The 72089-nt window shown below is 42.0% G+C and overlaps 1 pseudogene; it reads left to right on the plus strand.

Annotated features, from left to right (window-relative positions):
* Window positions 1–8739: 8739 nt before the first annotated feature.
* On the plus strand, window positions 8740–9629 carry LOC131280257 (translocon-associated protein subunit alpha-like; annotated as a pseudogene).
* The last annotated feature ends 62460 nt before the right edge of the window (window positions 9630–72089 follow it).

Genomic DNA, 72089 nt, shown 5'->3' on the forward strand with positions numbered 1-72089 from the left:
CAGACCGGGCTCCTATTCCCTTGGCCCCAAGGAGCCTATGGTCGGAGTTCAAATTGGGGGCCGCACCATACAGATGATGGTTGACACTGGGGCTCAACATTCTGTAATGACCAAGCCAGTTGGGCCTCTATCAAAAAGGCAAGCCACTATTGTAGGGGCAACTGGCAAAAGTGCCCAACGGCCTTTCCTTCAAGCCAGGACCTGCAACATTGGGGGAAGGGAGGTCACTCACGAATTCCTCTATCTTCCGGAGTGCCCAGTCCCCCTCCTGGGTCGAGACCTGCTGTCTAAGCTACAGGCTCAAATTACCTTTAGTGCCACAGGGCGATCCACACTGACCTTGGGGCCACAAGACCCTCCGAAGGTAGGCTAACCCTTCCTCTGCAGGAGGAATGGAGACTATTTTGCCTCAGTGAAACTCGAAAATCCATGGCCATACAGCTCCCCTTTGAAGATGTGCCTGAAGTATGGGCAGAGGGGAACCCGATGGGGATGGCACATGACATTCCTCCAATTATTATTGAAATAAAGCCTACAGCCAGTCCAGTAAGCATAAGGCAGTATCCAGTTCCACGCGAAGTGCAAGAAAGGGTCCAGCTACATATTCAGAAATTGCTGAGTGAGGGCATATTGAAGCCGTGCCAGTCTCCATGGAACACCCCTCTCTTCCCAGTTAAAAAGCCTGATGGAGATTACTGCCCAGTCCAGGACGTACGAGCAGTTAATTTGGCAGTAGTAGCCCTTCATTCTGCAGTTTCTAATCCTTATACTCTGCTCAGCTTAATACCCTCATCAGCAATCTACTTTTCATGCCTAGATCTTAAGGATGCTTTCTTCTGCATTAGGGTAGCACCAAGGAGTCATCCGATTTTTGCCTTTACATGGGAAAATCCAAATTCAAGTGAAAAGCAGCAGCTGACATGGACGCGATTGCCTCAGGGATTTAAAAATGCACCCACTATTTTTGGACAAGCCCTGGCCAGCGATCTCAAATCCTTTAAGGCAGAAAGCCATTAACTGTTTTCTTCTCCAGTATGTAGATGACCTCATTCTCGGAAGTTCCACCTATCAGGACTGTGCTGGTGGAACCTATGCTCTTTTAAAACATCTACAGCAGAAGGGCTATCGGGTGTCTAAGAAAAAGGCCCAAGTCTGCCTACCTCAGGTCAAATATCTAGGTTACAAAATAACACAGGGGCGCCGTGAATTAGGACTTGAAAGAAAGGAAGCGATCTGTAGTCTGCCTGAGCCCAATTCTCACCGGAAGCTGCGAGAGTTCCTTGGGGCAGCTGGATTCTGCCGCAATTGGATCCCCAATTTTGGGGTCCTCACGTGCCCTTTATATGAAGCCACAAAGGGGGGAGATAGGGATCCCCTGCTCTGGGAAAGCCCACAGAAAAATGCTTTCACTGCTCTCAAACAAGCTCTAATGGAAGCACCGAGTCTCGGACTTCCGGACCTCAGTAAGCCGTTCTACCTCTATGTTCACAACCGCCAAAGCATAGCAGTAGGAGTACTCACTCAATACCTCAGTTCCTGGCAAAGACCTGTAGCGTATTTATCTAAACAACTGGACACTGTAGACCAGGGATGGCCTTCATGCTTGCAAGCTGTAGCGGCTCCAGCCATGCTTACAGTAGAAGCTATAAAATTGACTCTTGGGCAGCCTGTTATTGTCCGGGTTCCACATGCAGTAGTCACAATCTTAGAAGCCAAAGGAACACATTGGCTTACTAACAGCCGCCTGGTTAAATATCAGACCCTATTATGTGAAAACCCATCCATCCAGCTGGAACTTGTAAAAACCCTAAATCCAGCCACCCTGCTACCTGTAGAGCCAGGGGTTCCAGCCCATAACTGCCTGGAAACATTGCAAGAAGTATATTCCAGCCGGCCAGACCTTCAGGACCAGCCATTGGCAAATCCTGACATGGAGTTTTTTACAGAGGGGAGTAGCTTTATGCAGGGCAGCAACCGACGAGCAGGATATGCTGTAGTAACATCTGAGACCACAGTAGAGGCACAGCGCCTCCCAAATAACACATCAGCACAAAAAGCTGAACTCATTGCCTTTACCCGAGCCTTGCAACTTGCAGCAGGAGCCAAGGTTAACATCTACACAGACTCCAAATATGCCTTTCTTACCCTGCATGCACGTGGAGCCTTATACAAACAAAAGGGACTCATTAACTCGGGAGGCAAGAGCATTAAATACGGCACACAGATACTGGAGCTACTAGATGCAGTTTGGGAGCCTGCCAAAGTAGCTGTAATGCACTGTAAGGGACACCAGACAAGCCACAGCCCCATTGCCCAGGGAAATTGGAGGGCAGACGCTGAAGCAAAAAGAGTGGCACGGGAGGGATCCCTATCTGAAAACCTGGCCGCTGCTCTCATTCCTCAACCCCTTAATTATCAGAACATCCAGCATACACTGCCTGTCCTTGCCCCGCAGCCTCTGAGTCACCGAGAGCCACAATATACTCAAGCTGAGAGAGAGTGGATACTCTCTGAGGGCGGGACACAAGGGGAAAATGGATGGTGGACATTGCCTGATCACAGAATAGTTGTGCCACAAATATTAGCAGCAGCTGTAGTTCAAGACTACCATGAGAACACACACTTGGGAAAAACTCATCTTAAGGAAGTGTTAGATTCTTTTACATCCCAAGACTAGTCACTATCACCCATGCTGTATGCCAACGATGTGTGACATGTACAAAGAATAACCCTCGCCAGGGGCCCACAGGAGCCCCAGGGGTCCAGAGAATTGGTAGTATGCCCCTCGAAGATCTAGTAGTTGATGTCACTGAAATGCCACGATCTGGAGGCTATAAATATCTCCTAGTCCTTGTTTGCACGTTTTCTGGCTGGGTGGAAGCCTTCCCCACTCGAACAGAAAAAGCTGAAGAAGTAGCCAAGGTTCTCCTCAGGGAAATTATCCCTCGCTATGGGCTACCGCTCTCAATTGGCTCTGACAATGGACCAGCCTTTGTCTCTGAAATCACTCAAAAGATTGCAAAGGCACTGCGCATCCAATGGAAACTGCACACCGCTTACCATCCTCAGAGCTCAGGAAAGGTAGAGCGAATGAATCGTACAATAAAGACTTATATTGCCAAGATTTGCCAAGAAACTGGGCTAACATGTGTGCAGGTACTTCCAAGTGCTCCTCCTCCAAATTCGAGCCAGCCCAAGCCGAAAACTAAGCCTAAACCCTTATGAAATCCTCTTTGGGAGGCCTCCTCCCTTAATCAGAAATATAGAGGGGGATCTTAGAGAAAGAGGGAACTTATCAATAGCTCAGCAGATGATAAGCTTAGGAAAAACCCTACATAACCTGCATCACTGGGTCCAAGAAAGGGCCCCCATTAGCTTAAGCAGCTCTGTACACCCGTACAAGCCAGGAGATGCAGTCTGGGTCAAGGACTGGAAGTCAGCTCCACTAACTCCTCGATGGCGAGGGCCCTATCTTGTCATTTTACCCACCCCCACTGCAGTTAAGGTGGCTGAAGTCATCCCGTGGATACACCATAGCCGAGTCAAGCGAGCTGCCTCGGAGTCCTGGACCTGTATTCCAGACACCCACAGCCCAACCAAACTCATCTTGCGAAAAAGGGGAACGCCGAGCCCTGCTCTAGTCACACCCCGGAAGCTGACTGGTCTACGCATGGCCGAAGATTGAGGAGGGAACACTGAGCTCTGCTCCAATCACACCCTGGAAGCTGATTGGTCTACGCACAGCTGAAGATTAGGAATCCAGATTAGTCCACTGCAATGCCCCTTCGGCTGCTTTTCCTATTTCTAACCTTAACCCTCCCCTGGTCCCAGGTCGGCACCACAGAATGTGAGCCATGTATACAAAAGGTGCGTACAGGGGCCCATGTCAACACCACATTAATATATCATAGTCATTACACCTGCAAGGGCCAGGTAACCACCTGTCAGTTTCAGGGAACCTCCTATAGTGTCTGTAATGCATCTGGCCAAATAACCTGCTATGATCCTAGACCCCCAACAGTCTCCTGTAAATGGGAAATAAGAGTGCTTAATCAAAATGGGGAGCTGCTTTCCTCCACCCCAGTCATGAGCCAGAACAAACAAGTGTCCCTCCTATTTGACGCATGTCAGGTTATAGACTCTGGGACACCATGGAACACAGATTGTGGAGGGCTCGGCTGGGAGCGGACGTATACTCATAGCAATAAGTACATGTGCGCTCCAGAGATGAGAAGTGCAGCCCAAGGGGGGAGCTTTTGGTGCAAATACATAGGTGCATACTACTGCCCCTACTGGTCTTGTGTCACCTGGGCCACCTGGAAAACAAACATAGCTAAACAGACAGCTATCCTCACCAAAGGTATGGCCCCGGCTAACTGTCCACGTGGTCAGTGTAACCCTTTAAATCTCACCATCCTTAAACCTGAATCCTGGCAGACTCAGGGAGTCCAAATGGGCCTCTGCATTGATGGTAAAGGAATAGACCCAGGAGCCTACATCTGGGTTGGGTATCGAGAATACCCACTCACAAGTAAAGCCCATTCTGTGTTCCACTCCTTTTATGAAGAAATGGAAAAGCCCTTTTCCATCCCACAAGCAGCAACAAACCTCTTTATAAGCCTGGCTGAAGTGGTAGGGGCAGCCTTAAATGTCTCCTCATGTTATGTATGTGGCGGTACTAATATGGGAGACCAATGGCCATGGGAGACCAGGGAATACAATTACAGCCAACCATATAATGTAACTGGCCTCCCGGCTGTCCCCCGAGATAGTATGTGGCCCTTACAAACTTCTGTCATAGGAAAATATTGTGCTTCAAGGGCCTGCCTAAGCTCCTCTATAGCTGTTGGAAATCTAACATGTACAGGGGGAAAATTCCAAAATCATACCACAAATGCAACAGAACCTTGGGGAACATGGAACGAATCAGACCTCGTTTTCATAAATCGTACCTTCCCCAATTTAATCACAGTGTGGAACTCCACTGCAAAGGGCCCCTTTACTGCCCCAAATGGTTTGTACTGGATTTGTGGGAAAGTTGCATTCCGAGAACTGCCATGAAACTGGTGTGGAACTTGTATGCTTGGTACAATAAAACCCTCCTTCTTCCTCATTCCCCTAACAGAAGGGAAAGAGCTAAGCCAGCCAGTGTATATGAAAACATAAGGGAAAAAAGGGCTGTCACTACCTGGGGAAGTGAAGAATGGCCCCCTGAGCGTATAATCCAATACTGTGGGCCAGCAACTTGGGCAGAGGATGGCATGTGGGGTTACCGAACCCCTATCTATATGCTAAACCGAATCATCCGCCTACAAGCGGTGGTAGAAATAATAACTAATGAAACTGCCCATGCACTGAACTTACTAGCCCAAGAGCAAACTAAATTCAGGAATGCTATCTATCAAAACCGTCTTGCCCTAGACTATCTCTTGGCAGCTGAAGGGGGAGTTTGTGGAAAATTCAATCTCTCTAACTGCTGCCTTGAATTAGATAACACTGGAAAGGTTATTGATGAAATTACAAGCAATATAGTAAAAATTGCTCATGTCCCAGTGCAAACCTGGAATGGCTGGAATATAAATAACCCCTTTGGAAGCTGGCAGTCAATAGTAAACAATTTCAAGCTTCTATTGGGGATAGTTGCCCTCTTCATAGGAGCATGCACCATCCTTCCATGCCTCCTTCCTTTCATCATAAGCAGAATGCGCACCCTAATAAATGGTGTAGTAAAAAGGCAAACAGCTGCCCATCTCATGGCTCTATATACATACCAGCCAGTCCAGAAGAACTCAGACAATAGTGATGCCGAAGCTTAATAACTTAAGCTCGGCCTCAAAGGGGGGAATATGATATAGCCTGTGCATTAAATCAAAATTATTTCCAAGAGTACCTAGTCTCCAAGATGGCCAGATAAGTAATATAGGCCCTACAGTCTTTGAATGTTCAGAAGGGATGTGAGACTGAGTGTGTATTCAGGGCTGCCTCCAGACAATGTGGAGCTATGCTAATCCAAACTGGCTTGGATGTGGAGAATATGTAACTTACCTGGAGGAAATAACTTATCTGATACTAAGATCAAACACTGAAGAACCTAACCAAAGGTCTGTTTACCATCACTGTTAGTCTTCCTAATCCTATATCCTCTGTATAAAAGGGTCTGGAAAAGGCTGTTCGGGGCTCGGTTTTTATTAGGACAAGAGTCCGCCGAGCCCGGCTGGTCGAAATAAACCAGCTTCCTTCTCAGTATTCTCGTGTCCTGGCCTTCGAAACCGTGCATACCCGAATTTCTCCACTACAACATAAGTATATATGTCCAAGAAGAGCAATGTACTCCAGACAGAATAAATACTAATAGATGTACTCTGAGACACATACTAATCAGAATGTCCAACACCAGAAATTTTAAAGAGACAATTCTGAAAGCAGCAAGAGAAAAGTGATGTGTCATATATGAGGGATCTTCAATAAAACTAAGTGATGATTTCTCAACAGAAACCATGGAGGCAAGAGGGTAGTAGTATGATATATTTAAGGTAGTGAAAGAAAAAACTACCAGTCAAAGGTCTTTACCTGGAAAATCTGTCCTTCAAAAATGAGGGAAGCTTAAAATATTCACAGATAAAAAGAAAATGAGAGTTTTGTTAACCTTACAAGAATTACTTAAAGGGAGTTCTGAAGGCTGAAAGGAAAAAAAAGAAGAGAGTGAATTTGGGTAGTGTAAAGAAATGAAGATCATCAGTGTAAGGCTAAAATAAAGGGCAAATTCAAAGTTCAGTAGTTCTGTATCCTCATATAAAACATTACTTTTTTATTCCAATGAGAGTCAGAATACCACCCAAAAAGAAGAAGGAATATATCCTGATATAAAGCACATGAAAAATGTAAAGAGGTAAAATGGGACGAAAACAACATAAAGAGGGGAAACAAAGGAATATGGGAGCAGAGAACATATATGCTATTGAAGCTAAGATGGTGTCTTTTCAAATTAGTACATGATAGATGTAGATTGTGTGATATAAATCCCAGGATAATCAAAAAGAAAATATACAGAAACAGAAATGAGAAAGGAATTACTATTATACATCATAAAAGATCAACTATATCAAAATGGAAGTTGCAATAAAGGAAAAGAGAGACAAAAAATATATGACATAAAAACCAAAGGACAAAATGGCTGAAGTAGCACCGACTTTACAGTAATAATACAGAATGTTAATGGATTAAACTCCCCAATAAAGGACAGAGATTGACGGAATGGATGTAAAAGCATGATGCAGCTATATATTATCTACAAAACACTTACCTTAGACCCAGAGACACAAATAGGTTGAAAGCGAAAGGGTGGAAAAAGATATTCCATGCAAATGATAACCAAAATAGAGCTGGGGTAACTATAGTAATATTGGACAAAACATCCAGAAGTCCAAAGCTGTTATAGGAGACAAAGAAGAACACTATATATTTATGAGAAAAAATAACAATAAATATTTATGTACACCACCTAGCCACACTGTTCAAAAATACATGAGGCAAATACTGACAAAGCTGAAAGGAGAACTAGACACCTCCAGAATAATAGTTGGAGACTTCAATATACCACTCTCATCAATATATAAAATATCTAGACAGAAGATCAATAAGGAAACAGAGAACTTAAATAATATGATAAATGAACTAGACCTAACAGAAATATACAGAACATTGTGCCCCCAAAACAGAAGAATATTCATTCTTCTCAAGTGCACATAGATCATTCTCCTGGATAGACAACTTTTTTGGTCACAAAACAAGTCTCAAAATTATAAAAGGTTGAAATTTTACAAAGACATTTCCCTGACAATAATGGAATGAAGCTGGAGATCAATAACAAGCAGAGAACTGGAAAATTCACAAATATGTGGAAGTTAAATAATATACTCCTTTAAATAATCATTGCCTGAAAGACTTTGCAAGGGAAATCAGTAAATACGTTGAGATTAATGAGACCAAGAACACAACATATGAAAACTTATGGAATATTGTAAAGGCAATGCAGAGGGGGAAATTTACTGCCCTAAATACTTTCATTTAAAAAGAAGAAAGAGCCTCCAAGACCCACACTGACAGCATTTATCATTAGAGGAGTGGACAGGGCAGAAGCCAGTGCTTGGTGTATTTGCTGCCCTTGCCATGGAAGGCAGGATGAAGACTGACAGCTGTTACACAGAGCATCAGAGAGCAGTCATTCAAGGGTGGTAGATACCCTACTGGCAGAACTTTTGATGTGGGCTATGGGTGGAAGGCTCTTTGTCTCTTCAGAGATAACCTAAGCTGAAGGCTGTGGGTGTGGAACGGTAAGAGGGTGCAGTCCTGCCCTTAGGGACAATGACAACAGGCTCCAGTCCCAGGAAACCGTTTAACAATGCAAGGGCTATAAACTTTAAGTATTTAGGGGAAATGCAAAAAGTAAATATGCTAAAAGCTTATGTAGAATATCTGGAGTCCATGCTAAAAGCTTACCTAAGATGTGGAAGATATATATGCTAATTGAAGCCTATTGAGAACTGAAACAAAGGGACCATTTGACCTTTCCTCTCTGTATAAAAGACGTTTGAAAATCTTGTTCGGGGCTCGGGATTCAAACAGAAGTTCCCGAGTCCGGCCGGCCGTCAATAAACCATTTTTCCTTCTCAAAATCATTCCTGAGTCCTGGCCTCTCTATACTCAAATAATTGAACTTCTCTCAAATTCTACAAAACTTTGAGATTCCTTCTGCATCTCTCCCTTGTGTTCCCTGCCACCCTCTTGCTCAGAGGTAGCTCTGGAGTCTCATTAGGGGTGGGGCAAAATCTTATAAAGGATGAAGAAACCATGGAAGATTCAATAATTGAAGATTAAGATGATGAAGCTGAAGTGGCCGAAGGTGAGCCCACAGTTTGGTAGAAGATAAAGATGTATCTAGTGGATCTAAAGCATCTAGTACAGATACAACTAGCTTATTTGGAAAGGAGAAGATTTTCCAGTAGAAAATATCATGAAGTTCCTGATAAGCTTTACAAACAAGGGTACAGAAGACTTATTGTTGAATCCCTAGATGCCTCATTCTATTATTCTCAGGACTACCAGAATTTCATAGTTCTTCCTTAGAACATGGTCATGCCACCTCACAGAGAGACAGCTTTTGAGTTCTCCTTCATTCCTGCAGAGTCCACAGGTAGTCAACCTTTTGGTCTAGTCATCCATCTGAACTACAAAGATTTGAATGGCAGCATACTCCAATATGTTGTCTGTAATCAAACATCTACAGTTAGTGAAAAGAGCATGGGTTAGGTGTAGAAACAGTCCATATATATATATATACATATACATATATATATATAATATAATACATATATATATATACATATAATACATATATATATATAATGTTCCTTGCCAGTCTTGAACTCTTCATTATTTCTGGCCTTTATCAATTCCTAGAATCTAGAAAGCACAAGAGACTACTACAGAAAGTAGAAATAGGTATATCAAATTAGAATGATATTGATATGATGTTGGATTCTTCAGGAAACTTTGAATCAGATCAATAGAGCTTCACCAAGAAGCTCAGAAAATGGGCACAGAAGAGATCAGTGGGATCTGATGAGTAAATGTTCCTTTGTGCAACAATTCAGCCTTTATTTAACCTGCCTTAGGTTTTCAGCCTGATATGAATTAGTTCAGAGACTCCTCTTAGAAGGCAACTCTTTGTTATGTATGGACTGAGCAATCAGAGTCTGTAGTGATAATATTGTATTCATTTTTCTAAAGTAACACATGTAGTTTTTTATAAATCACTGAAGTCTGTGTGTGTGCATGTGAACAGCTAGTTACCAAAATCATTGTTGGACTACCTGAAGCATGCCTTGAGAATACTAAATATAAGGCTCTTGTCTCTTCCTTATTGGCATTTTAAAAATTTTTATCCCCAAACCTCAATGAATATTTGCCCAGAATGTTGTAGGTATCATGCCTTGGATGTTCTAAAGAAAGCAATTTGTCCCTTCCTCAGAATAACACAAATTCCCATTAATGGCACAAATTAGCATACTATTGTCATTGTTGTATTGGTGTTTTACATCTAGTATTCTGAAAGCACATGCAGGAGTAGCAACTTTTAAGCAATAGAATTGTTTTGGTGTTTTGCTGCTGTTTACAAAAATGCACACATTCAGGGAACTTCTCAAAAGAGTTCAAGAAATTTTGAGACCTCTCTAGCAACAAAATTGTGAAACATGAAAATTCTGCTTTGATATATAAAATTCCACCCTACCTCTTTTTAATGAAAAGAAAATGATACACTAGTGCCAACTGAATTATTCCCAGGTGCTAGCTTTGGAATGATTTTAGACCTCCTCAGTAATTATTTTAAAGGAGAATTTCAGTCTATTTTAGAAAATTCTTTTCTTTAAAAAAAATGGCCTTGGTCTACAGAAAAGCAGAAGGCTGAATGAATTACAGGAACAGAGATAGATTCTGACTAATTTTAATTTATAAGAGACATTAGTTGTATATTTTCTAAATACTTAAGGAATTGTTTTTATCTAATCTTTTGAGAATATCAGTTGTTGACACAGTCCCTTTTTGGTTAATTTGGAAAATTCAAAAATTTAAGCACTTAGGATTCTCAGAACCAAAACTAAATAGTGTTTCATAAAATCCTTTTATGCCCTAGCTAGTGAATTAAGTTTGACAATATTATCAGACTGAATAAATGGTAAAGTTAAATAGTTGGGAAAAAAAAAGAATGAAGACCAAATTGCACACCTGAAGGAACTATAAAAAAGAGCAAAAAAGCAACCCCAAATCAAGCAGAAGGAAAGAAATAACAAAGATTAAAGCAGAAATAGATGAAACTCAGAAAAAAATTCAATGGGCAGAATCAAAACAACCAAAAGTAGGTCAAAACAACTAAAAGTAGGTTCTTTGAAAAATCAATTATATGAACACTTTGGTAGACTGACAGAGAAAAAAAGAGAAAAGATGCAAATAAACAAATTAGAAATGAAAGGGAGACATTAATAATGACTCCACAGAAATTAAAAGGTAATAATAAGATAATATTATGGACACCTGTATGTCAAAAAATTAGGAAACCTAGATGAAACGGACAAATTCCTAGACACACTCAAATATCTACACTGACACTGCAAGAAATAGATCTCAACAGACCAATAACATGTAAAGAGATTGAATCAGTAATCAAAAAAACTCAAAGAAAAATCCAGGACCAAGTGCTTTCACTGGTGAATGTCATCATATACTTCAAATAGAATTAATACCAATTTTTCTCAAAATCTTACAGAATATTGAAGAGGAGAGAACATGCCCCAGCTCATTCTCTGAGGCTAGCATTATCCTAAAACCAAAGTCAGAAAAAGATATCAAAAGGAAAGAATATAACACATGAATCTCCCTCATTAAAATAGATACAAAAGTCCTGAATAAAGCTCACAAAGAAAGCCAACAGTATATGAAAAGATTTCTACACCATGATCACATGGAATTTATTCCTGATATCCAAGTTGGATCAACACAAGACAATCATTTAATGCTATATACCACACTAATAATACAAAAGACAAAAAACATATTATCACTTAAATTGAAAGACATTTGACAAAATCCAGAGTGCTTTCTAGGTAAAAATACTTACTAAACTAGTAATAGAAGGAAACTTCCTCAACATTATAAAGGGCATAGATGAAAAACCCAAGATTTTTTTTTTTTAAAGATTTATATATTTATTTCACCCCACCCCGCCCCGGTTGTGTGTTCTCTGTGTTTATTTGCTGCATCTTGTTTCTTTGTCTGCTTCTGTTGTCAGCAGCACGGGAAGTGTGGGCAGCGCCATTCCTGGGCAGGCTGCACTTTCTTTCGCACTAGGCGGCTCTCCTTATGGGGCGCACTCCTTGTGAGTGGGGCTCCCCTACGTGGGGGACACCCCTGCGTGGCAGGGCACTCCTTGCGTGCATCAGCACTGCGCATGAGCCAGCTCCACATGGGTCAAGGAGGCCCGGGTTTGAACCATGGACCTCCCATGTGGTAGACAGACGCCCTAACCACTGGGCCAAGTCCGTTTCCCCAAGGGTGTTTTTCCTCAAAGACAAAGTCAATGGTGAAAGACTAAGAACTTTACTTCTAAGATCTGGACTAAGACAAGGAAGCATACTGTACCCACTATTATCCAACATTGTACTGAAATCAGCTGAGGAAACACATCAAATAAAACAATAATGATAATTTTAAAAAAATGATAGACCCACTCTTTGGAAAAGAAGATGTAAAATTGCTTTTTGTGGATGAAATGTTCCTATAGATAGAAAATCCTATAATCTTTACAACCAATCTACTAACATTAACAATATTAACAGATTCAACAAAGTGGCATGGTACAAGATAACCATGCCAAATCAAGTGTTTATATAAATATTAAGAATGAACACTCTGAAGAGGAAATCAAGAAAAAAATCATTTACATTAACAACTAAAATAGTCAAATATCTAGGAGTAAATATAACTGAGGATGTAAAATATTTGTACATAGATAACTAAAAAACATTGCTGAAAAAATAAAGAGCAGAAATAAATGAAAGGACTTTCCATGTTCATGAAGTTGAAGACTAAATATTGTCAAGATAGCAATTCTCTCCAAAGTGAATTATATATTTTATACAATCCCAGTCAAAATTCCAACAGAGTTCTTCACATAAATGGAAAAGCCAATCATCAAACATGGAAAGGTAAGCAGCCCCAGATAGACAAAAACATCTTGAAAAGAAGAACAAAGTTTGGAGACTCCCACTTCCCAATTTAGAAATTTATAACAAAGCTATCACAACCAAGAGAGCATGGTACATGCACAAGGACATACAAGTACCAATGGAATTGAATTGAAAGTTGAGAAATAGACCTTCACATTTGTGGTCAATTGATTTTTTTCTCCCATTTTTTAATAGCTTTAGTGATCTATGATTCAGATGTCATACAATCCACCATTTTAAAAGATTAAATTTATTTTATTATGTTCACTCATCTGTGCAGGTAACACCAAAGTTAATTTAGGAAAACATCATCGCTTCAAAAATAATCTCTGCTTGTCATCAATCCTACCTGTATTCCCTTTCTTTTTTTCTTTATTATTACTAAATTGTCTTTTTTTAAAGATACATGATTCACAGAAAATGTTATATTAAAAAATATGAGACACTCACATGCCCCCCCCCACTCCTCCCACATCAACATTTTTCATCATTGTGGTACATTCAATACATTTGGTGAATACATTTTAGAGCATTGCTGCACTGCATGGATTATAGCTGACATTGCAGTTTACACTTTCCCCCAGTACATTCAGTGCATTATGGCAGGATATATAATGTCCAGCATCTGTCCCTGCAGCATCATTTAGGACAACTCCAAGTCCCAAAAATGCCCCCACATCTCATCTCTACTTCCCTCTCCCTGCCCTCAGCAACTACATGGCCACTTTCTCCAGATCAATGCAACAGTTTCTTCCATTGCTAGTCACAATAGTTCTATAGTAGAATACCAGTAAGTCTATTCTAATCCATATGTTATTCCTCCATCCTGTGGAAACTAGGTTGGTGAGGTCTGCTCCACCTCTAATGGGGAGGGGGATTAGATCCCACATGGTTGATGGGTGTGATTCTCCTGCTTGGAATTGTAGGCACTCTCTGTTCTATGATGAGGTGGTTGACCATCTTTACCTCCCTCTTGGCCAACCTGTGCAAGTCCAACAAACCAGAGAGTAGAAGCTGCAGCTCTGCTGAGGCTCAGAGCCCAGGTAGCACATGGCCAGCCCAGAGATCAAAGTATCCTGGGTGTATACCATCCCAGCACCAACCACAGGTTCAGTAAAAGTGATAGAAGAGGTGTGTGTAGAAAGGTCACATCTGCGTCCAACTCCATCACACTCTGGAACACAAATTCCCAGGTAGGGCCCACTAATAAGGCACTGAACTCCAAAGCAAACTGCCATGATCATAGAACCTGTGTGTCTCCATAGGTTCAGGAGCACCAGTACCTGAAATTGTATCTACTTTGGCTGTTTCTGGGTTCCTGCAGAGGCATGCATTAGCATGATCCCTCTGACGACCTCCTGACTCTTTTCTGAAGACTCTTAGCCATATAAACTCATTTGTCTTTACCATTTCCCCCTTTTATTCAAAGTCTCTTTCTAGTAGTATCACCAGTTAGTGATTGGTAGTAATCCCTCAATGCCAGGGACAATCACCCTGGGAGTCATGTCCCATGCTGGAGGAAAGATAATGTATTTACATGCTGAGTTTGGCTTAGAGAGTGGGTGTCCAATTTATTTTTGAGAAGGGTGCCAAATCCACTTTTGGGGAAAGAAGAATCTCTTCAAGAAACAGTGCTGTGAGAACTAGATGGCCATATACAAAATAATGAAGGTTGACCCTTCTTCACACCCTATACAAAAACTAAATCAAAATGGATCAAAGACCTAAATTTAAAAACTGAAACTATAAAACACCTAGAAGAAAACATAGGGAGGCATCTTTAGGCCCTTGTGTTTGGTAATGAATTCTTAGAAATCACACCAAAAGTACAAACAACAAAAGAAAAAATAGATAAAAGGTACTTCATCAAAATTAAAAATGTTTGTGTTTAAATAACTATCAAGAAAGTAAAAGATTAGAGGTGGGGTGCACATTGCCATCCCAGGTTCCGCAGGATAGAGGAAAATAATATTGATTGGAATGGACTTGCTGATATTCTATTATAGATCTGTTGTGACTATAGCAATGGAAGAAATTGTGTCATTGATGTGGAGTTGATGGCCACAGGAGTTTCTGAGGGCAGGGAGAGGGAGGAAGAGGTGTGATATGGGGCGTTTTTGGGCCTTGGAGTTGTCCTGTATGATTTTGCAGGGACACGTGCCAGGACATTGTATGTCCTGCCATAACCCACTGGATGGACTGGGGGAGAGTGTGAACTACAATGTAAACTGTGGTCCATGTGGTGTGGCAGTACTCCAGGTTGTATTCACCAAATGCAATGAAAGTGCCTTACTGATGAAAGGGAATGTTGGAGTGGGAGTGGGGTGGGGAATGAGGTATATATGAAACTCCTATGTTTTTTAATGTAACATTTTATGCAGTATATTTATCTTTTTTTTTTAAAGGCAATAAAAATATGTAAATAAAAAGCTAAGAGACATTCTATAGAACGAAAGAAAATATTTGGAAACTGCATATCTGGTTTAACATCCAAAATATATAAAGAACTCCTACAACTCAACCAACACAAACCAATTTGAAAATGAAAAACTTGAATGGATATTTCTCCAAAGAAGATATAAAAATGGACAATATTTACAATAGGCCTTTGATATTGATGGTTGTGCTTATGAACCTTGTTCCTGTGAAGTTGAAACTTAGCCTAGTATTATGTATTACCGAAGACTTACCACCTGAAAGCTGCCTTGTTCCTCAAATGGTCTCTCTGTAAGCCAACTCGGTACATAAATGCATTACCTACCCCCTGGTGTGGAGCATGTCTCCTGGGGTTGAGATTCCCTGGCACCAAGGGATTATTACCAATCACCAACTAGTGATGTATTTGGAAAAATACCTTGACCCAAAGGGGAAAATGTTAAATAGAAATGAGTTTTTATGGCTAAAATATTTCAAAGTGATTTGAGAAATCATTCCAGAAATTATGCTTATGCACGCCCCAGTGGTAACTCATTGACTGCCACAGTAAACAGTGCCTCAAAGAACAGGGCTCCTGAGGGCTGTAAAGACATCTAGACACTTTAGGCATGGAGCAAAATCTCAGGAATATAGTTCCCTGTCAGCGGAATATAATTTGGAATATATACTCCCAAATGTAATGGAGTTAGACTCCTTTATAATTTTCCTACACAGGCTCTCCCGTCCCTTTTCTTTGAACCTATAATTAACACTGTGTCATTAACTATATGTCTCAGAGATGTAAATCTTCAGTCTGTTCACATGACAGTTGAACTCCAAATCTCAGGACAGTTGCAACACCTACTTTCCAGTTCATTTTAACTCACCCAGGACGGCAAACAAAAATATGATAATGGACAGTGCCCATTGCATAAACAGAAAGTATCTATATCTGCAAGCAAGACAGTTCCATCCATCTGCCCCATGAGCTCTAAGCCCCCTCTCAACAAGAAACAAAGTGGGCATCACCACCCCTAAATCCTCAAAGTTGATTAATGAACAAACATAAAAGGGGAATGCAACTATGGACTAAAGTAGACTTATTGTTCCAGCAGTGGAAGAACTTGTATCATTGTTATAAAGGCAGTGGCCACTGAGGTTTGTGAGGGGAGGGAGAGGGAAAAAAAAGTGTAATAGGTGTAACATAGGGTATTTTGGGGACATTGGGATTGTCCTGCATGAAATTGCAATGATGAATACAGGCCATTATAGATTTTGTGACAACCTATAAAATTGTGTGGCACAATATATAAATCATAATGTGAATGGTAGACTATGGTTAGTAGTAATGCTTCAATGTGTTCAACAGTTGTAATAAATATACCACACATATGAAAGATGTTTTTAATGAGGGAAAGTGGGGAAGGGGAGGGAGTGAGGTATACGGGAATTCTCTACATTTTTGACATAACATTTATGTAATCTAAAGCTTCTTTAAAAATAAAAATGGTCAATAAGCACATGAAAACAAGCTCAATGACATTAGTCATTATGGAAATGCAAATGAAAATAACAATGTTGTTCCATATCACTATTGGAATGCTATTGTTTAAAATGGAAAGTAAGTGTTTGAGAGGAAGTGGAGAAATTGGAGCACCTGTTCATTGTTGCTGGCAAAGTAAAATGACTCAACCACTGTGGAAAATAGTTTGGCAGTTCCTAAGATAGGTTACAATTACCAAATGACTCAGCAATTCCACTTTATATTGGGAAAAAATTTGTAGTAAGTATTGTCCCCACCTAAAAGTGAAACATGGCACAGGAAACTTTGTTAATAAGTGAAACGATGTTTTGCTGGCCAGCACTTTTTATATTTCAGGAGGAATGATGAGAATTAGAACAGTGGGCATATTAGGAGATGTTTTGCAACAAATAGGAACAGATAGGTTGCGTTCTGGGGAGTATTGGGTTCCTTTCTGAAACACTGGCCACTTTCTCAGAGACTGATGCATATAGCTTGGAATGTACTGCCCAGGGAGTGTTGTGCTCCTTCCTGAGAAAGCTGGCCACTTCCTTGGGGATTGACCCAGTACTCACAAGTTGGCATATATAGTTTTGAGTTCCTTGATTATGAGCTCAATAATAGGGTCCGTCCCTTGTCAGGCCAGTTGAAGTCCCACCCTGGGAGTGGGTGCTCTGCCCAGGTATTGTTTCCAATCAGGACTTTGATATCAGATGCTGATCTGGGACTTCCCAGTCGTGAGCTAGATGTTGGTGTGTCCTCCATTTTGGTGAGTTTTTATGTAAGACTATTATTTTTCTGTCATTTTGTGACTCTGTTCTATATTGATCTAATCTTTTGATTTATGCTATTCTTCTCACTCTAATTGTCAGTATGAACTTATTAAACAAACCATGTATGTATATGTGTGTGTGTGTGTATATGTATGTATATATTTCTATTGCATCCAATTGGCACTCTGGCCAGACATGGGTAACAGATGTTGGTGTGTCGCCTGGTTTGGTAAGCTTGTACCTATATGTATGTATATCATGAAATGATTGTGACACAGCAGATTGACCCCTGTTTATAGATGATCCTTTATTTTATGTTCTCTCAATTATTAACAGATGCTTAATAAAATTAATGACTGTATTGCTTTCTTGTTTGAGTTAATTAAACTAGATAGATAGATAGAAGATAGATAGTAAAGCATCAAAGCATTAGCAAAGGATTTTATTTAGCAGAACACATTTCTGGGTATAATGCTCAAAAGAGTTACACAAAGGAACTCAAACTTTTATTTGTTAACAATATTCATAGTGGTATTATTCACAAATGCCAAAAGGTGAACACAACCTAAGTGTCAATCAACCAACAAATGAACAAAATATGGTATATATATATATATAAATGTATATGCATATATACATGCACATACATACAATGAGATATTATTCAAGCATAAAAAGGAGTGACATTCTGATAGATGTGACAATATGTATGAACTTTCACATCAGCATGTTGAATGAAATAAGCTAGACACAAAAAGGCAAATATTTATGTTCTCACTAATACGAAATAGATTAAACAAATCCATAGAATCAGAAACTTGAATACAGGTTAACAGGGGCCAGGGTGTGGGTAGGTAATGGGGAGGTGTTAATGCTTACATTTTACAGAATTCCTGTTTGATGTGATGAAACAGTTTTGGTAATGGATGGTGGTGATGGTAGCACAACATTGTGAAGGTAATTAATAACACTGAATTATATATTTAAATGTGGTTAAAAGTGGAAATTTTAGAATATATATGTTATGAAAATAAAAATTTAAGAAATCTGAGAAGATGATTGTGCTAGTCAAAGTGGTACTGATGCAACATACCAGAAAGCTCTTGGATTTATAAAGGGTATTTATTTGGGGTAAAAAAGCTAACAGTTATAAAGCCCTAAAGAGTCCAACTCAGGGAAGCGGACTTGGCCCAGTGGTTAGGGTGTCCATCTACCATATAGGAGGTCCATGGTTCAAGCCCCGGGCCTCCTTGACCCGTGTGGGGCTGGCCCACGCGCAGTGCTGATGCACGTGGGGAGTGCCATGCCACACAGGGGTATCCCTGCATGGGGGAGCCCCACCCGTGGGAAGTGTGCTCCATGGGGAGAGCCACCCGGCGTGAGGGAGGGTTCAGCCTGCCCAGGAATGGTGCCACACACATGAAGAGCTGGCACAACAAGATGACGCAACAAAAAGAACACAGATTCCTGTGCCGATGACAACAATAGAAGCCGACAAAGAAGAACATGCAGCAGATAGACTCAGAGAACAGACAACTGCAACTGGGGTGGGGGGGAAGGGTGGAGAAATAAAATAAATAAATTAATTAATTTAAAAAAAAAAGAGTCCAACTCAGTGTACCATAAGAAGTATTTACTCACCAAAGTCTGTTCCCTTGTGTTGAAGCAAGATGGTTACCAATCTCTGTTAGGGTTCAGCCTTTCTCTTCCTCTGAGGGTTCATCAGCCCAGCTTCTTTTGATCTCAGCTGTAGACTCAATGGTTCATTTTTTTGTTGTTGTTTTTTTGTTTTTGGCCTTCTCAAATGCTTAGGGCTCTGATCTCCAGGTGTAGACTATCAGGTGAATGGCTTAGTCTCTCCCTGGGTTTTAGCTGTTTGAGCCTTCTCCTTTCTGTCCCATGGCAGGACTGTATTGACTGAGTCTCTCCTCTTCCATTTCTATGGAACTCTCTTTCTTCCTGTGCCTTCTTCTGATGTGTCTTCCTGGATGAGTGTTTGTTTATATAGCCCAACGAGGGGATAGGGGTTAGAGTTACACCCTTCTGACATGGTTGAATCAAAGCCCTAATCTTATCATAATTTAACCAAATTCCTCTCAGCTGAATCTAATATAATCAAAGGGGATCAAGCCCAGAGGAACAGACCAGTTTACAAACAACATTTCATTTTGGAATTGAATAATCTCAGACTGCCATAATGACTTTGGAATAGGGTGGCATGGCTTAACTCTCTTACAAAAACAGTGAAGGGAGGGTAAAAATCTGTCCAAGAGAATTAATTCAGGGGTATGCAGAAAAGGAGAGTGCAACACATTGTCTAGGAGGGAAAGAGACAGAGAGATGAGGAGATTGAAGTTAAAAACATGAGGTACCCACCCCAACAGCAGGGAATGGCATCCATTCCAACACCTTTAAGGCAAACAGACTGGATAAGGTCTGTGGCTCACTGTGGCCAAATGAGAAGGTAGTGGATTTCTTTCTCCCTGGGCAAAAGAAGATTGCAGCAGAGGGCAGAGAGTGGCTTCTCTTTGGTGAAGAACCCAGGACCAGACAGCTTCACAGATGAATTCTACCAAATATTCCAGAAAGAAATAGCACCAATCATGCTTAAACTCTTCTAAAAATTAAAGGTGGAGGGAACACTGCCTAACTCATTCTATGATGCCAACAGCACCCTAAACTAAAGCCAAACAAAGACACCACAAGAAAGGAACACTATAGACCAATCTCTCTAATGAATCTAGATGCTAAATCCTCAACAAAATACTTACTAATCATATTCAACAACACATCAAATGAATTATGCACTATGACCAAGTGTGTTTCATTCCTGGTATGCAAGGATGGTGCAACATAAGAAAATCAATCAATGTAATATACTACATAAACAGACTCAAAAGAAAAAAATTACATGATCATCTCTATAGATGGGGAAAAAGCATTTAACTAAGTGCAGCACCCTTTCCTGATGAAAACACTGCAAAAGGTAGGAATAGAAGGAAACTTCCTCAACATGATAAGAGTTGTTTATGAAAAACCCACAGCTGACATCATATTCAATGGTGAAATACTAAAAGCTTACTCTAAGGTCAGGAACAAGAAAAAGATGCCTACTTTCATTGCTTTCATTTAACATTGGGTTAGAAGTACTTGCTTGAGCACTTAGGCAAGAAAAATATATTAAAATTCTCCAAATTGGAAAGGAAGAAGTCAAAAGTTCACTATTTGCAGACAACATGATCCTATACATAGAAAGCCCCAAAAAATCTACAACAAAGTTTTGAGAGCTTATAAATGAGTCCAGTAAAGTGTCAGGTTTTAAGATCAATGTGCAAAAATCAGTAGCATTTCTGTACACTAGTAATGATCATTCTGAGGAGGAAATCAAGAAAAAAATCCCATTTACAATAACAACTACAGAATCAAATACTTAGGAATAAAGTAAATGATTTATATGCAGAGGGTAAATGATTTATATGCAGAAAACTACACAACAATGTTACAGGAAGTCAAAGGAAACCTAAATAAATGGAAAAATATTTGCTTTTCGTGGATAGGAAGACTAAACATTAAGATGTCTATCACACCCAAATTGATTTACAGATATAACAAAATCACAATAAAAATTACCACAGCATTTTTTACTGAATTGAAAAATCTACTGTGAAATTTATCTGGAAATTCAAGGGGCCCAAAATAGCCAAAGATATGTTGACAAAGAGAATTGAAATTGGAAGAATCAAACTACCTGACTTTAAAACATACTACAAGACCAGTGGTCAACACTGCATGTGATTGGCATAAGGACAGACATAATGACCAATGGAACTGAATTGAGAGTTCTGACATAGGTCTCCACATTTACACTTACCTGATATTTGCCAAGGGCATGCAGCTCATTCAAATGGGAGAGAATGGCCTTATCAACAAATGATGCTTGGAGAACTGGATATCCATATCCAAAAGAATAAGAGAGGAATACCACCTCACACCTCATAAAAAGTTAACTGAAGACAGATCAAAGATATAAATATAAGAGCAAAGGACATAAAGCTCCTAGAAGATAATGTAGGGAAGAATCTACAGGCTATTGTATGAGGAAATGGTTTCATCATCTTTATACCCAAAGCACAAGTGACAAAAGGAAAATAGATAAATGGGACCTCCTCAAATTTAAAAACTTTTGCACCTCGAAAGAGTTTGTCAAGAAAGTGAAGACAACCTTCTCAATGGGAGAAAATATTTGGTAACCATATATCTCATAGGGACCTAATATCCAGGTTATATTTTTAAAATCCTATATCTCTAAAATAAAGGGACAAACAACCCATTTTAAAAATGGGCAAGTGATTTGAACTGACACTTCTCCAAGTAGAAACACAAATGCCAAAAAAGCACATGAAAAGCTGCTCAACATCACTACCTATTAGGGAGATGCCAATCAAAACTACAGTGAGCTATGATATTACTCCCATTTGACTGGCAGCTTTTAAAAAATCAGAGGACCACAAGTTTTGGAGAGGATGTGGAAGAATGGGAATCCTTAACCATTGCTGGTTGAAATGTACAATAGTGCTGCCATTGTGGAGGACAGGTTGGTTCTTCCTCAGGAAGCCAACTATTGAACTGCTGTAGGATCCAGCAATCCCACTGCTGGGTATATACTCAGACGAACTGAAAGCAGGGACATGAACAGATATATGAACACCAATGTTCATAGCAGCATTGTTCACTATTGCCAAAAGTTGGAAACAACCCACATCTCCATCAACAGATGAGTTAATAAACAAATTGTGGTATAAAAATACAATGGAATATTACTCAACTGTAAAAAAGAAATGCAGTATTAACAGCCAGGATAACATGGATGAATCTTTACCTTGTGTTGGGTGAAGCATGCCAGGCACTGAAGGACAAATATTACATGACTTCACTGATATGAATTAAGTAATTTGAGCAGACTCACAGAACTAGAGTATGGAAGATAGGTTTATAGGAGAGAGAAAGGGAGAAGGTTGTGAGCCAATGGCCATAAGGGCAAAATCTATAAGGTATAGGTGTGTTGTTGCACTGTGGATTTGCACAACAGTGGTGCATTGATGCTACTAGGTAGGACAGTGCTGGTTTGTGATGGATGTAGAGTGGAGAGGGTGGGTTATACTCTCCATGGAACTGGTTAGTCTTCGGAGATGGAGTGCATGAACTGTGGTGATTTGCAGGTATATGGTTGAAATTACAATGTTGGGAATGTTCTTTGGGCAAATAAGGCAGGAGAGTGTTACTGGTTTAAGGTGCTGGGTGTGGGGGACATGCGGGACAGGGTGGGCCAAGGGCAAGCTTATAGGGAGTGCATAGCATTCATCTTGTCAAAGTTTGTTGTATCAGGATGTGAGACTCACATAATGAGTGGGAAGATGTTGTACTCCCATCCTGGCAAATTCTGCTATGATCTCAAATAAACGGGCGGGAGTCTCTTGAGAGCATAGGCAGTGTGTAATAGGGGATGACAGGCTATTATGTCAAACTTTCAATATTGTTGCGTGTAACTATGAATCTGGTCGTTCAATGAGTTAATCTTGGTGGTTACCATTAATCTCAAGGGGAGAGGGAAGGAGGAATAGAACAGATGGAGCACAGGACATTTTTGGGGAATGGAATTTTTCTAAATAATCTTGCAAGGATTGATATAAACAATGTCAAAATTCAGCAAAATCTATAAAAGTATACAGCCCAAAATGTAAAACACAATGTAAATCATTGATTATGATTAGTAACAATGTTTCAATATTTGTACATCAATTTTAATAAATGTATCATCCACATGTAAAATGTTATTAATAAGGGAAAGGGGAAAAGAGAGAGAATGTTGGATATATGGGAATCACCTATATTCTGTAATGACTTTTCTGTAACCTAAAGTTTATGAAGACAAAATGAAAAAAAATCACACTAGATGAATAAATGGAAGGAAATGTCATTGTACATACAAGACATCAGCTCTTATAGTGATGAAAGTCATAATGTTAAAAAAGATTTTTAATTTTATATTTTTATTTTTATTATTTCAAACTTTAAATTTTGTAATTTATTCATTTTTTAAACTATCATTATTATATGATTTTCCTATTAATTGTATTTGGTTATTTTGTTGGCTTCCATTTTGAAGAAGTTTTGGATCATAGAATGCTTAGAACTGTGGCAGGGGAGGATCATTGCTGTGGGTTGTTAGAGATGGAGGGTGCATGGGAGGAGGTTCCAATGGGGCATACCTATAAGGCATAAGAATGTGTTCAAGGGTTCATGTGACATTGTCACAGTGGGTGAAGATTCACACAATAACCAAAGGAATATTAAATTCCTATCCTGGAGAGCTCTGCCACATTCTCTACTGGAAGAGCAAGAATTTCCTGAGTACAGGAGCAGTAACTAGTGAAGGAGGATGGACCATTGACAGGCCCTTGATTGTGAAGACTGTACCTATGAACCTTTACTTGTGAAAATGAAACTTAGCATAGTATTGTAGGGTGCCTAAGTTTTACCTCCTGAGAGCCCCCTTGCTGCTCAAATGTGACCCCTCTCTTAGCCTAACTAAGCATATAAATTCACTACCTTCCCCCCAGCATGGGGACATGACTCCCAGGGATGAGCCTCCCTAGCACTGAGGGATTACTACCAAGCACCAACTAGCAATGCATCTGGAAAAAGGTCTTGACCAAAAGGGGGAAAGGGTAAAGAAAAATGAGTTTATTTGGCTAAGAGACTTCAAAGTGAGTCAGAAGTTCGTTTCAGAGGTATGCTTATGCATGTCTCAGCAGGAACTTGTTGACTGCCAAAGTAAATATTACCTCAAATAGCAGGGCACTTGATGGCTCTGGGTACAGCACACTGTAGGCAGGGCATAGAACTTAGGAGTTTGATGACCTGCCCAAGGGCCCAGCATTGGAATTTATGCTCCCCAGTGTGATAGAGTTGAATTCAGTTGTGTTTTCCCTACACATGGACCCTCTGCCCCTCTATTTGGACTTGATATTATTTATGAATGTCAAAAAAGTGGAAGATAATATTTGTAAACTGGTCTGTTCCTCTGGGTATGATGCCATTTGATTGCATTACTTTGGTGAGGAGCCTCAGATTAAGTTTACTTGATAAAATCAATTTAATGCTTCTGATTGGGCTATGCCAGTAAGATGTAACTTGGCTTGAGTCCCTGTCCCCTTGTCCTATATAAAAGGACAATCACTCAAGAAGAATAACAGAAGAGGATATAAGGCAGAGGAGACAACTTGGCCATTTTGGTCCTGCCATGTGACAGAAAGAAGTCTCCAAGAGCTAAAGCCTCAGGAAGAGAGAAGAACCATTATCCTGATAGTTTGCTGCTAAAGGGAACAGAGCAGCAGAGCAGCTGAGAAGGCCTGGAAGGAAATGAACCCTATGCCAGCCTACAGCTGTGATCAGAAGAAGCTGAGACCACAGAGCCTTAAGATGAAGAAGGAAGGAGAGACAAGAGAGAGACCAACCACCATCTTGCTTCAACATGTGGCAACAGACTTTGGTGAGAAAGCAACATTGAATTGGACTCTTTATGACCTTGTAACTGTAAGATTTTACCCCAAAAAAGTATCCCTTATAGAAATCAAAAACATAAATAGTGACTAGAAGAATAAAATATTTAGGAATAAACTTATCCAAGGATATAAAGGATCAGTATTCAGAAAACTACAAAACATTGCTAAAAGAAACTGAAGACTTAAATAAAATGGAAGGACATTCCATGTTCATGGGACTGAAACACTAAATATTTTTAAGATGTCAAATCTACCAAAACTGATTTACAGATTCAATGTAATCCCAATAAAAATCCCAATAGCCTATTTCGGCAGAAACTGAAAAGCCAAATATAAAATTTCTTTGGGAGATTAAGGGGTCCTGTTTAGCCAAAAATAGCTTTAAAAGTGTGCAGTTGGAGGACTCTCTCTTCCAGAATTTAAAGCATATAAGGGAAAGGGGTAAAGGAGGTTTAATGTTGGATATGTCGGAGTCCCCTATATTGTATATGTAACTTTACTGTGATCTAAAACTTTTTAAAGACAAAATTAAAAATTAGAAAAAAAGAAAAAGAGAAAGCTGTAGACACTCAGGAAGAAATGAAAAAATTGCCTTGCTACTCTACATACATGGCAACACCCATTACAGTGATGAAAGGCAAAATGTCCAAAACAAAGTTTTATGATATTTTTCGTTTTTACTACCACAATTTACTTTCACTTAATTATGGTTTTTCTAAATTAGTATGTATTCTATTTCTAATCTTTAAGCCTATCATTACTATTTCATTTTGTTATTATTTGAATTTGACAATATTAGACTTCATATTCAAAGAAGGTTTGGACCACAGAGGGATTCAACTATGGCAGGGGAGGAACACTGGTATGGGGTGTTATTGGTGGGGGACACATGGTTGGGAGGGAGTTTCCCAGGGCATGTATATAGGGTACATAAAATGTTTAGATATATGTTCGGTATTTTCATAGTAATTACAGTTCCAAACAACAACTGAGGGAGTGCTGAGTTCCAAGCCAGGGGAGCTCTGTCACACATTCCCCAATGAAACAGCAACAAGCCCCCAAGTGCAAGGACAAAGACCAGTGAAGGAGAATCATCCAATGATGAGCCCTTGATACTGATGACTATGCTTATGAGCCTGTTTCCAGTAGGCCTAGAGCTGCAGGGTGCCTAAGAGTTACCTCCTGAGAGCCTCCAAGTGTATCTATCAAATGTGGTCACTCTCTAAGCCAAACTCAGCATGTAAATGCATTACCTTTCCCCCAGCATTGGACATGACTCCTGGGGATGAGGCCCCCTGGTACCGAGGGATTACTACCAATCAATAACTGGTGATAAAACTAGAAAGAGACCTTGAATAAAAGGGGGAAATGGGAAATGGTAAAGAAAAATTAGTTTATATGGTTAAGAGCCTTCAAAAAAGAGTCAGGAGGTCATCAGAGGGGTTGCACTTACACACACCTCAGCAGGATCCCAGAGACAGCCAAAGTAGATACAATCCCAGGTTCTGGTACTCCTGAGGGCTACAATCATAGCAGTTGGCTCTGGAGTCCAGTGCCTTATCAGTGGGCCCTACCTGGGAATTTGTGGTCCTGAGTGTGATGGAATTGGACTCACATGTGAACTTTCCACACATACCTCTTCTATCACTTTTTTTTTTAAGATTTATTTATTTAATTAATTCCCCCCGCCCTCCCCCGGTTGTCTGTTCTCTGTGTCTGTTTGCTGCGTCTTGTTTCTTTGTCTGCTTCTGTTGTCGTCAGCAGCACGGAAGTGTGGGCGGCACCATTCCTGGGCAGGCTGCACTTTCTTTCGCGCTGGGTGGCTATCCTTACGGGTGCACTCCTTGCGCGCATCAGCACTGCGCATGTGCCAGCTCCACACGGGTCAAGGAGGCCCGGGGTTTGAACCACGGACCTCCCATGTGGTAGACGGACGCCCTAACCACTGGGCCAAGTCCATTTCCCTCTTCTATCACTTTTATTAAAACAGTGGTTGGTGCTGAGGATGGTGTATACCCAGGAGACTTCAATCTCTGGGCTGGCCATATGCCAGCTGGGTCCTGAGTCTCAGCAGAGCTGCAACTCCTACTCTCTGGTTTTTTGGACTTACCCAGGTCAGCTAAGAGGGAGGTGATGATGGTCAACCACCACACCAGGAAACTGAGAATGCCTACAACTCCAAGCAGAAAAATCATGTCCATCAACCATGTGTGATCTAAGCCCCCTCTTGATATAGAGGTGGAGCAGACATTACCAAGCCAAGGTTCATAGGATGGAGGAATAACATATGGATTAGAGTGAACTTACTGGTATTCTACTACAGAACTATCATGACTAGTAATGGAAGAAACTATAACATTGATCTGTAGAAAGTGGCCATGGTAGTTGCTGAGGGCAGAAAGAGGGAAAAGGAGATGAGATATGGGGAAATTTTGGGGACTTGGAGTTATCCTAAATGATATTGCAGGGACAGATGCCCAACCTTATATATCCTGCCATAACCCACTGAATATACTGGAGAGTGTAAACTACAATGTAAACTATAATCCATGCAGTGCAGCAGTGCTCCAAAATGTATTCATGAAATGCAATGAATGTACCGCAATGATAAAAGATGTTGTTGGTGTGGGAGGAGTGAGGGATGGGATGTGGGGGTATGTGGGAACTCATATTTTTTAATGTAACACTTTCTGTGATTCACATATCTTTTAAAAATGACAATTTAATAAAAAATCAAGGATAACATAAAGCATATTACTTAGGTGCAGTGGTTAAAAGAAAAAAAGGCATGGTACTAGCATAAAGACATACACATTGACCAACAGAACTGAAATGAGAACACAGAAATAGACCCTCACACACAAGGTCAAATGATTTTTGACAAGGTCATCAAGTCCTCACTTCTGGGCCAGAAGAGTCTATTCAACCATTGGTGCTGGGAGAACTGGAGAGCCATGTCCAAAATAACTGTAACTTCTACCCCAAATAAATACCCTTTATAAAAACCAACAGATTTCTGGTATTTTGCATCAGCACCCCTTTGGCTAACTAGTATAACCCTTAACTGAATACATCTTATCAAAAGTTCCCACCTACAATAAGTTTACATGCATAGGAATTCAATTAGCCCTAAGTACATGATTTTCTAAAGATTCACAGAAGTTCAAACTGTCACCACCCACTGGACCTCAGAAATATATGTTCTTTCCATATGCAAAATACTTACATTCCACAATATTTCAAAAGCCTTAAAGCCTTTTAGTAACAGAGTTAAGTAAACTCCTCATCAAAATCATTTATAGGCTTATAGTCTGTCCTAGAGCAAAAATTCCTCTCTGTGCAACTGTGAAACTTAAAAAATGTTTACTACCTCCTTTATACAAAGGAGGGACAGCCGTAAAATAAGCATTCCTGTTACCATAGGGAGAAATGGAAGGGGAAACAGGGTCACTGTTCTCAGATATATCTGAATACCTGCTGGGCATACTCCATTAAGTTTCAAAGTCTGAAAGTCACCTGTAGAACCACAGTTTCTTCAATTAGAATAGTTTCTATTGTTCTATTTTCAATTACTAATTCCTCTTGTTTAGTATTTAATCTGACATTTCTCTGAATCAGGACATTTTTATTTTAGGTACTAATTTTTAAAAGTTCAATGTCTTTCTATGTTTTATTTCTTAAATTCTACCTCATTTTCTTCATCTTTTCATTTAATTCACTAAGTGTATTTACAATAGCTCTTTAAAGGTCTTTGCTAAATCCATATCTTTGTATTTTCTGTGACTTTTTCTGTTCACAACTATTTCTCCTGGTTATGGTTAAAAGATGTTTATATTCTTCACACATCTAATAATGTTTAGTGTTTAGACACTGCCAATATTATGTTGTCAAAAGCTGAGAGTTTGTTGTCTTCTTTTAAAGCATATTGCACTTTATTCTATCATTCAGTTAAGTCACTTGGGATCACCTTGGTGCTTTTGAGACTCGGTTTTAAGCTTTGCTAGTTTTTAGCTCTACAATAGCTTTTACTCTATATTATTTTAATCCTAAAATTTGGACATGACACTTGGGAGGCATCTACTGAATGCATGGTTATTCAGTGAACACTTGCAAATCTGAATTGTCAAAATTCAGACACCTCCCAATTTTGTGTGAGCTCTGGGTATTGTGTAGTTTACAGATCTCTTTCTTTTGCCTCATCTCATAGAGTTTTGAAGCTGGCTAGTAAGATAGAGAATTAATAGATCTGGAACCTGGTAGAGATGTCCATGTGGACATCAGATACCCCCAAGATGGCTGCTGGAAGACCCCCACCCCAGGATTCTGCTATCTGGAACAGAAACTTCTTCTGGATGCAGAGAAAAACTCTGGGTGTTCCCTAGCAACTTTATCATTGGGTCCTCACTGAGGAGGATTGATGGGTGGGGTAATCAATCAAAACAGCAACCAGCTGGAACTCCTCCCCTGCCATTAGCAAAGGGGTGGAATAATTAATAGTTTATAAAGCAGACCATGAGACCTGAGAGCTCTCTTGCCCTGCTTTCTTGCCTCTGGTCCCATTCCTGTCCTCTGTGCACCACTCTTGCCATTTTTTCCTCTGCCACATGACCGTGCAAGTAAACCTGGGCATTTATAATCTATAATAGGGAATCGTAGCTGTAGTCACCCCTCGGGCTGAAGTGTGGTTTGCTGGCCTGGCGAGGGGAGCGGCTGCGGTAGGCCTAATTCCGCTGCCCCCATAATAGGATGGTTGGTCGGGCCCACCGCCACCCCTGAAGGAAGCTCGGCATGGGCGCAGAGTGCCCTCGGGTCTCCCCTTCTTGGCAGCCATGCTTCCGCGGCTGCCCCTCCTCCCGGATGGCGCCACACGATGCCCTGTGAGGCGGCACCCTTCTTCTTCCTTCTCCCTGCGCAGGCGCAGGGTGGAAAATTCCAGTCTGCCCTTTTCCCCTCCCCCGACAGCAGCAACAGCCAGGCGTGGGCGGGAAACTCAAGTCTGCCCTCCACCCCAGCAACAGCAGCCACCAATCCCTAAACCCTGCCCCTTCCCCCAGCAACAGCAACAGCCAATCCCTAATCACCACCTCTCCCCCGTCCAGTACCGCCCACTGACCTTTCGCCCGCAACCAATCAGAACAGGGCGTGGCTTCGACCAATCAGCCTTCCCCAGCCCCTATAAAACTGTTGCCTCTCCCTCAATAAAGTGCGTGTTTACCTTGTCTCCGCGGTAGTTCTTCTGCCGTGCGCCCTCCAGTCCTGAGAGCCCCCGACAAGGGCCTGGCCTCCCTTGTCCCCAGTTTGTCGCCTGCTTCTCCGGGCGACCCCTTCGTCACCTGCTTCTCCGGGCGACCCCTTCGTCGCCGGCTTCGCCGGGCGACCCCGTCAGCCGAACCGTGCAACCCCCGTGAGACCGACCCCTCGTCTGCTGCCGGACCAACCCCTCGTCCCAAGCGGGACCGACCCCTCGTCCCAAGTGGGACCGACCCCTCGTCCCAAGTGGGACCGACCTCTCGTCCTGAGCTGGACCCCACCTCTACCGACCGAGCAAACCATCGCACATAGCTTGTAAATCAGCCCTCTTTATCCCTTTTCTTTTTTTTTAAAGATTTATTTATTTTTTATTTCTCTCCCCTCCTCCCCCTGCAGTTGTCTGTTCTCTGTATCTATCTGCTGCGTGTTCTTTGTCAGCTTCTGTTGTTGTCAGTAGCATGGGAATCTGTGTTTCTTTTTGTTGCATCGTCTTGTTGTGTCAGCTCTCTGTGTGTGCAGTGCCATTCCTGGGCAGGCTGAACTTTCTTTCTCGCTGGGTGACTCTCCTTACGGGGCGTACTCCTTGCGTGTGGGGCTCCTCTATGTGGGGGCACCCCTGCATGGCAGGGCACTCCTTGCATGCATCAGCACTGAGCACCCCTTCCTCTCTACCTGGGACCCTTGCTGTGTTATTTTCTCCCATTTCTCTTCCCTTCCTACCCGAATAAATGACTGGCCTAACTCACCCAATGTGCTCTTGAAATTCATTTCTGCAGCATAGTCAATAACTTAGGTAAAATCTGGTAACATATTTGGTGAGCCAGCCAGGAGTTTATTGGTGAGTGAAACTATGGCCTACAGCTTGTTTAATGCCTTTCTTTGGTTCTCTATTTTAAACAGGTTAGCCTGTGAGCCCCCAAATGTAATCCCAGGAGGGAGGGGACCAGGGCTCAGGAATTCTCCATGTCTGTGTCTATGCCATTCTCCCAGGCTTGTTAAATCTGACCCCAGCCAGAATGGCTGGGTTATAGGGCTATGGCTTAAATCATGGCCCTGCCAAGACAGAGGTTACCCGGGAGAGCACCAGGCCCTGCAAGGCCTTTACAAACCATATTAGTAGCCAGTCTTTGCCGTGGGCCTGCCTGCCATTGTCTTTTCCTGCTCTTGCCCCTATGGAGTGCATGGCAATGATGGAGAGCCAAGGGCTTACCCCTCCCATGGGGTTCCACACCTTTGCAAGCAGCTTTCCTATCTGACCACACCCAGCTACCTGGGGGAATGAAGTAGGAAGGTGCCAGGCAGAGCCAAAATGGATGCTGTGGGAATTCCTTTCCCCAGGGTGGTCACAGGCTAAGATACATTTGCATAATTAACCTTTACCCATGGTTTACCTTTCCACCTCTTGCTACTGAATTTCTCTTTGCAGGTTTGTGTCAGAATACTTTGGAATGTTTTAAAAACTTTGAAACTTGTAAAATGCCTTTGTCTAACAAGGAAGCTATTGCCTCAGAACCCCAAAGCCTTTTAGCTAGAACAATTAACCTCTAATCACTTAATGGCCTTTGGTGGCTGGTTTAACTGGAAAACTATCAGACAGTAGAGTCATAGAACTAAGACTGCATCTAAGACTTCTGGAAGGATAGGAGGAAAAAGCACATTTGGCTTGGCATCTTCAGGTTGAAATCTAGTCAGCCTGTCTTCCAAGTCTAAGACTGCCCCAGAAATGCCTGGCAATAGGGGTTCTATGATTCCCTGGGATGGCAGGAATCAGGGAGTAGCCAAACATTTCCTAGGGTCAAATCTTGCATTGATGCTCAGAGCTCATCCCAGAAAGAGGCTCTAACCTTGGGAAGCAAAGCCACATGTGGCCATTGGTCAGATGGCAGTTCAAGATCATTAAGTTCCTGTCATTTTGACAGACCAGTGAGGGATAATAGAGAGGCAGTAGAGATGATTACTTGCTGCCTGAACAGATAGAATTTAACTTATTAACACATTGCTTTGAAAATTTTGAGAAAGAACACTTCTCAGAATTACAATTGTTAAGTTAAAATTTTATTTAAAGCTCTGCTAAGTTGAAGTCCTCTCTAATCAAAACCATTGCTGAGGAAGCAATGGTAGATTTTTTGGATTCTGGCCCATGTCCAGTTTGCTCATTTGTTTATGCAATCTAGGGACCCAGCAACATCTCTGTAAAGGCCTGGGGGCTCCCCACTCCCTGAGCTTTAAGGCCCCATAAAATGCCAGGGCAAGATTAAATTTTGATGATTATATATTCCATGGGGACCACTATCCCTTACCCCATGTTCTGCAAATGTTATCCCTGCCTGATGAGAGGCCAATGTTGGGGAAATTGTAGCAGGCCATCCCATCCTGAGGCTTCCATCAGTCAACAAGAACAATGTGATGTTTGAACATACTTTGAGGTCTGACAGCAGCACATAAATACACTAAGGCCTCTCTGGGACCCTGTAGAAACCCCAGGGTACACTTTTACTGTCCTCTGGCCCCCACCCTATGTCTGGGGGAGCTCTTCCATGGGCATTCAAGAGGCCTACCTCTCATTTGATATGGCCATGGGTCCCTCCCTGGCCTATGTCCTTTGTCCTTGACCGGGTCCTTTCTCTTGTTCCTAGAGCTGAGTCCTCATTCCCTTTTAGCCTGAGTACAGAATGCACATTCCAGGCCATGGGCAATGAATGATGAGCTCAGGTGCTTGCTTTACCCTGTTACTAAGCAGAAGCTATTTCAATCAACCACTCTTGCCTACCTAAAGCTCTACATCTCTAACCCCACAGCCAGCCTGTGCTGGGAAGCCCACCCATCAGCCATATGTCAGCCTATGGATAGTCATGCTGGTCTGAACCATATTCTTCACTGTTCCCAAACATTCAGATGCTCAACTATGTGGGACATCTTCCCTGCTCTCTAGCCTCCATCCTGTCCCAGGAGTGAATATTTGAGGATTAACCAAGGAAGGATCTAGATATAAAAACATTTTACTGGAATTTGTGATGGTTTCCACCTATCCTCGTGATTGCCTTGGACATCTGGAGCTGACCCTGCTGCTGGGACCAGTGCATCCCTCTCCACCACATATTCCAGTTTCTTTTCTTCCAGCTCCCCATGGAAATCTCTCCTAAATGATGAACTTCTATGCACTAGGCACAAGAGCAGCCAACACCAAGGGAGGACTTTGGTATGTGCTGGTTCCCAGGGAAGATCCATCTGGGACCATTCATTGCCCTGTAATGGCCCTGCCAGTGGGAAGCTCACATAACTCTGAGACTCTTGTAAAAGCCTTGCATAGGATCCCACATGTTCCTGCCTCATTCTATTTGACCTTAACTGATGAAAATTGAGAAGTCCCCTTCTAAACTCCCAGTCTTAAAGGTGTTTACAAAACCCTTCCTTGATTCTCTGCTCTACTGTTCCCTGCCCACAATACCACATTCTCTAGTCCATCCCACTGGAAAGTTCTTAAGTCTATCTTGCAGGCCTCATGTTGTATGAAAGGAGAGATCTTGGCAACATGGTCTCTGCATAATGACTCTTAAGCACTTCATTTTTGAAACCAATCAAAAGAGCTTATGCCTGTGAACACAATAAAGCCCTCCCTCCATAAAGTAATAGTCAATTTAAAAATTTTAAAAAGTAGGGATTTCTTAAAAGGTAAATAAACCTAGAATTGTAGAAAGAAGCTTTGCAGGAAGAAAGGAGAAAATGTATCTCTGATTTCCAACCAGAAATATCAAAAGGGAAAGCTCAGGGCACAAACCTTATCCAATTAAATGCAGAATACAAATTCACTTGGAGAGGGGGAATAAAAGTCTTTCTTGGTGCTGAATTAGGGGAGGAAGATGCCTCAAAATGAAGAGTATAGGTGAGGTAACAATTAAATTAAAATTTAAAAACCTGTAAATAAGGCTGATGTCTTTTCCTTGCCCAGGCATAAGAATCCCAGTTTCTTTGGGAGTCCTAGATTATTCTCTGGAACAGTCCATGCTCCCACAACAGCCTCCATCCAGGGACATTCTCTGGGATGGGCACCCATAGTGAGCACCTGGCCAAATAGGGCATTCAGCCCAGACATCCTCAGCAGGACCAAGACCTCCATCTACCTGTTCTCACATGCTCCTGGATGCCACCTGCCCTATTCGATGTGGGGAGATCATGTGGACAATTTTCAGGATGACACAGAGGCAAAGTTGCTACCAGCTTGATTATGGACATATTGTAAACAAGGATATAATTTCTTCCTGGACAGACACAGGCAGAACTGGAAAAGGTGTTTGTGGTTTTGTGCACTTTGCAGGGAGCAGAAGATGGAGGGTCCCAGTAACAAAGAGGTGAATAAGACAATACCTCTGCTGTGAGCCCTGTTTTGGTTCCAATTCCTGTTTCCTGACATTCCAACTGATCTTTTAACCTCCTTGAGCTGCACTGTACCTAACTCTTAAAAAATTATAAATGCTCCCTGACTGAGCTTGAATCTGGGCCACACCCTAAGAGTCTCTACATGCTGAAAGCAGGGCCCAGGGCATAGGGATACAAAGAGAAAGAAGCAGATTAGTGGTTCTCAGCATGTAAATGAGGTGAGAATGGAGAGTGAATGTCCAGTAGGGCGAGCTTCCAGTTAGGGGTGAAGATTTGTTCTGGGCCAGACAGTGACAATGGTTGCTCAATGATAAATATACCTAAGATACTGATATGCACACAACAACAGGATAATAGTAAATAAATAAATTTAAAACATATTTAAAATGAAAAAATAAATATAACCATGAAAAATAGAGAAGAAAAAGAAAAATGTTATACAGAGGGAAAAAAATGGCCTTCTCAGGAAGGGGTAAGGAAGGCTCCTGCTCTTGGGCTGGGCCAAGATGAAGTAGTTCTAAGACTTCATGTTCAGCTTGGGCTGTCTCCAGCTCCTCAGAGAAGTCTCCAGGGAGCAAGGATGCTGGAGCCAGGAATGGTCTTGCATCCAGCTCCATAGCTGGCCCTGGTGGTATTTGTGCCACCATCTTGGGTGTGAATATTGAACATACACTCAGGTCTAGACTCCCAAATATGCACCAAGAACTTGGTTCCAATTCTAAAGTTCATCTAGATTCAGTAGTTAGAAGGTACTCCAGATCTTCACGTGCTGTTGATGGGGCAAGGTAAGTTGCTAAGATAGAGGCAGGTGATGGAGGTGGCACTAGAGCTGGAAGAGGAAGAGGGTTCATCAGCTTGATAGTTTCCAGGTGCCATTTCAAAGGCAGGAAATATCCCCAAGCCTTTTAGATATAAAAACCCAAACACACCACACCCAAACAATGAAATTTCCTGGGTAGTGAGCTCCCTGATGTCCCTTCTGTGGTTTCTCTTTCTCTTGGACAACCCCAGCCCTGGAGATCCTACCTGGATTCTCCACCCATGTCCTCTGCTCAGTCTCACAGTCACCCACTCCCAGAATTCTCACCTTCTGGCATGGACGTCTTTGATTGCTGAAACTCAAGGTAGGCGTGAGCAGGATGGGACCTCCACTGAAATGACAAATGTACATGAGGCAAGGAAATCCTTTCCCAGGTGTGTGGACAGCAGCTGCTGTTCTGGATGCTCTTGCCTTATGTCACTGAGCATAGTCTGCACCCAGTAGGTTTTTTCCTTGTCCCCAGAAGACTCAGAATCCACAGGTCTTAGAGCTGTGGTGGGATGAAGGATGGACCCTAGAAATACCCATGAATTCGGCTCTTAACACCAAAGATCATGGAAACACCAGAGGGCGCTCCATTGCTAAAGGTGCTGCTATGCCTATTGCTTTGTTTGGAGCATGAGATACTGCTGGCATGAAGCTGACCAGAGAGTTGACACTGGAGTTTGAAGAGGAAGACACATCCCCGCCATGACAGCCTTTCCAGGTGCCTTATGAAAGGCAGAAAATATCCCCAAACCTTTCAGATGAAAAAATCCTATCCCATCACACCAAAAGCAGGAAACTTTCCTGAGTAGTGGTCCAAGTGATGGCCCTTCGGAGTTCCCTCTTACTCCTGGACAACCCTATCCCTGGAGATCCTGCCTGAATCCTCCAACCCTTGTGGTCTTCCCAGTCTCACAGGCACCCACTCCCAGACATCCTCACTTTTTAGCTTGAACTCGTTTAAGTGATGGAACTCATACTGGACAATAGCAGGTATAGACCTCCATTGAAATGAGGAGCCCATAATATTCATAGTCATGGATGCCACCAGGTCCTTGAGTATAAGACAGATCTGGAGCAGGATCAAGTCCCCACTGGTGTGTTCCACCAAATTTCTGAGAATAGAGGAGATGGCACTGTAAGAGGAGTGTGGACAGCACATCAGCAAGGTCTTCCCTTTCAACCCACTTTCCCTCCTAATGTAATCATGTGTTTGTTTGCAAAGGGCTCCTGTGCAAATCCCTGCCCATCCCCAAGCCCTGAACCCACTTCCAAACTCTGTCATACCTGGCAGGGGCTGACTGTTTCCTAGCTCAGGACTGAGGACTACTGTCAATCATAGAATGTTATTTGACTATTGTCAATCAAATCAATCACAGAAGACTCCTGTCCAGTATTTGATCATATCTTACCTAGTTCAGGACTGAGGACTATTGTCAATCATAGAAGGCTCCTGTCCAATATTTAATCAAATCTTACCACAATTTGATAAGGCCCTTGATACACATCTCTCTTCCCTCCCCCTCTGTAAGGAATTGGGGCTGCAGAATGGCATTTGAAGGCAGTGACTGCCCTGCTCATTGCACTCTTTTTGAAAATTAGGTGCTCTTAAATATCTAGAAAATGGAGATCTCCTACCCCATCTTTCAGGTCCTAACTGTTCTTCAGTCTTAGGCCAAGATAAAAGAGCTGCCATATTCTTTGAGGCCCTGTGAGTGTCTCATCCCCTTCATACTGTTTTTTGTTGTTGTTTTTGTTGTTGGCATGGGTATTGCCTTACTTAACCTTGCCTACTGCTCATCATCCTTATTTGGACATCCATTGAGAGTGGGTTTCAGTTTGCTCAACACATCTACTCTCCTGAGACAGTGGATTCCAGTTGCAGGATGGAGCAGTTGATAAGAAATGAATCTAAGATGGAAGCACAAAATTTTTTGAGACACAGGAATCTGACAACTTTCAAACCACTCCTGCACCACAGATTTCTTACTCAACTCTGTCATTAGGTGCCCTCATTCTTGATATAATGCCCACTCACATTATTCTTATATCCAGAAGTCTTCCTTGCTCTAAATAGTCCTGGGTTTTTATCCCATACCTAGAGAGAGCCTTAGTGCATCACATCTAACATACTGTGTTCTCACTGTGCTTGTGAGTTCTATTGTTTTTATCTGACTCCCCTGTGGAATGGAATCTAAAAGGTAGGGACTTTTCCATTTTCATTGTTTCAACTACAAAATTTTGCAATGACACATAGTCACCACTCTTTATTTGTTGATTGTACCTAGCCATCACACTCCCAGATGTCAGATTTCACCTCTTCCACTTCTCCAGACCCCTCAATGCCTTTTGACTCAACCTTGGTTGAAGACCTCATGAATGGAATCTCTAATTTCCTTCACAATAAGAAAATTAGTCTGTGCCTTGCCCTGGGGTAGTTGAGGGATGAGTCAGTGGCTTTTCTATAGGTGAGTGGAAAATAATTCTGTCCATTCCCAGCCTCTGTGACAGCTTATCATGCAGGGCCTGGCTTTGGTCAGAACTTCCCATGTTTCATCCCATTCAGTCTGCTCAATAATATTTTGCTGTGTGACCTCTAGCCCTCTACACTTCCAAGGAGCCAACTGAGGCTCAGAGAAATGAAGTGACCTCCAAAGTCCCATGGGGAAGGATGGCAGAGTCAAAGCCATGGAAGGTGTTGTGAGCTCACCTGGTGACCCTTTGTATCCCTGTCTGTTGGGTGGGGAGGAAAGCTTGAATGTTCCCTGGGAAGTAGCAGGTGTCCAAGTACTCAATGCCCAGGTGGGCAAGCACCAGGTTCTGCACTGGCTTCTTCTTGCTGGACCTGAAATTTGTCTGCACCAGGCTTCTCTCTTTCACATCCTCAGCAGGGTCATTTTCACACTGGCAGGTGGAGTGTTGGGACAAAAAAGGACATGCAATCAGCAGCTGCAACATATCCAAAAGGATGGTTACAACTGAATGTCAAACCTGGAAGCCCCTGTACTCAGTGACTGTGGCAGAAGGTGAACCATGGGTCCCTCTAAGTTGATGACAGGGCATAGGGAGACTATTCACCATAACATGACTTTCCTTGTAGCCCTGTTGAAAAGGCAAGAGGAAGAAGTCCTGTCTAGTTCCAAGGGCAGTGAGGCTGGACATTTGAGGTTCCTGGTTTCCCCTTTGAAACATATTTTAGCCCTGTCTCCTTGTCTGGCAAGGTGAGTGAGTTTGCAGCTTGCAGAGAAATATGAAGTACAGTATAATCTTCTCACCCTTTTGGGAAAAAAACAACCTAGAAACATAGGATGCATAAGGGTTGAGGTGTTGGGAGACAGACTAGCTGAATGCAGATGGGATACCTGGGGATGAGGAGCACCTAGGAGCAGGTAGATCAAAGCCCCAAGGCAGGATCAAAACCAAAAAAAGTCATGGTTTAACATGCAGATGAATCCTTATAAAAGCCTCATTTCTGATATTCCAACACACATTATACCTCGTCATGACTGGGGCTGGGTGTTGGGGTTGGGGTGGAGTCTAAGATTCCTAAGGGAATGGGACTGAGTTCCAACAAGGGGAGTGCCTGGCAGGGAGCCTAGAGGTTCTGCCAGGGTAGGGACAGTCTGGGAGTCCCCTGGTTGTCTTGGACCTGTGTGTGGAGAACCCTCAGATTCCATCTCACCTCAGGGCTATTCCACCCTCTGTTGATGGCCTTCTATGCCAGTCCCCTAGTCAGGGAGGTGTTGATGATACTGTTGTCATGCTCTGAGCTGGTCTCATGGCTGGAGTGCTGTAAAGACAGGGTTGTCAGTAGGGCCAGAGGCATCAGGGCCCAGCCTGGTAGTCACCCAGAGGAACAAACCCATATGAAGTTCTACTCCCTGATGAGGCAAAGACCCTGTCTATATACATGTCCTCCCAGGAGGGAAATGATAGCTCTATGGCTCAGGATCAATGTCTGGGATGATGGCACCAATCCTAGGCCTCCCCTTCTGGAGCTGTCATCCATGAACTGGATGTGAACATGATCAGCCCACCAGGTGTTCACACCCCATCACCTCTCTCAGCCCAACCCTAGCCCACACTCATGCCTTCCCCTCCATACATCCATAGGGAGGTGCTGAGGCTGCCAAGGAGAATCACAGTGTCAGCCTGTCCTACATCCCCCTTCCCTTTGTCCCCTGTGTCATCTTTGGTTGCCTCTCGGTAAATGACCAGAGTCTTCAAGGGTGAGGGTTGAGCCAACACCTGCAACGTTGGATAAAGCTCTTGCTATGGGGTTTCCAATGGCCAATGGCATGGGAAACAGGTAGACAGCAACAAGAGAACATCTTCCCTTGAGCATCTATGCCTGAGTGAGCTATTAGGGACAGTCTCTAGAATGTGGGTACCTGGTTACCAGGGTTCAAACTTCTGTGGTGTTCTATCTCCAAGGAAGTGAAGTAACTTTCTGCATCCACTTGTGTTCCCTCCCTGGATAACAACTCCCCAATTTCCCCTTGGGCTGCTGACAGCCTACCCTCCTATCCCCTGGCATTTCCCATCTGTACACAATTTCCCAACACAGCCCTCCAGGCTGCCCAGCTAAGGCCTGGAGCATCAAAAACCATGTGAGGAGACAGAAGTGTGTTCACAACATTCCTCCTCCTACCAGTTCTGTGACTCTGGACATGTCTTTGTGTCTCTCAGGGTCTCCCAAGTTTCCGCTGCTACACAAGGGACCAAATCTAGCTTATACTTTCCAGAAATGTCATCAGGTGGAAGGGAGAAAACTCCCAGTAAATTTGAGGATTGGTCTCACAACTAATCAATGCACAAACAAAGAGAAGGAAGTATTACAAGATGGGGTGGGAAGCACTGAGAAACACAACTTGAATCAGGGCTGAGTTCTCACAGTGCGATCTTGAGAAAATCATGACCACCTTTGCTTCATTTCCTAGTCCACACCAGGATGGGCTTGAAATTCAGTGAAAAGCAGAATTTGTCACCTTTAGGTTCAAAACCCTCCAAAGATTTTCCATTCCATTTAGTATCAGATCCAAGGCTCCAAGAAGGTCTGACTTGTCTCTGCACCCCATAGATGGTCCTTTGCTATGCCATACTCTACCCCATACCAAGTCCTCATTTACCCAGTCCTCAAAAAGACTGTTCAGAAGGACCCCTAGGGTGTAGAATATATTTTCAGCATCCCAGAGTACCACAGTCATCAATGGAGAACTAAGGCTAAAGAATTATTTAGTCTATGGAAAACTTAGTGTCACTTACTCCAAGAATCCCAATTTAAAGATGGGGAAACTGAGGCCTTCTCTCCAGTAGCCTCCCCCACACTGGGATTTCATCTTAATTCCACATGCTCAGATCAGTGGAGGCAGGTCCTCTGCTCTGTCCTCTCCTGCTTCTCCTGGGGATCACCCTCCCCAGGCAGAAGCCTGGGAACCTGTGATATACCAATGCCTATCAGGCTGGCATCTTCCCTCCCCATGCTTTGGGCTATGGATATGTTGACAGGATAAAGATGCCCTTGGCACATGGCAGAGCTGACTCTATCCCTTTTCTTCTGTCTCCTTGCCACCTCCTTGGTGCCAGGTTCTACTCTACCTCCTCTTCCATTGTTCCTACCTTTTTTAGCCAGTGTGTGTGTGGACAGTGCTCAGGAAGGCATTTTGGGATTCTGAGAAGAAAACAGCCTCATATGGGCAGAAGTAGGCATGAGTCCCCCAAGATTTAGGAGCTATCGTGTTCAAAGTGTCTATGCAAGACACTTTGGGTTGAGCCCAAGCCGCAGATGTCAGACGTTTCCATGTCTTCTGGATTGTGCCCACCCAACTTGTGCCTTGAGCCCATCCTCTCTCTGAGCCTCCATTTCTTACTTGTAAAGTGAGGGGTTGAAAATGGATCTTCTTCATTCGTTCATTCAACAAATATTTAATGAATATCTACTATGTGCTGGGAGCTGTTGTAGGTTCTGGGGATATGGCACTGTACCACATAATGAATGTCCCTGCTCTCATGAAATTTCCTTTCCAGGTTATTAAATGTTAATCATAAAAAAGAGAGAGATTGGAGGTGGGTGAGGCCACATTTGGTGTCATGCAGGGTATTGAGCTCCCTTAAATCTAGGATGTAACAAACAGCATGCAGGGTGGTAGGGCTCTGGCCCACAGCATGGTGCACGTACGTGGCCTGCATGGGACAGAGGAAAGTACTTGCAATGGCCATTACTCACTGGGCATCTGCAAGGAACCAATGACTCTGTGCCTGCCCCCCAATTCCCTGCTCTGTGTCAACTCCCACTGGGGTCCTGGGAACACTCCAAATCCAGCTAGGCTCATCTACATGAACCTGGACTGGTCCGAGTGGGGAGCTTGAGTTGTAGGAGCCTCAGCATGTACTGACTGTCAGATCCACTGGTGGGCATGGATCTGCAAGCCTGCAGGAGGCCAGTGATGCCAGGAGGAGGGCAGGTTAGGATCCTCTCCCTCCATCACCTTTCTCCATTCCAGCTGGTGCAATGGGGGTGGTAGGTAGCCCTGGAACACGCTGCCCAGAGTGGAATCTGGACAGCCCCTATTGTTAGGGAGCCCCTCCTGTCCCAGGTCTGTTCCCCATTTTGTAGATGAGCCACAGGCTTCAGCACTCAAGGTGCCCTAGCTCTTGAGTACTGAGCCTATCACAGAAGTATGTCTGGGAAACACTGCTGTGTGCCATCACAGGTCCCTGTGCTGATATCAGGGACTTTTCCAGGGCTGGAGGATCCTCAGCCAAATGGGCTCCAGATTTCAGTCTCTTCAGACTCACATCTGCTCAGCTTTAGTCCCTACACACCCTCATAGAGTTACCCACTTTGCCATCAAGGAAACTGATGCTCTGAGAAGTCACCACATTATGGGTGGTTGATCTGAAGTTGGCAGTGGCTGGGCAGGTCCCAGGTGATGAGGCTCTAGTGAGGATGTGTACTGGATGTGGAGCATGCTTGGGGGCATCTGACCACATCACACAGGGCTCTGATGCCATGGAAGGAGTCAGGGGAATTTCAGGGTGTGGATGAACAGGGGGACCTGGTGCAGCAGGCTGGCCTACCAGAGCCACAGCAGTGCAGAGCTGGAGGGAGTTGAGTGGGCACCTTTCTCCCCCATCCCTAGCATAAGCAAAGGATAGGGGCCTGCCTCAGGGCCCTTCTGGACACACACAGGCTGTGATTGCTCTCTGCCTCCACCCAGGGGTGGGCATGCTGGCTGGAGACCCAGAGCAGTCTCCTGGTCAGAGATTGTCATTCAGGGAAATTGGTATCTGGAAAGGGCACATCTAGAGACCAGGGATATGCTGCCCACAACCCCTACTTCCCTGGAAGTTCTAAGACTTGTCACCATTGTCCATGGTGCTGTAGGGAAAGAGAATCTGTTTTTCTATCACTTTTCAAATTGATATTTTTGGTAACATAAAATCACATTTCCATCTTTAAGGACCCAAGCATACTAGATACACATTACTTCTATTCACATACTCTTAATATTACAAATATCTTTTACTAATTTTCCACCTTTAAAACCAAGTTATACACAAAGCAATGAAAACAAACTTAAAATTGTAGAATAGAATGGAAAAGGCTGCAAGCCTGGATTTTACTATCTATCAGCTGAAAAGCTGGGTGAAGGAAGGGGTGGAGGCAAAGCTAAGCTGTGAACTATTCTCCTTAGCTTCCAGAACAGGGAAGCAGTTGATACTAAGTTGAGGAATCAATATGATGGTTAATTTCCTATCAACTTGAATGGGTAATTGTGACGGTTTGAAGCTGTATTGACTCCAGAAAAAAACTTGTTCTTAAAGCTGACATATTCCTGTGTGTGTAAACCTATGGTGAATAAGACTTTTTGGTTAGGTTAATTCAGTTAAGGCCTGACCCAGATGTTCATCTTCTTACTGGAGTTCTTAATAGACAGGATAAATATTGACAGAGACATAGAGAGAAAGTCAAGGAAACTAGAAACTGTGAGCAATGAAACCTAGAAGAGTAACTTGGCAAGTGCAGAGGAGTCCAGGATGGCATTTGGCCAGTCTTGGGGAGAATGTGTCACCTTACGGTGCCTTAATGTAACATTTTCAGGGCCTTAGAACTGTAAGCTTTGAAGCTAATAAATCCCCTTTGTAAAAGCCAACCCATTTCTGTCATATTGCTTTCAGCCACCTTGCCGGCCAGCACAATAATGGTGTCCAGTTGTTTGATCAAACAAGCACTGGTCTGATTGTTTTATGAGGATATTTCATAGCTTGAAATCATTAGTCAGTTGATTTTTCTATGGCTGATTATATCTCTACAATCAACATAGGAGCTTACCTTTGGCTTGGAGGGAAATCTTATTCCATCAATTCAGCTATCAGAAAGAAGAATTTCCATCTCTGCTAGAAACAGACAGCTTCTCCTGGAGATTCATCATCAGCTTCATGGGGATTTTCAACACGCTGCCTGTCATATGGAATTTGCACTTGCTAATACAGTTACATGAACCAATTCCTGTTTTAAAAAATATCTGAATATTTATATATGTTTATCCTGTCTGCTCTGTTCTCTGGAGAACCTTGGCTAAAGCAGGCTTTGGTACTGAGAAAGGCTCTTGAGAAACAGACTCTTTAAGATAAGATTTCTGATTTGAGGCCAGAGTTTTTTAATTGGCTCTCTAATATTGTTTTAGTTTGCTAAAAGCTTCTGGGAGCAATATTCCAGATGGGTTGGTGCTGAGATCAGCTCAGCTGTATGTTGGCACAAAGGGAAGGCAATGCAGAACTTTAGGAATAAAAGGACAGAAAGAGTGACACAAGAGAGGAGATAAAGATGGGACCAGGGCACTCACAGCTTCTGGAACTGAGAGCCTTGACCCTAGTTTCCACATCGTATTTATTGGAAACTACTGAGCAGCTGTTTGCTATCAGAACGGCAACATCATCTACAATAATAGGGAACAACTGCAACATCTACAATAAGGAACAGGCCATAAAAAGCTCAAATACCGTTTAAATTCTTTTTCCCACAGATTGACTTTTGTAATGTGGATTTATTAGGTTAAAAGCTTACAGTTCTGGGAAGCGAATTTGGCTCAACTGATAGAGCATCTGCCTACCACATGGGAGGTCCAGGGTTCAAACCCAGAGCCTCCTGACCTGTGTGGTGAGCTGGCCCACACACAGTGCTGATGTGTGAAAAGAGTGCAATGCCACACAGGGGTGTCCCCTGCATAGGGGTGCCCCACATGCAAGGAGTGTACCCTGCACAGAGACCTGACCCATGTGAAAAAAGCACAGCCTGCCCAGGGGTGGCACACACACAGAGACCTAGCTCACACAGCAAGATAACTCAACAAAAAAGGGACACAGATTCTCAGTGTCACTGACAAGAATGTGAGTGAAAACAGAACACACTGCAATTAGACACAGAGAGCAGACAAAAGGGGGTTGGAAGGGGAGAGAAATAAATAAAAAATAAAAAAGAAAGCACCAATGAAAATTTTGCTTTACTTTGTCATTTGGCTGAGACAGTATGACAACTCTGTTCCTTAACACATTTTTTTCTAAATTTATATATTTATTTATTCTCCCCACACCTTGTGGCTTGCTTGCTGTCTGTTCTCTGTGTTCATTTGCTGTGTGTTCTCTATGTTTTGCTCATCTCCCTTTTTGTTGGGTCTTCCTGGTGTTCCAACTCTCTGGTCTGCTCTCTGTGTCCATTTGCTGTGTATTCTTCTGTTTTGCTTATCTCTCTTTTGTTGCATCACCTTCCTGTGCCGGATCTCCATGGTACCTGGGCCATTGGCTCTCTGTGATGTGTGGGCAAGCTTGCCTTCACAAGGAGGTCCCAGGACATTAACCCAGGGCCTCCTGTATGGTAGATGGGAGCCCAATCAATTGAGCTGCAAACACTTCCCCCTTCATAGGTTTTTTTTTAAGATTTATTTATTTATTTCTCTTCCCTTCCCACCCACCCCAGTTGTCTGTTCTCTGTGTCTATTTGCTGCATCTTCTTCTTTGTCTGCTTGTTGTTGTCAGCAGCACGGGAATCTGTGTTTCTTTTTGTTGCATCATCTTTTTGTGTCAGCTCTCTGTGTGGGACAGCTCTCCATGTGGGCAGTGCCATTCTTAGGCAGGCTATACTTTGTTTTGCACTGGGTGGCTCTCTTTATGGGGTGCACTCCTTGCTTGTGGGGTTCCCCTACAAGGGGGACACCCCTGCGTGGCAATGCACTCCTTGCATGCATAAGCACTGCACATGGGCCAGCTCCACATGGGTCAATAAGGCCTGGGGTTTGAATCGCGGACCTCCCATGTGGTAGACGGATGCCCTAAACACTGGGCCATAGATTTTTAATGAAATAAGAACTTACATTGTTGTATATTTTTTAAATTTTCTGTATTTGTGATGCAAACTAATAAAGTTGTTTATTTCAATCCAATTAATTCAAATTGAAGGCCCAATCAGAATCAATACCAATGTATTTTGGGTCTACATAAAATCATTACAAAATAGCACTGAAAAAAAATGATATGCAAATGCCCAAGCTATTCATTGTTTAAAATCTCCTATTGAGAAGATTTACTTATTTCCTGGTGTATTTTTTTTTAAAGAATTTATTTATTTATTTATTTCTCTCCCCTTCCCCCCTTCCCCCCCGGTTATCTGTTCTCTGTGTCTATTTACTGCATCTTCTTCTTTGTCCGCTTCTGTTGTTATCAGTGGCACGGGAATCTGTGTTTCTTTTTGTTGCATCATCTTGTTGTGTCAGCTCTCCGTGTGAGACAGCTCTCTGTGTGGGCAGCGCCATTCTTAGGCAGGCTGCACTTTGTTTCACGCTGGGCAGCTCTCCTTATGGGGTGCAGTCCTTGCTCATGGGGCTCCCCTACATGGGGGACACCCCTGTGAAGCATGGCACTCCTTGCATGCATCAGCACTGTGCATGGACCAGCTCCACACAGGTCAAGGAGGCCTGCGGTTTGAACCGCGGACCTCCCATGTGGTAGACAGATGTCCTATCCACTGGGCCAAGTCTGCTTCCCTGGTGTATGTTTTTGTCAGTTCCTTTTGGTATATTTATATAGAAACAGTACTTTTCATGAATTAAACAGAATGTAAAACTACATAAGGATATTATGTTAAAAATATTGAATAGCATTAGCACATGTCTGCATTAGAGTTTAGCCTACAGAGTCAGAGGAGATATCAAATGTGAATTATTTTAGTGATGCTTAATCTTGTCAAAGGACATTAAACTTTGTTTAAAATTAAATATACATGTATGTGTTGTGAAAAAGAATTTAACTTTTTAAAACATTATTTTTAAATTCCATATTTTCATGTTTTACTTATTGCTTGTTTTATAATATTATGTTTTGGTTATTAACAAAACCACATACTTATGTATGGCAGAATTTGCTTTTTTTTGTATATACAAGCAGACCCACAAATTATTTTGAATTGAGACACAATTTATAAGTTATGCCACCAGTGAAAACAAAAGATGGAAAGAGAGAGGAGGGGGATGAAAGCAATGAAAGTGGGAGAGAAGACAGAAAGATAGTAAACAGGTAATATCTAGGGGCATTGTGTTTAGTTTTTAATAATTTGGATGATCTACATTTTTGAAGAGCTCTCTCTCTGGGGTAGGTCTCTTACTGAGCACAGCTAATCTCATCAGGATCCTCATGAAAATGCATGGAGGAGCTCAAGTAGCTAGTTTGCCCACTCTCAACTATTATCTGAATAGATGCAGATATATTTGCATAGCAGGGAGCCCTTTAATACTTCCTTTTTCACTATAAAGTGCAAATTCAATTTTCTGGCTTACATTAGTTATGTTGAGAAGTTAGCTGTCAGTCAGGTGGTGGAAGGCCATGTCTCTTATTCCCTGGCTACTTTAAAGATTTTTATCTTTGCCTTTGGTTTACAAATTTTATTATTCTGTTCCTAGGTTTTGCTCTCTTTATGTTTATATTTCTTGAGGTTTTCTGAGGTTTTTGAATGTGTAAGTGGATATTACATTGATAAACTCGTTTTTTACTCCAGACTCATTTTCCCTCTTCACTTATTTTTTTTTTAAGATTTATTTCTCCCTTCCCCCAACCCCCCAGTTGTTTGCTCTTTGTGTCCATTCACTCTGTGTTCTGTGTCTGCTTGTATTCTTGTTAGTCAGCTCTGGGAACTGATCTTGGGACCTTCCAGAGTGGGAAAGAGGTGATCATTCTCTTGTGCCACCTCAGCTCCTTGTTCTGATAAATCTCTTATTGCCTCTCTTCTGTGTTTCCTTTGCTGTTGTGTCATCTTGCTGTGACACATTGGCCAGCACTCCTGTGCAGGGCGGCATCCCTGCACAGGGTGGCACTCCCTCACCAGGCTGCACTCCTCCATGAACTGGCACTCTGTGTGGGCCAGATCACCAAACAGGCCAGCTTGCTTTCACCAGAATGCCCCTATGTGGGAGATGGGAGCCCAACTGCTTAAGCCATATCCATTTCCCTTCAGTTATTTTTTAATTAATTATACATATATAATTATGTATATATAGGACATATACATAATGTAGGATGGGCCTTTTGACCATTTTCCACAACTATATTATACTGAATTATATTTTCCATTATCTCATCTCTCTGGTTGAATTTGACTCTATTCCATATACCTCCTTTTAATGTCCTCTTAAACCAGTCCACTGAGTTAATTCCAGATATTATATTTTTTCAAGTTCTTAAATGTCCCTTTGACTCTTTTTGCAAATTCTTTCATCTCATTGATAACCTCAGTGTACTCAGGGTTTGGAATTAGGCTAAGTTTTAGGAATATTTTATTTTAATCCAGTCTTCCCCTGTTCCTGTGATGTGGTTTTCCAGGAGTTCCCTTATAAGCCTGGTGTGTATCCATCTCCTTAACTCTAAAATATAGTTGGAAATTCATCTCTACCAGAAATTACTGGTTTAATTTTGAGTTCAAATACCTTTTGCAATCTGTCAAAATCTTGAGGAAGAGACCAGAAATACACATTCTCTGAGTGGAGCTTGATTCCTAAGTACTGCAAGAGAGTGGGAGATTTCAATGTGCCTTGGAGAAGTATTTATTCTAGTTCTGACTTCTTTTTCTGCTTTATATGATCCATATACTTCCTGACTTTTTGTGATATATTGTTGATTTTTTTATTTTGGTAATCCAATAATTCTACTTCAAATGGCATTGCTAGTCTGTTTTATTTTTTTTCTTTGAAAATGGATTTTTACCCCTGGGTATCTAATTTTTCCTATATCACCTTTTGGTTTCCCACATAAGCCACATAATACCATAAGATGAGGACTTGAGTGTGGATAGTTTATTTATTTTATAATTTCTTTTAAAACTATACTGATATTACATAAAATGTTACATAAAAAAATAAGGCATTCTCATATGCCCCACTCCCCAAACCTCCCACTTTTCCCCACATTAAAAACTTCTTTCATTAGTGTGGTACATTCATTGCAATTGATGAACACATTTGGAGCATTGTCACTAAGCATAGATTATAGTTTACATTGTAGTTTACACACTCTCCCACTCAATTCTGTAAGTTAAAGCAGGATATATAATGGCCTGTCATTTAGGACAATTCCAAGACCTTAAAATGCCCCCATATTACATGTCTTTTCACTCTCCCTGACTTCAGCACCTCCAGTGGCCACTTTGTCCACATCAATGACATAATTTCTTCCATTGCTAGAATCACAATAAGTCGATAGTAGAATACCAGTAAGTCCAAAGTAGATACTACCCCGAATAGTGGGGCTCCTGAGGGCTCCGGAGACACCCAGATCCTAAGGTCATGGCAGACAGATCTGGAGTTTGGTGCCTTGCCAGTTGGCCTACTTTGGAGTTTGTGCCCCCAAGTGTGACAGAGGTGGACTCAGATGTGATTTCTCTACATATGCCTCTTCAGTCCCTTTCATTTAAACCTATAGTTGGTGCTGGAGTTGGATAGTTTATTTTTGAAGTGATCTCAACAAACACATGCAAGGGCAGAGAAAGTGAGATTATTACAATCATTGCATAACAAATTAACCCCAAACCAGTGGAAGCTTATAGGTACCATTTTACTTTGCTTTTGAATTTTTGTATCAGGGATTTTGGATGACTTGCAGAACCCACCATCTGGGCTAAAATTATTTGCATTTGTGCCATGTGAAAAATGACTTGCTCCTTCCCCATATCCCTCAAAAGTCATATGCTGTTAAAGCAATGACTTTGAACATAACCATTCACATCACCTGGGAACTTAGACATGCCAATTCTCAGTCCCCACCCAGATTTCCTGAATCAGACACTATGGGAGTGGGAACCAGCTAGCTGTATTTTTAAGCCCTTCAGTGAGTGAGATAGGGTGCATCAATTTGTTATTGACTGAGAACACAGGGAGATCCAGTGATTGAAGATTCTAAAGTTTTCTGGTATAAGTGAATGGATAAATCAACTCCAATTACAGAAATCTATTGTAAGAATGTAAAAAGATCTGAGGATGTAGTGATGATAGTATACATATTGAGTTTGAGGTACTTATGAAATAAACAATAATGTGCCAGCAGAAACCTTAGCATATAACAAAACACAAGGCAAGGATATGGGCTAAAGTTACAGATTTTAGAATCATCAGCAAACTGTTGCATAAAGCAAGGTTACCCAAGAAAGGTATGCAGTGAGTTAAGAAAAATGGGCCAAAAATATAGTGGTGAACACAATATCCATTGCTATGGAGAGGAGAGATCAGTGAAAGAAAGTTAAGAAGAGAAAACCAGAAGTAAGGGAGAGAATCCAGGAGAAAGGAGAATGATGGAAGATTTATTATTCAGATGTGTTCAGTTTCCCTTCAAACTTAGATATGAGGAGGAAATCAGTTCATTTAAAGTAATAGGGACCTCTAAAGTGAGGCTTGCTTCACCTTGAGGGGTCAAAGACACTAGTAATGTCCTTCTGCTCTTGATCTCCCTTAGCTCTCCTTTCCTCAGGATTGGTTCAATTCCCAGGCATACTCCTGCCTAGGCATGGCCATCAGCAGCTTCAGTGCACAGTTTCTCAGTTTCAATCCAGTTGGGAAGAATATTTTATTTTCATAGGAGCACTGTGGAAAGTCTAGGTTTGGACCTTCCTTGAACCAAACACTGTAGCCAGGGGATTCAGTGCTTTCACTGGATTGGACTGGGACACATACCCTTCCCCAAGAGCCAGAGCCAGGGAAGCCACCAAAATGACAGACCCTTAGAGAGCTTATGGGTAATTCATCATGAAAAATATGAGATGTTTTAAAGGATAAGGGATAGGAAACACATATACACAGACAAGTAACATCCATAACAGAAGTAAGTAAACATCATCAAGGAAGAAATGATCAGCAGTAGCAAATTCTTCAAGACAATGAAATTCTTCATGACAATGAAGCTGGTAAATGATCATGGATCTCTGCCCCTCCACCCCAGCAATTGTGTCTCAAGGCAACCAGTAATGGAAATTTTCTCTCCCAACATGTTTGTTTAATGAAAGGGTTGTTGGTCGTTGTTTTTTTAACATCTTAACTTTTGTCCCTATAATAGCTACCTAGATTATTATTATAACTCTAGAATGCATTATTCTTTTAAGTCAAATTTTAAATATTTTGCTATAACAGCCACCTGAAGCAGTTTCTCCCAAATGGTTCATTATCTAAAGAGATATATCCTAAAATATTTGCCAGGATAACTAAAATTTACCTCTGATTTCAATACGGTTTTTTCAAAGGTTGACCTCACTATCAAAAAAGCAAAATAACTTAAAGTATTTTATTTTCAATCTTAGAAATTCAAGAATAAAATAAAATGAAGTGCCATGGAGACAAAGAGAAACCCAAATACAATGGTGAATTAGTCCATTATTTTCTCTTTGTTTTCCTTGTGAATAAATATATTGAAATGTTAAATACGTGTCATGTTTTTTTGGGGGAATTGTATGTTTTTCCTTAATTATTTTTAAAATAATTTTTATAATTTCACAGTTATTTAAAATGAATCCAGTAAGTGATGTGGAGGGAATGGTAAAGAAGAATAAACATTTAACTAAATATCCTACCACCACAACTGACTAGGTTTTGTCTGCACATGCAAACATCATTTTGTAATTTATTTATTTCAATTTTTCTCTCTCCACACTTTATTTTACAGCTTTTTCAAGAGACTGATTATGAGTTTTGTCATTTTTGTGCAGTTTTTTGTAAACTTATCAAATGAAATAAAATACAAAGGATTGAACTTTTCTGAGTTGCTCAATTTAGTGTTCTTGAGCAGGTTTTGAGTTGTTACATAACACTCATCCCTGGCATTTCTTATTATGTGCATTGCCATGAAAATTTGTTCTTTCCTTTAATACTCCTCAGTGCAAAGCAAGAGAGGCTACAGAATAGAAAAAAAAATCATTTGTATCTCTGATTTCAATGTAAATCTTTCTTGTGTTCATATTTTCCTCATTGGGACAATGCTAGACCACCATGTTGTGCCTTTCTGCTTTGTTTTTTTGTTTGTTTGTATTTAGGTAACTTGCTAAGAAAACCACCCTTCCACCCTGAAATGCTGTTCAGACCTGGAAGGTCTTTCTAGAAGTGATAATTAAGACTATATATTTGGGTAAGAAAATAGATCATTACTTCATCCTCTAGTGCAGCTGATGTTCTTAAGGGATTACTACTGCAGAAGACATTTTCTGTATATTTTTTTTCCTCATAAAATGACATTTTAACCTATGTTGAGTGAATGGATGATGTTTTTCGGAAGGAATATTTTGTACTTTTCCAATGTATAACCATTTAACTACTACCTGTATTGTACAACTTTTATACTCTATCAATTCAGACTAAGATGATTTTTGGAGGGATACTTATTCAAGGTTTGCCTGTAATGACATTCTATGTTTAACTATATATTTTAAAATGATTTTAGTGACTTATGACTACTTATGCTAGTGATTAATTAGTTTCCAATTCTTCTCTTGCTCTTCAATTAGAAATTATCTTTAATTAATCCTAAGTACGATCATATTTTATAGGAGTTTCTGTATACAGTGTTTGAACCTTTCTTTATCAATTAGGACTTACTTTCAGCTCCCAGAAAATGATCTGACTACAGAGGCGTAGACACAGAAGGATTCATTCTCTCCCACAAAAGAAGAGTGGAAATCAGCTGCCCCGGGTTCAACCAACAGCTGCACAAATTCAAGGGTGCCCCAATATCTCTGGATCTGTTGTCTGTGCTGCCACTTTCAACATGAAACTTCCAGTCTTAACATCACCTCATGGGCCAGGCAGGCGATGACCTTGGCAGAACTCAAGTCTGTGCATCCACAGGCCGAGTAGATGGAACCCTGCCATTAGCATATTTCCCCATGTGGGTAGCCAAGTTAATGAGATAAAGACAGCTTTTATAGTAAAATGAATACCATGTTGAAAGTACAGATTTATTTCTTAAAACAGGAAATAAATTAAAGATATGCTCGGGGTATGTTAAAGTTTCTGAAAAATAATTTTATTTCATTATAGGCAAAGAGTTCATCATATGTAGATCTAAACCTTATCATATTAAAATAGTAGTTTGAAAAACCGTTCTTTTGGCGATTTTTAACTTTTTTAAGGAGTGTTAGACTTCGTATGTCTCCCCCCTTTTCAATGCTGCCCTAAATTCAACGAAATAATGATGGTCTACAATATTGCTGTAATTTCTTGGGCTGCCGGGTGGCATAGCCCTACCGCTAGGTGGCGCTGGGACACACTGAGGCTGATGAGAGGCCTGGGAGCTCCACCCACATGACTTGTTGGGATCGCGGCCCGCTCACCTGCCGCGAGGTCCCAGCTTCAAGCGCAGGCCCCCCTGGAGGAGGGGCCCCGGCTGCCCGTCTGCCGCCGGAGGCTGCAGCTGCTGCCGCTGCGCCGCGCACCCGGGACCCGCCGGCCCGCTGGAAGTGAGCCTTCTGGGGAGTGTGGAAGCTGAGGGGCGTGTGGGGCGCCCCACGGGGGAGTGCGAGGGAGGGACACGTGCGTGAGTGTGCGCGCGCGTGGCGGGTGCTGGGGCCTGGGGTCTGGGGCGCCCTTCCTTGTTAGTGACTTCGGGGCGGACCCCAGAGTCCCCGGGACCTGGCGGCGCTGCAGGACCGAGGGTGTGCGGCTGGGGCTGTGGGGCCAGACCCGGCTCAGACCCGGAGACTCCATGCGGGGAGGTGGAGCTGCTCTCACATTCCAGGTTTTAGAGTGAGCCTGAAACCTACGACTCCTTAGAATACAGTGGTGGTGTTGTGGAGAAGTCAGGTGTACGCAGTATGGGAGACCAGGACACGAGAACTCTGAGAAGGAAGTTGATTTATTTCCGCCGGTCAGACTCAGCAGACTCCTGTCCTAATAAAAACCAAGCCCCGAAGGGGTTCCCTTTATACAGAAAAGATATAAGGATGGGGAGTTAAATGGTGCTTTTATGAAAGAAAACGACTTTCCTTGTTAGCTAAGTGTTTGTCTGAGTACCAGATAGGTTTTGAATTAAAGTACCCCCCACATTTCAGGTGAGCTTGAATTAGCATATCTCCCACATTTCAGGTGAGCTTGAATTAGCATATCTCCCACATTTCAGGTGAGCTTGAATTAAAATCTCCCCCACATTCTGTCTGGATGCAGCTTTGAATACACATTCTGTCTTACATCCTTTCTGAACATTCAAAGACTGTAGGGCCTATATTACTTATGTGGATTTCTTGAGACTAGGCACACTTGGATACAGAATTAGATTTGAATTTATGCATCGGTTATATTATATTCCCCCACTTGAGGCCAAGCTTAAGTTATTAAGCTTCAGCATCACTACCGTCAGAGTCTCTCTGGACTGACTGGTATGTATGTAGAGTCATGAGCTGGGCAGCTATACCATTTATTTGGGTGCGCATTCTGCTTACGATGAAGGGGAGGAGGCAAGGAAGTATGGTGCATCCTCCTACGAGGAAGGCAATTATTCCCAGTAGAGGCTTGAAATTGTGTGCTATTGACCGCCAACTTCCAAAGGGATTACTTAAATTCCAACCATACCAGATTTGCACTGGAACATGAACAATTTTTACCGTTTTGCTTGTAATTTCATCAATAACCTTTCCAGTGCTGTCCAACTCAAGGCAGCGTTAGAGAGATTGAATTTTCCACAAACAGCCCCTTCAGCTGCCAGGAGATAAGTCTAGGGTGAGATGGTTTTGATAGATAGTGTTTTTTAATTTAGTTTGTTGTTGGGCTAGTAAGTTTAGTGCATGGGCAGTTTCATTGGTTGTTATCTCTACCACAGCTACAAGCCAGATGATTTGGTTTAGCATATAGATAGGGGTTGGACAACCCCATATTGCCATTCTCTACCCAAGCTGCTGGCCTATAGTATTGGATTATATGCTCAGGGGGCCATTCTTCACCTCCCCAGGTAATGACAGCCCTTTCTTCTCTTATGTTTTGATATACCGGCTGGCTTAGCTCTTTCCCTTCTGTTAAGAGAATGAGGAAGAAGGAGGGCTTTATTGTACCAAGCATACAAGTACCACACCAGTTTCTGGGAAGTTCTCAGAATGCAACTTTCCCACAAATCCAGTACAGACCATTTGGGGCAGTAAAGGGGCCCTTTGCGGTGGGGTTTCACACTGTGATTAATTTGGGGAAGTACAATTTATGAGAATGAGGTCAGATGCATTCCATGTTCCCCAATGCTCCGTTGTATTGGTGGTGTAATTTTGGAATTATCCCCCTGTACATGTTAGGTTTCCAACATATATAGAGGAGCTTAGGCAGGCCCTTGAAGCACAATATTTTCCTATGACAGAAGTTTGCAAGGGCCATATACTATCGGGGGATACCGGGAGGCCAGTTTTATTATTTGGTTGGCTGTAATTGTATTCCCTGTTTTCCCATGGCCATTGGCCTCCCATATTAGTACCTCCATATACATAGCACAAGGAGACTTTTCAGGCTGCCCCTACCACTTCAGCTAGGCTTATGAAGAGGTGTCTTGCTGCTTGTGGGATGGAAAAGGGCTTTTACATTACTTAATAGAAGGAGTGGAACACAGAATGGCCTTTACTTGTGAGTCGGTGTTCCCGATACCCAACCCAGATGTAGGCTCCTGGTTCTATTCCTCTACCATCAATGCGGAGGCCCATTTGAACTCCTTGAGTCTGCCAGGATTCAAGTTTAAGGATGTTTAAGGATGGTGAGGTTTACGGGGTTATAGTGACCATGTGGACAATTAGCCAGGGCCATACCCTTGGTGAGGATAGCTGTTTGTTTAGCCGGTCTGTGTTGCAGGAGGCCCAGGTGACACAGGACCAGTAGGGGCAGTAGTCTGCACCTATGTGTTTGTACCAGAAGCCTCCCCCCTTGGGTTGCACTTTTCATTTCTGGAGCACACATACACTTATTGTTATGAGTATATGTCTGCTTTCAGCTGAGCCCTCCACAATTGGTATTCCATGGTATTCTGGAGTCTGTAACTTGACATGCATCAAATAGTAGGGACACTTATTGTTTCTGGCTAGTGACTGGGATAGAGGAAAGTAGCTCCCCATTTTGATCAAACACTCTTATTTCCCATTTACAGGAGACTCTTGGGGGTCTAGGGTCATAGCAGGTTATTTGGCCAGATGCATTACAGACACTACAGGAGATTCCCTGAAACTGACAGGTGGTTATCTGGCCCTTGCAGGTGTAATGACTATGATATATTAATGTGGTATTGACATGGGCCCCTGTTCACACCTTTTGAATACATGGCTCACACTCTGTCGTGTCGACTTGGGACCAGGGGAGGGTCAGGGCTAGGAGTAGGGAAAATAGCCTAAGGGGCATTGTAACTGGGATTAAACCAGATTCCTTTTCTTCAGCTGTGCATAGACCAGTCAGCTTCCGAGGTGTGAATTGGAGCAGAACTCAGTGTTCCATCCTCAACCTGGTGTTCCATCCTCAACCTTCGGCAGTGCATGGACCAGTCAGCTTCTGGGGTGGGACTGGAGCAGGGCTTGGTGTTTTGTTTTTTCACAAGATGAGTTTGGTTGAGCTGTGGGTATCTGGAATACAGGTCCAGGACTCTGGGTCACCTCATTTGACACAGCTAATGTGTATCTATGGGGTGATTTCAGCTACTTTAATTGCAGTGGGGGTGGATAAAATGACAAGATAGGGTCCTCGCCATTGAGGGGTTAGTTGAGCCGATTTCCATTCTTTGACCCAGACTGCATTTCCCAATATGTACGGGTGTATGGGGCTGCTTAAGCTAATGGGGGCTCTTTCTTGGACCCAGTTGTTGGAGATTGGGACCCAAAGGGTATTGGAAATGAAAGAAAGAGAAAAGGGAGAAGGAAACAAAGAGAAAGAAAGAGTGAGAGAGCTGGAATCAGGGGGTCTGCGAGTACAGACTCATCAGACAACTCTATTGTTTACAAGGGGCTCTCTATATACCCCAGTCTATGTGACAAGCCACAGCAACATGCAGTCTGTGTGACAACAGCAACATGCATTAACATTAGCATTACTAAGGAACTAAAAAAATCTTCTCTCAAGGTACAAAGTCTAAGTGTTATATTTACAACAAAAGGTATGTGCTTATCTTTTCTTTCAGCCTTTAACAGCTTCATCCTGTTTGCTGGGAACTCTTAATTACCACATTCCTTAGAGTGCAAGCATAGCCATGGAAACAACACACCTCTCCTTGTGAGAACACTGTGCCTCAGTTTCCAACACCAGTGATGTAGGTTTTGTAGGGTTTTTCCTAAGCTGATCATTTGCTGAGCTATTGATAAGCTATTGATATTTCTCTTTCTCTGAGATCCCCTTCTATATTTCTGATTGGGGGGGGGGGGGAGGTCTCCCAAAGAGGATTTCATAAGGGGTTAGGCTTAGCTTTTGGCTTGGGCTGGCTTGAACTTAGAGGAGAGCGCTTGGAAGTACTTGCACCTGTGTTAGCCCAGTTTCTTGGCAAATCTTGGCAATATAGGTTTTTATTGTACAGTTCATTCACTCTACTTTTCCCTAAGCTTTGAGGTTGGTAAGTGGTGTGCAGTTTCCATTGGATACACAGTGCCTTTGAAATCTTTTGAGTGATTTTGGGAGATGAAGGTGGGTCCATTGTCCGAGCCAATCGAGAGGGGTAGCCCATATTGAGGAATGCTTTTCCTGAGGAGAACTTTGGCTACTTCAGCTTTCTCTGTTTGAGTGGGAAAGGCTTCCACCCAGCCAGAAAAGGTGCAAATGAGGACTAGGAGATATTTATAGTTTCCAGATTGAGGCATTTCAGTGAAATCAACTACTAGATCTTCAAGAGGCATACTGCCAATTCTCTGGACTCCTGGGGCTCCCATGGGCCTGTGGCAAGGGTTATTTTTTGCCTATGTCATGCACTGCTGGCATATAGCATGGGTGATAGCGACTAGACTTGGGATGTAGGAGAATCTAACACTTCTTTAAGATGAGTTTTTCCCAAGTGTGTGTTCTCATGGTAGTCATGAACTATAGTTGCAGCTAATATTTGTGGCACAACTATTCTGTGATCCAGCAATGTCCACCATCCATTTTCTCCTTGTGTCCCGCCCTCGCCAGGTATTCACTCTCTCGAATTGAGTATATTGTAGCTCTCAGTGATTCAGAGGCTGCGGGACAAGAGCTGGCAGAGTATACTGGAGTTTCTGATAATTAAGAGGTTGAGAAATGAGAGCAGTGGCCAGGTTTTCAGATTGGGATCCTTCCCTTGCCACTCTTCTTGCTTCAGCATCTGCCCTCTGATTTCCCTGGGTGATGGTGCTGTGGCTTGTCTGGTGTCTCTTGCAGTGCATTACAGCCACTTTCACAGGCTCCCAAACTGCTCCCAGTAGTTCCAGAATCTTGTGCCGTATTTAATGTTCTTTCCTCCCAAGTTAATGAATTCTTTATGTTTGTATAAGGCTCCATGCACATGTAGGGTAAGTAAGTCATATTTGGAGTCTGTGTAGATGTTAACTTTGGCTCCAGCCATAAGTTGCAGGGCTTGGGTGAGGGCAATGAGTTTGGCTTTCTGTGCTGATGTGTTGTCCAGGAGGTGCTGGGACTCTACTGTGGTCTCAGATGTTACTACAGCATATTCCGCTTGCTGATTGCTGCCCTGCATAAAGCTACTCCCATCCATGAAGAACTCCATGTCAGGATTTGCCAGGGGCTGGTCTTGGAGATCTGGCCAGCTGGAATATACTTCCTGCAATGTTTCCAGCAGTTGTGGGCTGGAACCCCTGCCATCATGGGTAGCAGGGTGGCAGGATTTAGGGTTTTTTACAAGTTCCAGTTGGATGGATGGATTTTTCACATAGTGGGGTTTGATATTTAACCAGGTGTGGCTGTTCGTAAGCCATTGTGTTCCTTTGGCTTCTAAGATTGTGATTACTACATGCAGAACCTGGACAATTATAGGCTGCCCAAGAGTTAATTTTATAGCTTCTACTGTAAGCATGGCTGCAGCTGCTATAACTTGCAAACATGAGGGCCATCCCTGGGTTAGAGTCAGTTGCTTAGTAGGTAGACTACTGGTCTTTGCCAGGAACAGAGGTATTAAATGAGTATCCCTACTGTGATGCTTTGGTGGTTGTGAACATAGAGGTAGAATGGATTACTGAGATCTGGAAGTCCGAGGCTTGGTGCTTCCATTAGAGCTTGTTTGAGGGCAGTGAAAGCATTTTTCTGTGGGCTTTCCCAGAGCAGGGGATCATAATCTCCCCCTTTTGTGGCTTCATATATAGGGTGCAGGAGGACCCCCAAATTGGGGATCCAGTTGTGGCAGAATCCAGCCACCCTGAGGAACTCTTGCAACTTCTGATGGGTGTCAGGCTCAGAGAGACTACAGATTGCTTTCTTTCTTTCAAGTCCTAATTTATGGGACCCCCCTGTGTTATTTTATAACCTAGACATTTGACTTAAAGTAGGCAGATTTGGGCTTTTTTCTTAAGCACCCTGTAACCTTTTTGCTGTAGATACATTAAAAGGGCATGGGTTCGGCCATCACAGTCTTGGTAGGTGGGACTTCTGAGAATGAGGTCATCTATGTATTGGAGGAGAAAATAGTTATGGCTTTCTGGTTTAAAGGATTTGAGATCACTGGCCAGGGCTTGTCCAAAAATAGTGGGTGCATTTTTAAATCCCTGAGGCAATTGTGTCCATATTAGCTGCTGCTTTTTGCCTGAGTTTGGATCATCCCACATAAAGGTGAAAATTGGCTGGCTCCGGGGCACTACCTAAATGCAGAAGAAGGCATCCTTAAGATCTAAGCATGAAAAGTAGATTGCTGATGAGGGTATTAAGCTGAGAAGAGTATATGGATTAGAAACCACAGAATGAAGGGTTACTACTGCTGAATTAACTGCTTGTAAGTCCTGGACCAGGTGGTAATCCCCATCAGCTTTTTTAACTGGAAGGAGTGGGGTATTCCATGGAGACTTGCATGGCCTCAATATGCCTTCATTCAGTAATCTCTGAATATGTAGCTGGACCTTTTCTTGCACTTCATGTGGAACTGGATATTGCTTCATGCCTCCTGGACTGGCTGTGGGCTTTATTTCAATATAATTGGAGTGATGTCATGTGCCATCCCTGTTGGGTTACCCTCTGCCCATACTTTGGGCATATCTTCAAAGAGGAGCTTCATGGGCATGGATTGGCCAGTTTCGTTGAGGGTTGGCGCTATTTTCAGAGGGTCCTGTGGTCCCAATGTCAGTGTGGATTGCCCCGTGGCATTAAAGGTAATTTAAGCCTGCAGTTTAGACAGCAGGTCTTGACTCAGGAGGGGGACTGGGCACTCTGGAAGATAAAGGAATTCATGAGTGACCTCCTTTCCCCCAATGTTGCAGGTCCTGGCTTGAAGGAAGGGCTGTTGGGCACTTTTGCTGGTTGACCCTACGATAGTGGCTTGTCTTTTTGATAGAGGCCCAACTGGCTTGGTCATTACAGAATGTTGAGCCCCAGTGGCAACCATCATATGTATAGTGCGGCCCCCAATTTGGACTCAGACCATAGGCTTCATGGGGTGAGAGAATAGGAGCCTGGTCTGTCCTAATAATCTCTATCAGAGTCCTCTATTCCTGCTAGTCCAAATATCTGAACATTTAGGGACCCAGCATTTGGGTTGTGATGCCCCACTAGCTTTTCTGGCTAATGTTTTGGCTGCAGAGGCTGGGTCAAGTGGCCAGCTGGGATACTCTTGCTTCCAGTGCCCATCCTGTTTGCAGTATGCACACTGATTTCACCCTAGGAGTGGGCCCTTCCCTCTCCTTGGGGCTGGGGCTTCCCAGGTTACTCTCCTTGACACAGGAATGGAGTTTTCCATGATTGCCACTGCCAGAAGATCTGCCTTTTTCCTTATCTTCTGATTTTCTTTCCTTCCTGTTTCTACATCACGGTTGACATAGACCTTAGTGGCTACTTCCATGAGCTGAGAGATATTCATTCCAGCAAACCCACCCAACTTCTGCAGCTTTCTTTGGATGTCAGTCTGTGATTGGCAGTGAATGCTGCATTGACCATTGTTTGGCTCTCAGGAGCGTCTGGGTTAAAGGGCGTGTATACATGAAACGCTTTGCACAGTCTCTCATAGAATTGAGCAGGACTCTTTGCGTGACATGCATTCTCTCTTCAAAGTTTAATAAAGTCATTATAAGTTGTTTACAATCAACCCGAGTGGGTTTGTTGGTCTGTATGATGGACTGGAAAAGGTCTGTCATGGCCTGAGGCTTCTCCGAGAATGGTGGGGTGTGGCTTTTCCAGTTAAAGAGATCCGTTGTCATAAAGGGTTGATAGATGAAAGTCCGGTCTCCCCCCTGAACCTGGCCATCTGCATCGTAAAAGATTGGGGTCCAGGCTTCACGGAGAGGTAGCTAAAAGGCAGACTTTCTCTCTGCTCCCTCTGCCCCTGGGGCTTCCCATGGTTTGAGTTGCTACCTTTCAGCATCTCCCTCCTGACTGATAGGCATCACTGCAGCAGTGTTGCCAGGGGCAACCGGCTGTAAAAGCAGCTGGTCTGCATTTTCCATCACGGAAGGTGCCAAAGACCACTGCAGAGACGGTAAAAGTTGCTGCGGGGATGGCATAGGGTTCTCTGGTGCAGATGGCAATAAAGGCAACTGTGGGGATGGCATAGGTGCCCTCTCTGATGGTGATAAAAGCATCGGCGGGGACGGTGTGGGTGTCGCATTTCCCCGCACAGATGAGGACAATGGGGCACTGGTTAGGGAGACTAGCTCATTTTCATTCCTCAGTACTGCTGGGGCGGGAGTCATCGCATAAGGTGGCAGAAATTCATGTTCCTATGGCCCTTCTAAAATGGGCGGATTGGCACTGGACTTGGGGCGCACTTTCTCTGGGCCCTTTGCATGGTGATTGTTTGGTCTGGTCCCTGGGATGGCACTCCTCGGTTTCTGTATTAAGCAAATTCTAGCTTCCTTAGTCACACACTTCCCTAACCAAGGTGGATTTTGGCTCACAGCATTTTCCCAAGCGTCAATGTAGGGGAATTGGTCTGGATGTCCTGGATTTCCAGTTACTGCATTGTGGACTTTATGGGTGATCTGGGGATCTAAAGTGCCCTCCTGGGGCCAGCCCACGCCATAAGTTGGCCATTCTAATTCACAAAGCATCCTAAGCTTTCCTGGCTGGAACCTTATGCCATACACATCTTCGTAGAATGCACAGGGGAAGTTTTTCAGCATATAACCTAACGGGGTTCTACTGTGTGTGCTTCCCATATTTCTACCCTGTGCCACTGGTGCACAACAGTCACTTGAACCTTACACTTCGTCCATCTCCGGCTGCGTCCCTTGCGGGAGCTTTCAATGCCTCTTAACCTTAGTGGATCAGTAAAAGCCCCTGATTCAGAAGAGGTTTCCTTTGCAGGGACCCACCAGACCGCCCTTTATCATATGAGGTCGCCACAGAACCGTGGATCAGGATTCCGCACTCGCTCCGCAGAAGTGATTTTCTGCATCTCACTCATTTGACACAAGCGCATGCACACAACCACCCCCTTTCCTTTCCTCGGACCTGGAAAGGAGACGGCTTCCTCCTGTATTCTCAGGAGTACTAGGGCCTCCCCTTGTAGAGAGCAGATCAGGCTCCCTCCTAATTTTAGAATTAGGCTTGTCTTGCACTATGCCCCCAGGGATCTTCCAGTCTGATGTGCAGAGTGCCTTGCTTCGTTCTCAGGGTCTCTCAGATGCTCCAGTGCCTCTGGTTCATCCAGGAGGGCTTCAGTGAAGTCCACAACCTCTTTCTGGACTCAAATGGTGTGTCCAGGGGCACCCAGAGCTGGGTTTTGCCTGGGCCCTCCCAGCCTCCTCAGAGACATCTGGGAGGGGCAGACAATTGTTGTCACCTCTGACCTTCTCAGCGCAATTCCAGACAAGCCCCCAGAAATGTTGTAGAGAAGTCGGGTGTATGCAGTATTGAAGGCCAGGACATGAGAACTCTGAGAAGGAAGTTGATTTATTTCGACCAGCTGGACTCAGCGAACTCCTGTCCTAATAAAAACCAAGCCCCAAATAGAATTTTGTGTTCCCTTTTATACAGAAAAGATATAAGGTTTGGGAGTTAAATGGTGCCCTTTTTGAAAGAAAACGACTTTCCTTGTTAGTTAAGTGTTTGTCTGAGTACTAGATAGGTTTTGAATTAAAGTGCCTCCCACATTTTAGGTGAACCTGAATTAGCATATCTCCTACATTTCAGGTGTTGAATTAAAATCTCCCCCACGTTCTGTCTGGATGCAGCTTTGAATACACATTCTGTCTTACATCCTTTCTGAACATTCAAAGACTGTAGGGCCTATATTACTTATTTGGATTTCTAGAGACTAGGTACACTTGGATACAATTTTGAATTTATGCGCAGGCTATATTATACTATCAATTATAAACAGTAATTCTTAATAAACCAGGATTTTGGACAAGAGTCGACATACCCAGGAGATGGTGCCCAGTTATTCACGGAAGCACTGGTATAATTGTTACTGTGAGGACATTGTGTGGACTGAAATCACTGGTATCTGATTGTTCCTAAAGCTGATTACATCTACAATCAACTGAGTAGATTACCTTCAACTAGGAGAGATGCCCCATGCATTCAGTTGAAAGCCTTAAAAGAAGTGAGGAATTCAGAAGAGATAATTTTCATCTCTAATTCAGCCAGCCAGCTTCTCCTAGCAAATTTATTGAAAACCTTTATCAGCAGTTCAAGAATGTAGCCTTCCCTACAAGATTTGAAATTTGCATACCCATAGTCATGTGAGATAATTTTAGAAAATTTAATAATATTCACAGATATCCTCAGTAATACTCTTTTCCTAGAGATTCGTGACTAGAATCAGGCTTTTCCCCTTCCTGGTTAGGGTGATCTAATGTGGGATCCTTGATTCCAGACCTCATTTTAAATTTGGAGTTATTTTCTTTTAAATTAAGATCACAATATTGGAAACTTGATGAACTTAAGAAAACCCATTCATTGAATACCTGGTGAAGGAATTTTTTCAGGTCCATGTTTTCCTTCATGGGATTCTTCAAACTGAGCAAGACATGCAACATATTTATATTTACAGAGGGAAATTTTAATTACAGCATCAGAGACATTGAACATGTGCAACTGTTAGTAAGTACTGTGACAGAATCTTTGTCCCAAACTGAAGGGCCCTAAGTACTCATATCATTAGGGGAGTACTTGTGACCTTTTAATAGAAAATGTTTTTCTGCATACACCAATCTAAAGAAATAGAGCAGTCAATGGCGACATTAAGCCAAAAATAAATGTACTGGATGTATTGGGTGTGCCCTCACCTGGGGATTTGTTCAGTGGCTTTAATTTGGGGGGCCTGGGTCCCTAACTTTGAGGCACCTGCCTCCTGTGGGCTTAATTCTCCTGGTAACTCCTACTCTGACCTCCTTGAACCTTTGTGCCTTGTCAAAGTCTTAAATGCAAAGTTGAAGCTACTTACCTGGCAGATATCACTGTGACTGAAGCATTAGAAGGAAAAGGAAAGAGGGATGTGATGAGCATGGGACTAACTGTCCACATTGAATCTAGCAAATGACGGCTGATGGTGATTGTTCAGGTCAATTCTGACAAACCTCTTTGTCAAGAGTATGTTCAATGGGGGATATGGTTAAATACAAGAAATGCCACCAATGGCACCTGAAAATATAAATGCAATAATAATAATAATTTATGGCTATTATAAATGCAATAATAATGCCATATGACTACTAGGTAACCCCACCAATTCAATATTTCCTTTATATTTCCACATTAACCCTCTATAATCTCCTCCTTTTGTCTTGCAGCAACTCCTATCCATGTGCAGTTTAGATGTCTCCTCAATTCATGAATTGTGAACTGATCAAAGAAACTCACAGAAATATCATCTTGCCAAGTATTTTATTTTTACACTTTGCTTCTCCTTTACAGGATGGGGCTTGAGAAAATGATGGATGAGAAAGCCCCTTACAAATCATAAAGCAGTAAGAGATATTTTTATATCTCTTAGTATTAGTCCAACCATCCTACAGATTGTTCTTTTGATAAACATGAGAAAATTTCATGTAAAGAAAGTTTTCTTCCAACCCAGATCTCTAGTATGTTACCCCAGAGTTAAGCATTGTTAAGGAATTCTTTTCAATTCTTGCAGAAATTATTAAGGCTTACTGCCTATGTGTGTGTGTTTGTGTGTGTTTGTAGCACACTTTACTCCATTACTGCATAAGAGAAATATGAAAACCCCATATGTAATTTTATATTAGCTATTAGCCACTATTCTAGAAACTAAAAATAAGCAAGGTTAATTAATTGTAAGACTATATTTTACTTCATCCAATACATTCAAAATATTATTTCAAGTTTTATAAATATAACAATGTTTTAACTTTTTTGTTGGAGTGAGTTTTGTAGAACTCAAACATTCCATTTTAGCGACTTTCTACTGTATAATTCAGTGGCATTAATTTCACTCACAATGAAGTCCTACCATCACCAGCATCCATATTGATCTTTCAGCATACCAAAATGAAACGCTGCACATATTAAGCCGTACTTCTCCATTCTGGTTTCACTCCTGACACTGGTAACCTGTAGTCTACTTTCTGTGTCCATAAATTTGCTTAATATGGATATTTCCTATAAGTGAAATCATAGATATCTTTGCATTCAAGATGATGTCTTCAAAGTTCATTCATGTGCATTGTATCACAGCTTTATCTTATATTGGCTGAATGATATTCCCTTGTACATATATACCATATTTTTTTCATCCTTTCATCTGCTTGGTGGTCACTTAGGTTGCTCTCTAACTATTGAGAATGATGCTCCTGTGAACAATAATATATAAATATCTACTTGAATCCCTGGTTTCAATTTTTGGGAATATACACTTAGAAGTGGAAATGTTGGCTCATATGTTAATTCTATACTTGACTTTCTGGGGTCTAGCCAGACTAATAGTCAAGAGGCTGCACATCACTACCAACAAAATGTAAGGGTTCCAATTTCTCATCTCTGCTAACACTTGTTATTTTCCATGTGACTTTTGAGGCCTGAATTTCAGCAGAGTTGCAGCATCTACTCTCCAGTTCATTGGATGCACCCAGGACAATAAACAAGGAGATGATGATGGATAATGCCCATTCCATGAATTTTTTAAAATAACAGCCAAAATAGTGAGAGTGAAGTGGTGCCTCACAGTGGCTTTGAGTGGCATTTCACTAATGAGTGTTCACTTGCTTGCTTGAAAATCTTCATTAGAGAAATGCCTATTTAAGCCTTTTTCCCATTTTAAATTCTATTTTTCAGTTTTTTCTTGTATAGATGAAAGTGTTATTTATTCCCAGTATTAATCACCTATCAGAAGTAATTTCTGCAATTCTATAAATGTCTTTTCAATTTCTGTGAAATCACTGCCAAATCCAAGGTCATGAAGGATTTCCCTTGTTTTCTTCTAAAGTTCAGATTTTAGCTCTACAGTTTAGGTCTATGAAACATTTTGAGTTCATATTTGTTTATGGTGTAAGCACAGGCATGTGGATATCTGATTTTCCCTCCACCAATCATCAAAGGGAGAATTGTTTGCCCATTTTATATACTTGGGTCCCTTGCCCACAGTCATCAACCCTGAATGTGTTGTTTAATTCCTGGATGCTCAGTTCTGTTCCCTTGGTCATTATGGATAAACCAACCAGTTTTAAGATGTATGTAAGTGCCACTTGATTCAAGTTTTTGTTCATTTCCTTTTTAGATTTTGAGAATGATAAATGTTAAGTGATGAATTAGCACATTGTAAGCAGAGACAATGATGAAGTTATAATTTAAAGCATATACCAATTGAAAATTATATTTAATAGGACAAGACTACACATTCATTCTGTTGTTCTCTTATATAAGGTTTAAATCATTTTAAAACATTTAACTTGAAGCATTTGATCTTTCCAAATCACAAGAAAGCTTCAGAACCTCAGGATTGTAACAGATGTTAACTTTATAAAAGGAGTTTCATGTTGGATGTGGTTTAAAAAGTATTTATTTGGGAAGAGGACTTGCCTAATGGATAGGGCATCCGCCTACCACATGGGAGGTCCGTGATTCAAACCCAGGGCCTCCTTGACGTGTGTGGAGCTGGCCCATGTGCAGTGCTGATGCGCACAAGGAGTGCCCTGCCATGCAGGGTGTCCCCACATAGGGGAGCCCCACGTGCAAGGAGTGCACCCCTGAAGGAGAGCCGCCCAGCACAAAAGAAAGTGCAGCCTGCCCAAGAATGGCACCACACACACAGAAAGCTGACACAACAAGATGACACAACAAAAAAACACAGGGAAGCAGACTTGGCCCATTGGGTAGGGTGTCCCTCTACCACATGGGAGGTCTGCAGTTCAAACCCCAGGCCTCCTTGACCCGTGTGGAGCTAGCCCCTATGCAGTGCTGATGTGCACAAGGAGTGCCCTGCCATGCAGGGGTGTCCCCATGCAGGGGAGCCCCACATGCAAGGAGTGCTCCCTGTAAGGAGAGCTGCCCAGTGCAAAAGAAAAGTTCAGCCTGCCCAGGACACAGGGAGAGCTGACACAATGAGATGACACAACAAAAAGAAAAACAAATTCCCGTGTTTCTGACAACAACAGAAGGGGACAAAGAACACACAGCAAATAGACACACAGAACAGACAACTGGGGCTGGGGGGGGAAGGGGAGAGAAATAAATCTTTAAGAAAAAAAAGAAACAGATTCCTGGTGCCACTGATAAGGATAGAAGCAGTCACAGAAGAACACAGCAAATGGACACAGAGCAGACAACTGGGGGGAAGGGGAGAGAAATAAATAAAAAATAAATCTAAAAAAAGTATTTGTGTATAATTGTGATAAAATATAAGTAACAGATATATTTTAACCATTTTAATTATTAGATAATTCTTGATATTAATATTGATAATGTATAATTTTCACTGAAATCTAGTTTGACTAATTTCTTTATTATTATTTTAAAAGAAGCTTTAGGTTACATACATGCTAGATTAAAAATATAGGAGATTCCCATATACCTCAGTGCCTCTGCTACCCACTCTTTTCCCCATGAATAATATCTTTCATTTGTGTGGTACATTTGTTACAATTGGTGAAAACCTACTGAAACATTGCTAATGATGGTTTATAGTTTATATTATGGTTTAAACTTTGCACCATACAATTTTATAGGCTTTGACAAAATGTATAATAGCCTGTATCTTTCATTACAATGTCGTGCAGCATATAGCAGCACTTCCTTTAGGTTTTACTGCTGAACAATATCCCATCGTATGGATATACCACATTTGATTTACAGATTCATCTGTTGCTGGACACTTGGGATTTTCCTACCTTTGCACAATTGTGAATAATTCCACTAGGAATATTTGTGAGGAAATATATGTCCCAGTCACTGCTTTCAATTCTTTCTTTCTTACCCTTGATGTGATATGTTTCATTGTGATATCTCTTTATTGCTTTCAGTTGGATTACTGGGTTAAGACATTTTATCTTAAGGGCTCTTTCCTCACTGGACTCGGAAATTTTTCATGAAGTTCAGGCATGGCCAATGATCTCAGTATTCTGTCCATGATGTTAGAGAATTAGATCCTGCTAGGTTAACTTTATATTCTGATTGGCTTCTCTGTGTAAAAACCACTCCACATTTTGTTACATAAAACGAGTGTTTTTTATGCTCAGGGATTCCATGGCTTAGAAATTTGGGTAGTTAACAGTGAGGATGGCACTTCTCTCTTCCATGATGTCTGGAGTCACAGGAGAGTGACTTTGATGATTGAGGCTGGAACACCTACACTTAGGGAATTCACCTCCAGAAGATTTCTGTATTCACAGTTCGAACACCTGGGTTGGGATAAGCTGAAGGCTGGTGCAACTAGGTTGTTTACCAGCATGTCCAGTGAGGCTGTTGCATGGTTTGGGCTTTTCCTAGTTTATTGGGTTTTAAGAAGGAGCATCTCAGGGAGGAGCCTCAGGAAAAGGAGTGGTAACACTGGTAGCAGTTACTTGGCTTTATCTGACCTAACCTGAAATGTCAGTGTCAGTTCCATCATACTCTACTATTTCCAACAGACGCAAGCCCACCTGGATTCAAGGGGAGGTGACGTGATGCCACCTCTTGTTAGGAAGAGTTACAAGGTCACACAGTATAAGAGCATGTGGGAGGAGTGAAAGAGCTGCAGCCATCTTTGGAAAATACAATCTGCCATACTTGCATATTATTATCACTTTGCTTCCATTTCCCAAGTATGCATCGCCATATATGTATGTGGCATACTCAAGCACCACGTATAAAATCATGCACAAATGTGCTGAAATCTGCCTTGGATGTTCTGGTGCTGCTGCCTGGAACTTGGCTTCCACTTAGAATATCTTATATGCATTACTTATAAAGGAAATTCATATTCAATTATATTATGACAGCAGCTTTCTTGAGCATGTTAAGTTTACACAAAATTATAGAATTAAAGATGAAATTTAGAAGGAATTGTCTTTGTTCAGACACAAAATTGGGAGACAACTTTTATTTTTTTTTATTTTTTTTAAAGATTTATTTCTCTCCCTCCCCCTCACCCCCCACCCCAGTTGTCTGTTCTCTGTGTCTATTTGCTGCATCTTCTTTGTCTGCTTCTGTTGTCATCAGCGGCATGGGAAGCCATGTTTCTTTTCGTTGCGTCATCTTGTTGTGTCAGCTCTCTGTGTGTGCGGCGCCATTCCTGGGCAGGCTGCATTTTCTTTCGCGCTGGGCGGCTCTCCTTACAGGGCACACTCCTTGCACATGGGGCTCCCCTACGCGGGGGACACCCCTGGGTATCATGGCACTCCTTGCGCGCATCAGCACCATGCATGGGCCAGCTCCACATGGGTCAAGGAGGCCCGGGGTTTGGACCGCGGACCTCCCATGTGGTAGACGGATGCCCTAACCACTGGGCCAAGTCTGCCGCCCCAGGAGATAACTTTTAAAGGGAAAACAAAGTGCATGAGTTGTCATAATAGAATACTATATATTTTTAAACATTACTATAGATTCACAAAATTAAATATTTATGCAATATTTTCTTCTATATGTACTGTGAACTGATGTAATTAAAAAATGTATTCCCAAATATATATAAATGTATTCCCAAAATAATAATAATAATAATATTTTTAAATATCCTACTACAAGATGCATTCTTGCTGTTATCTCTTTTATCCAAAACATAAAGATTTCCTTTGGTGAACACAGCTGGAATCTCTGCTGAGGGCAACTTGCTTTGCCTAGCCTGCCGTACCCAGTTTAATACATGAGATTTTTACAAAAATGAAATATGTAACTTACATGAAATGTAGATAAGTATACCAAATTCTACCAAGATATGTACTTTGTTTTACTAACTAAAAATATCTCCCACATTAGGAAAATTTTGCTCAGCACTTGTATATCATTAGAATACATGCATGTGATTATTTGCTTTGTGAGATATACTTTATTTTATAAACTAAAATATATTCATTAAAGTTAAAACCTGGCATTTAGACAACTGTATACAGCAGCATGGTACCTATGAAGAACCTATTAAAATGTTAGGAGTAACATAAGTAAACAAATTCAGGTATAATTCAATTATGCATACTGATAGCACCTAACCATTTTTTAAAAATCCAAAGTAATAAACATATTCTCATGCAGGAACTTTTACTACTCTTAGTTCTAGATATCTTTTATTTTTAAAGTCATGTAGATGTCTACATTGTTTGAAAGAACATTTATCCTTTAGAACTAAATTGTAAATTATCTTTGAAAATCTCTGACATGGTATTGATTCATTAGATCTGTTAGTGTCAAAAATCAGTTTGTCTGGTGAGGAGATGTGGCTCAAGTAGTTGATCAACTGCTCCTCACATGGTCAACCCCAGGTTCCATTTCCAGTGCTTCCTACCAAAAAATACACAGAAAAACAACAATCAAACAAATGAAAAAACCAACACAGGGGAGCTGATGTAACCTAGTGGTTAGTGCCATTTTCCCAACTATGACATTCCAGGTTCAGTCTCCACTACTAGTACCTCAAGAAAATAAAAAATAAAAAAAAACAACTATTGGTCCTACAGTTTTGCATTTATACTTACTGTAGTGTTTACCATGATGTATTATTTTAGCTTATATATTTGTTCCACATTGGGCTTTTCACTGAGGATAGAGTTCATTCTTTGAACATCTTTCCATACCTAGTTTTTAGCACTGTAAATGACAATACCTTACCAAAAATGGACACTCATTTAAGTGTATCAGTTGGTTGAATAAATAAAAGAATGAATGTTAATTCACTTCTGAAAAATGGCTATAATCTACAGCCATATTTCCAAAAGTTTTTTCTAGGAAAATTTACTATGTTGAGTTAGATGTTATGACTTGTAATGGCTAATTTGATGTGTCAACTTGGTTAAGTTATGATAGTCAGTTGTTAGGCCAAACACAGGCCTGGTTGTTACTTTGGACGTATTTCCTATGTGGGATTAGCACTTGCATTTAGTTGATTCTAAGTCAAAGAGGTGATTCTGAGAAACGGGGTGATCATCATCCAATCAGTTGGAGGTCTTAAAAATGAGATCTGAGGGTTTCAAGAATCAAAACAAATTCTGCCTCAAGACTACACCTCCCCTTTCTCCTTGGCCTCTCCAAAAGAATCTGACTGAAGACTTCAACACCATTTCTCCAGATTGTCAACCCTTGGCCTGCTCTGTGAAACTCAAACTTGCCAGAAATAAAGAAGCTAGTAAATGAGGGACATAATGTGTATATAGCCTTAATGAGCATTCCTCTTAAATATGCCTATGTTCATTTATTCACAGCTTACTTTTTAATATTTTAAAATATAATTTATAATATATATAAAAGTTGAAAAAAGAATACAGAGATAATTGCCGTATTTAATAATGAATGACTTCTTTATATACATGCACATACATACAAATGCACGCACACCAACACACAAATGGAAATGATATAGCAGAGAGAAAAGGAGAGGAAGCAGAAG

The sequence above is a fragment of the Dasypus novemcinctus genome, chromosome 2 (assembly GCF_030445035.2).
Source record: "Dasypus novemcinctus isolate mDasNov1 chromosome 2, mDasNov1.1.hap2, whole genome shotgun sequence".
NCBI lineage: Eukaryota > Metazoa > Chordata > Mammalia > Cingulata > Dasypodidae > Dasypus > Dasypus novemcinctus.